This window comes from Vicia villosa, linkage group LG6 (assembly GCF_029867415.1).
Source record: "Vicia villosa cultivar HV-30 ecotype Madison, WI linkage group LG6, Vvil1.0, whole genome shotgun sequence".
Taxonomy (NCBI): Eukaryota; Viridiplantae; Streptophyta; class Magnoliopsida; order Fabales; family Fabaceae; genus Vicia; species Vicia villosa.
The window spans coordinates 157,625,006-157,697,094 of record NC_081185.1 but is presented as its reverse complement, the minus strand read 5'-3'; the positions used below and the strand labels follow the sequence as shown (position 1 = coordinate 157,697,094).

Here is a 72,089-nt window from a genome sequence, read left to right as displayed (position 1 = left end):
GGAGAACAAATGACTAAATAATAACAAAACAAGGATTAAGAGAGATTAAGCAAGCGGGCCCCACGACCAAGAATGCCTATCGTTCCACCTGTTGTTGTTCATTATTTGTTTCCAGATTTTTATCTCAATTCTATTTCCACATATTACATTATCATAGCACAAGAACTGCACAATTAATCAACTATTCCGGAACCTAGTATTTTTAATAAGCATTCTAATGAACAGCAATATTAACTTATGAAAATCAATTGTAACTTCAAACAGCGACCCATAAAACAAATTCAACACAATACAGTGACAATCTATACTCTAACCCACATACAATCCATCATATTCTCATTAAGGTAGTAAGAATCCCCCCTTACCTTGGATTAAGTGCAGCTCTAAGGAGAATCAATGGAGATTTTGGAAAAAATGGCACTTGAGAGCAATACTTTTGGATCTCCTTTTCTCCTCTTCACAAATCCTACTTTTCTCCCCTCTTTTCCTTTCTTTTCTTTTTTTTTCCTGATACCTCTACTCTCCTACTTCTATTTAAAAAAAAAAAAAAGACTATTTTAATCATTTAATAATATAAAAATGGGCCTAACAAAATATATCCCTTAATACTTAGAGATGTCATTATTTAAATCCAATATCTTTTCTACACTTAATGTAAAAATAACACTTCCACTTAAATACCATTAAAATAAAATCCGCTTATTTTAATATACCGATTTATTACTCAATGTCTCATATTTCCGGTCTAATCTTAATTACACGGAAAATTCCCAAAACGCTAAACATTAACTCATTAATATTTTTAATACTAAAAATATCAAAAACGCGAAAATTTTAGTAAACATCACAAATGTCTAAATTAAGCCAATAATTATTTTTCCGGGCGTTATACAACACACTCTATATATCGAGTATAGTATCAAAAGAGCAAGGGCCGCTAAATCGCCACTTGGATGGAGTGAAAAATAAACAAGAATTTAATTTCCACATTTTTGTGAACAGTTGTGGGTAAAGAAGTTGCTTAATGAGAGTATGATTCGTTTTGAACATTGCAAGAGATTTTGAGGGTATGCATTGGAGTATGGACGCGAGGAGGTAAATGTGAAGAGTAAATCCATCTTGAAGATTTTGTTGGTTTCTTATCTTACTATAACTAATACATGCTTTAGGAAAAGAGATTAATATTTTATCACATATAAGAGTAGGGTGACATGTTCTCTAGTACATTTATTTTTAATTAAGAAGTCATATCTGAAGATTTGATTGGGCTTTAAAACTATGCCGAGAGAGCGCTTGAATATCCAACATAGATTATTAATTTTGGATGTAAGAGTCAAAATGAGAGCATAAAGAATAAGTCACATGATAACTCCACGGATTAAGTATTGGCATCTTAAGGGTAAATAATAAGGGAGTTTTCAACACAGTTCAGTCAACCACAAGGAAGTGAAATGATATGCATAACAAGTTGGTCCTAGAAATTAAGAAAATATCTGAAGAGATGTTGGGAGAATCAAGATAATTTGGACCTAAGGGTAAATAATCGTGGTGGTGAAACGAAATTGTTCAGAGTAAAGTTAGAGTAAAGAATCAATATTTTAAAGAACAACCTATGTAAAAATGCTAAAACTTGAAAAAAATATACAAAAAAGACCAAAAAGAAGGAGACTGGAGTAATAACCCAAGATTTTGAAAAATTATACAAATCTTTAGGAACCAATTAGAAAATCTTTGTTCAGGAAGACGTATTTTTAAATTTATTTAAGGGTTAAGTATGTTTTTGGTTCCTATAATTATCTCAAATTTCATTTTTAGTCCCTATTAAAAAAATGACATATTTTAGTCTCTACAAAATTTTTATGCATGTAGTTTTAGTCCCTTCTATTTTTTTAAATTTTGAAAACTGTTTAATTACCATTAAAATTTTAATTTCTTGAATAATTTTTTTTATACGTGTTTAGAATACTATAAAATATTTCTTTACCAAATTATAGAATTGTTTAAAACGAGAAGAATTAAATATGAATTTTTTAAATTTCAAAAGATAATGATAAAAGTAATGCAAATCTCGACTTAGAAATAAAATTTTGAATTCCTTTTTTTTCGAAGAACTTTTTATAACGTTCTAAACATGTCTGTAAAATAATCATTCAAGAATTCACATCAGTTTAACAGTAGGGACTAAAACTACGTGCATAATAATTTTGTAGGGATCAAAACATGTCATTTTTTAATATGGATCAAAAACAAATTTGATAATTTTATAGGGACCAAAAACATATTTAACCCTTTATTTAATGAAGGATATAGTTGGAAGACGGATTTCTAAATTTATTTAATGAAGGATATTATATATTACAAGACTCTAACAGGTTCGACATTAGAGAAGATGCTTGTCAGATTAAAAAACAAGTAAAAAATCTTTAAAAGGATTTGTTAGGTGGTTGAGCCAGACAATATATCTATTGAATTGTGAAAACTTCTTGGAGATATAAATATTTAGTTGCTCACCAAACTCTTTAACGAAATTTTGAGGTCAAAGCAAATTCGGGTGAATGGAGAAATAAACACTTTAGTTTCAATTTAGAAGATCAAAGTGTATATAATTTTTTTTTTGCAAAGTATAGGGTGATTAAACTTAAGATTAGTACCATACAGTTGTGAAAAAAAGTAATTGAATGAGACTAATAAAAGGGATTTAAATTACCGAGAATCAATTAGATTTTATGCTTTGGAGATCAACCATTGAAGCGATTTATCTACTACAATGTGTGATGAAGTAGTATTATATGAACCAACAAAATTTATACTTAATTTTTATTGACTTGAAAAAGATGTATGATAGAATGTCTAGAATTTTTTTGTGAAAACCTAAAAAATAAAGTGGTTAGAATTGTTTATATTCGAACTATCTAAAATATATACGAACGAGTATGAGTATTGACTAGTCTCTAAATACATGTTAAGAGACTATGATTAAAATATGTTTTTAAGAACTAACATAATATATGTCAAAGTGATAAATACTTGAATTTTTTAATTACTTGACTAAGAACTCAACTTTTGATTGGTGTGTGTGAAAATATATAAATTAAATGAGATTAATTTTTTAAATAAACTTTATTTATTTTAAGAGAATAACCTCCAATTATGCGAGGATAATATTTTGAATTTACAAAAAAAAAAAAAAAAAAAAAAGAGGCAAGAGAATCTTTTTTCCAATCATCTATGTGGCTATTTTAAATAGATGTTGTCTTGTTGACCACTTGATTAAGATTGCCTTCCAAATCAAATAAAATAGACCCTTAATGAATCACACACTTTTATTTATTTTTAATTTATTGTTCAACCACAGGAAAATATTAAAAATTGCAACAGGGCACTGGTTAAAAATATTAAATTAATTGTTATTTTTTTCTTATTAATAAAATTATTCTAATAAATAAACCTCATTTTACTATTGAAATTCATTTCATATCATGTAATTGCAAATGAATTTACTTAATTAATTACTTTGTAAATGTTTTGTTAAACAAAATTATTTGATAGTCGTGAAGAACGTTCAAATTCACAATATCTTATTTATTCATCTTTAAAAAATTAAAATTCTAATTATTATGCAATAGATAAAAAAATCTAAATTACATTTAAACAAATTGAGTTCATGGATCATCTAAAAATATAAAATTTAGAGATAGTACATAAATTAACTTTACTAATTATAATTAATATTATTAAAAATAATTTCCTATCATATAATTGCAAATGAGTTTACTTAACTAATTAAAATGTAAATATTTTCTTAAATAAGTAATTATTAGAGACAACTGATTACGAAGTCGTGAGTTCAAACCCACAACATTTTATTTATTCATTTTTAAAAGTAGAAATTTAAATCAATATATATATATATATATATATATATATATATATATATATATATATATATATATATATATATATATATATATGGAGCATATCAAGTGAGAGCATTTTTTAATGAGAGATGAGAGGAATAAATATCAACCATTAGATTCATCAAGAGAGAGAATGTTAATGCATTAATGTGACCATTAACATTCTCTCTCTTGATGAATCTATTCGTTGATATTTGTTCCTCTCATCTCTCATTATAAAATGCTCTCATTTGATATGACGTATTATATGAGAATGATATTTTTATGTGAGAACATCAAATAAATTTAAACCATTAAAATTTTATATATTCAATTCACATGCATTAAAATAATTTGAGTTTGTGGATCATCTAAAAGCTTAAAATGTAAAGATGGTATTCAAATTAACTTTATATCCACCTATGTAAATTGAGTTTATAGATATTGTGCATATCAATTTTTCAAAAATATGTGTGAGCAAATTTCATATATTAGAAGTGGAAAAAAAACAAATCGTGGAAAATTACTCAAATTTACCTGCTTATACAAACAAATAAAAACATTAAAAATATTTTAGTTGCTGGTATTAGTTTCTATAGTTGTTTATAGATAATTACCAGTTAGTTAATTTTTTTATAAATTTATTAAGATATATTAGTTTGTTATGATTAGGAGTTGAAATAGGTTGGACATAGATAGACTTTGTCTCACTTGTTAAAAATTTTAAAGTTTAAAAAAAATTTCAATTTTTTTTTCAAACACACGTTTTATTTTAATGCTTGAGTATGTAAAATATATAAGAATTTCAAATTGCTAAATACAAGTTATTACACTGTCTAATCACTATTATAAACAATTTTTATTTTTTGTATATTTGACTATTAACATATCTAGTTTATAAACTAGATAAATTAATAATTAAATGCACCAAAAGTAAAAATTGCTTATAATAGTGATCGAATCGTGTATTTCATATCATTTCACTTTTCTAATGTATCATAATTACGCAAAGGTTTAAAGGTATTTTGTATATAACCATCATGTCTATAACTTTATATATATATATATATATATATATATATATATATATATATATATATATATATATATATATATATATATATAAAGGCATTTAAAAGAGAATATTTATCTCAATCCATGGAGTTCTCACATACCACGTGCGTTGTCAAATTTGTTCTTCTGCTTTTTGAGGTATATTTCTGAAAACACATTTTTTGATTTTACGTTGATTTGTTCTGTAGATGCATTTACGGAACATTTTCTTTACTGAATTATTTGGGAGTTTTCCCAAATGTTTTCTAATTTAAAATAGAGAAAATGGTTGATGCACTGATAGTGTAAAATATTTTTACATTGTCAACCAATCACCACCCATGTATTCAATTAAACTATTTTTTTATTTTTAAAAAAATTAATGACATGGAACCTTTATGATTTTCTATTGGATGACAGTGTAAAACTATTTTACATTGTCAGTGCACTACCTTTTAACTCTTTAAAATACTTCCATAGATGCATCTCTGAAAAAACTTAAATTTTGCGAAAAAAATGTGCTTCCGAAGGTGTATCTTCGGAAACAATGGACATAAATGTAATTGCGCTGGGTGCCCAAGAGTATTATGAATGAGACATTCTCTTCTTAAAATTATATATTTTCACTTTACTACTAAGACTATGTACTATGGTTCATTGATTCAACACCCTTCTTTTTCACTTTTTACACACCACATCATCTTCTCCCTCTTCCACCTAATAATTCAACATTCATTCAACTTTTAGATTATGTACAATGGTTCATGGATTCAACACCCTTCTTTTTCACTTTTTACACTCCACATTCTCTTATCTCATTTCCACCTAATAATTCAACACTCATTCAACTTTTACTCACTACAATGGTTTTGTTTAATAAAACTCAACACCTCTATCCCACCACTTTTATTTCATATTCTTATTTTCTTTTATATTTTTGTTTTTGTGATTATATATTAATAACAATTATCGATTGAAATTAAATTTAAATAATTCAGAGTTAAATAATTTTTTTCTAATTTAATAAATTATTTGAATTTTATTTTTCTAATTTTATATTTTTAATTAAATTTTTTCCTTGCAAGTAATAAAGACAAAATATAGGGATAGTCATTATTAAAACAAATAAAATTACAAAAAATTTAAAATGCAAAAATTTATTGTTGGGATCCATTTCACTAAAAAGATGTTTAGAACTACAAACAATAATTTATTGGAGGCTAAATAGAAAAACTAGATAGCAAAAAATCGATTTTTTTTGTGTCCAAATCAAATGAACCAAATCTCTATTTATAGACAAAAAAATGATGAATTTTGGTGAAAATAAAAATAATAAAAATTTGATTTATTATAAAATAATTGTCCCAAATAATTATGATGAAATAAAAATCTAAGTCTATGTTTTGCATCAATCATTACTCGATCCTACTAGTATCATGAGCCTTTGCCTATCTAAAAACGAGAAAACTCCAATTTTTTTGCAGACTTCCACATAGCACTACCATAGTAATTATGGAGAGAAGAATCTCATTCTTTTTTGTTCAATTTGTCTATCCAAGCCACAACCACACACACAGATGCAAACCCTGAAATCCTCCAGAAATCTTCAAAGAAAATGTTAATCACAATAACGATCCTCCTCACAGGTCTCGTATCCTAAGAGGAGAATTTAATCCAAATGACAATGGATGATGCAATAGGTTGAGAATGGAATTTGGGAATATATATATATATATATATATATATATATATATATATATATATATATATATATATATATATATATATATATATATATATATATATATATATATATATATATATGAGAGATCAAATTACACCTGAAGTGTTACACCATGAGATTAATCATATAGATCATACCAATAAAATTTGAGATTAATCTATAAAATCATATAACATATCTCAAACTTTATAGGTATGACCTATATGAAAGAATGTTTCAATCCAATGGTTGATTTTAAAAAATATTTATCCGATGTGAAGTTATTGAGCGAGTGTAACTCGTGGTGTAACTCTTCGAGTGTAATTTGACCCCTCCTTATCACATTCTCATATAACTTACTCATTCTCATTTGATATATATATATATATATATATATATATATATATATATATATATATATATATATATATATATATATATATATAAGGAGAGATCAAGTTACACCCAAAGAGTTACACCACAAGTTACACTCGTTCCTAACTTCATTTCGAATCAATAATTTTTAAAATCAACCGTTGGATTGAAACATAATATCATATAGATAATATCTATAAAATTTGAAGTTAATATATAATAATTTACTATATCATCAAAGTATTCGAAGATTAACATTAGAATGAAGTTTCATATAACGTTAATTTTGATTTAAATATTAAATTAGTATGATAGTATACTCCATGAGAATAACAAAGCTATTTCCTTGTCACATTTATCTACCTAGTTTGTAGCTAACTTCATCAATTATATTTATATTGGTTATTAATAAACATGTTTCTTTATTGGTTATGATTATTACATGTCATTTTTATGCGGTATCAATAGTTAATCTCCCTTGGTACTAAACTTCATTGGTCAAAATTGTGTGTTTTATAACTCCACTCTTAATGGGTCCTAATATAAACTAGCCGTGAGTCATTTATCAAAGTTAAACCAATCCATAAATTTCCTAAGAACACTTCAAACATTGCTGGAAATTAAGAAACTTACACTGTTGGTTAGAATGCTCCCTCTGGTATTTAAGAGAAAGTTACCCCAACTCGCATTTCTATTGCTAATGGTAAAAAAAATCAGGTGTGTTCTGTTGAATGCATCTGCTAATAGTTATGTTGGCAACTTTGGGAAGATTGAACTGTTTGGTAATTCAAATTCAGTTCGTTAACATTCCTCTTTCGGTTATTTTTATCTCATTTATCAATATAACTATAACTACTGTTTTTATAAGCAGCAGCTCTTTATTATTTAATATGTACTTTTATTTCAGCTGCTATGCTGCAGCTTCTTTGAAGACTTGGATCAGTTTGGCACTACAGTGATCGTTTCGGTATATTTGTAATTCTTTTGTTGGTTAATTTTTCCAGCTTTCCTGTTTTATTGGAACCAATTAGACTGTCTTCCCTCTATTTATGCCTTGTTGTCTCTATGGATACATTTGTTTTATATTTTTGTGTTGACATTTAATTTTAATGAAAACACATTATTTTATGTAGATAAATGCATCCTTAATAATGAATGCAATTAGAGATCATTTTATTTAGTATTCGTGCATCATCTAAACAAAATCGGAACAAATTTTTTTAGAAAAACATCAATGTTTTTAGGTCGGTTAGAAATGAACCGATTTAACAATCAGGTATTAAGTCAGGTCTAAATACGACTTAACAAGCTATGACTTGTTACATCGCCCGAGTTTAAGTCGGTTACGAAACCGACTTAAAAACTATGTTATAACCGATTTAGCAAGTATTTTTTTTTGTACTAGTGTCAAATGTGGTTCTTGATTCTAAACTTCGACAATCTATCATATAAGAAAATTGAATGTTCTACCAATTACCTTTTTGCCCTTTTTACAAATACTCAACACTAACACTATCCAAGTGGATAGCTTCTTATTTCTTTACTCATACTGATTTTTATCTGCTTTGCTTCCATCCCTTCTAATAACTCTCTTCTCTTTTTTTCACTGTCTCTCTCTTCTCTTTCTTCATCTCTCTTTATACGACAAACCCTAATTTTCATAATCACAAAATTTGACCTTATTTTTCTCTCCTCATCCATCATATCGTTCTGCTTCTTCTTCAAAATGTTTTGGCAATTTATTTTTGATGGTTTCTACTTTCAAATGAAGCGGATTTCGATGGTATTTGTTCTTCGTCGTCAACCTCTATTATTACTCACAAATATTTGATTTTACACGACAAATCTTCTTCTTCTGCATACCCATAAATTGTTATTGCAGTTTATTTTGATGATTTTGATTTGGTGATTTAGATTTTGATTTAGTTTTTGTTGTTTTAGGTTTAATGGTGTTGGCTCAAGCTAAAAGGGGGGAGATTCGCGGCGGTTTCAAATCTGTGCTATTTGAGAAACCCTAATCCCAATATTTTTCTGTTTCAAAGCTGTGATATTTGATTTGTGTGGGTGCGGTTTTTGGTTTCTGTTTGAAAGCTCATAACATATTCACATCGCTACCGAAGCAGAAGAACAACCAGAATTTTCGCTGAATTTGTAAAGGTAGCTTCTCTATTTCCTATGATTCTTTCAAAAATTTTGGGTAAACAAAAATTAGGGTTGTTAGTTTATTATGATTCTGAGTATGATTTTTAAGATTAGGGTAAACAATTTTTTTCGATTTTAGATCTGTGATATTTGATTTGTGTGGGTGCGATTTTTGGATTCAGGTGTGTTTCGACGGTGAAGAAGAAACATATGAGTGGCGAATGCACATTAAGTCTTATGATCATTGGTAAGCTACTATACCTCACTCATTCTCGCCCGGATATTGTTTTCTCTGTTTGTAGGTTAAAACGTGATGCTGAAATGGAATTTGATCTTGGTTTCAACAAGCACTTGCAGGCAAGGGAGGTTGCTGAATTCTTGGTATGCTTTTTTTGCCTCTGGCATGCATTTCTTGATGTATTATATTGAATCTAAAGCTTTTGATATTATGAAAGACTTGCAGCGAACGAATTCTGTGGCAGTTACTGTGAATAATCTCAAACGCGAATAGCGAAATTTAGCGGTTTGTTCAATTCTGCTATAGTTATGTTATAGTTGTTATTTGATAGCACCAGTAGTCTCCGATTGAACATGATTGATTCAAAAACGCATTGTTGATGAATGATTGAATTTAGTACAACTAAGAGGATTATACTAAATAAAATTGCATGTGTTTTTCTCAGGATGAAATGAAGCAGCTTGCGAAGAGTGAGAGAATGCTGGTTCATGTGTCATTGTTTTATGCAGGGTATCATTGTTTTTGCATTAGTAATGGCGACCTTGATTTCGAGTTTTTGTATCAGTAATGGCAACCTTGATTTCATATCCTGTGATGCAGTTATTTCTGTTTTTGAAACTATTTTGTTAATTGATATTCGTTTTTGTGTTCTTCAATTAATTTTCATGTTGTAAGTTGTTGTATGGATTGCAGACCAGTAACGTATCCGTGGTCCATACCATGAAGAACTGGACATGTTTTCTTGTGTTCGTATGAGCGTGGTCATGTTATAACTGTGCAATATGTTTTCTTCAATTCCTCTTGGTTTCTTATCTCGGGTATAATTTATTATATGTTTATAATTGGATTAAAGCTCTTGATTCCAGAATTAATATTTAGAATTGAATTTGTATTAACTTCTGCAAGATTTGGACATGTTATGTTCCTGGAAATTGTTTATGAGCCAACCTTGAAGTGTGATGCAGGGAATGGAGAATTTCCCACCTACTGCAGCAAATATATTGTCTTCCATAGCTAAAATAGATAGTTTTTTACTGCGATAGAGTGCAAGTCAGTTGCATCTGGACTGACCGCAATGGACTTTAGGCGAGGTATAATTATGATTGTTGATGATGTCGTAACTTTGGTTATGTATATTGATTTTTTTTTGTTTCTACCATTGTAGTATGTTGTGGTGGATTACCTATCGTGAAAGTATCGTTTGTGCGGTTTCATTAATTGGAGTATGTCATCATCATCTAATAGATTATGGAAAAACTGAACAAAAAACCTCTCGCAATGCGGCTGAAAGTGTGAAGAGTCCACGCAAGAGTGGTGCGCGGTTCCAGAGACCGTGCTAGTGGCTCCAAGATTAAGGCGGTCCTCTGGAAGCACACGTTAGTGCTAAGCATTTCATTTAAATTTGTTCTTATTTATTTCAAATTCAGTAATATTGCAACAAGAGTTTGATTTTCATGATTTTTTTGGTGATATGAAGTTATTCGGAGCGGTCTGCGGAATTTTTTAGTAGTTGAAGCTGATACGTGGGGCCATTTGTTATCATAGACTGCAGAGGTAAATTCATGATTCAAATAACGATTTAAGTTGCCAATGTGATCAACATTGTTCACTCCATATCTTTGTAAGAACCCTCTCTCCATAATCTGTAATGCGTCAAATAGATAAATGAAAACTAAATCATGTTCTTTTCTGCAAGATTATTAGATTGATCTAATTCAAAACATTTTAATTTGGGATCTTGGTACAGTATCCAAACGTGGCTGTTTTCGGACCAAATGTTACAATTGATTCCAGTAGAAGCTGCAAGTTGGTTTTGAAGGATCGACCTTTAGTTTTTCTACTCTTTGTGATGTGGCTGGGGGTGTTCAACATTTAAAAAAGATCTTGGTGCTGCAATACTCAATGGAAAAGAAATAGACATTTCTTTTGACAACTTCCCATACTATTTAAGGTATATTTTTGTTCTCCTCTATATCCAATATGTTGTCATTATTCATGAACACATTAAACTTTTATTTTTAGTATTTGAGTTGGTCCAATGTGTTTGAATTTGTGCCTAAGTGCTGCTCATATAAGTAGGATTTCCATTCTTAGTGATATGGGATACAAAGCATTGCCAGATGGATCCAGTTCCCCTGTATCACCTTATTCAAGCTGGAATATTGATCTTACTATGAAAAATATACTCCTACAAGTAACTGAACATGATAGTGTGCATCTTTTACATGAAAGTGTTTTGACTTTTCCAGGTACTAGGAAATGCAAAAGGAGTTGTTGCAGTTGTTATCTCCATTTTGATATTTAAAATACTGAGGCTTTTTTAGCACTGCTGAAGGTACTTTAACTTTGTTACAAATGTTAGGAAAAAGCTGTTAGTTATTCTGAAGGTTAGTAGTTATACTTAGGTTGTTAACAGTTAATAATTAGTTATAGAAAGTTATTAAAACTGTTAGTCAGTTATTGTTCTGTTAGGATCAGTTGCAATGCAGTGTGTGTTTGTATGCAAATATATGTGTGTATGCATGGTTGGCTTGGATATGTATAACTGAAATCTGTTTGTGAGGGTTTTAATGTGAATTGGATCAGATTTGAGTCTTGTATGTATGTGATGTGCAGGAAATCTATATGTGAATGAACCGTATGATACTGGCTTGGAAATCGGTTGGAAGCTTAGTTGTGCATCAAGCTTTGGATTGTGTTGTTTGGATGTACACGTTTTAGTAAATATGACTTGATGCATGTATCGGCGCAAGGCTGCGGTTTGAGTTTGGTTTTGCCCGTGGATTGTTTGGATTTTTGCTTGACATGGATTTGAGTTAGATCTTGTGGAAATGATTGTTTAAGATCTATTGGTTTTTTCTGTTCATTATTGGTATGTGAGCTAGGTTTAGAATGAAAATTTGTTATGTGAATGCACTGTAAGTGTATGGATTGTAGGGACTGAATGAGATGTACATGACTTGGTCTGGATTTCTGAGTTGAATTGAGTTTGAATGAACTGTGGAAATAGTCATGAACGGTGTCAGTTTTTTTTTTGAAATCTGTTAGCGCAGGGTAGGATTAAATTATGACAGGTTTCATGTAATTGCAATTTCGACCTTCTTCAAGGATCATATGGGAGTTCCATTACTTATGGAGCCCAACTTTGCTGACTACAACTGTCAGGTAATATCAAGTCATATCTTCGAGAGTCTAAATTTGTACGATGAGATTGCTATGATTTCTATTTTCTTTGACATTTTTAAATTGCAGTTCAAATTTGGAGTGATTGCACTTTCAAGGGTTATTGTCTTTTCCAATCCAGCCAATACTCAAGTAAGATTAACATGATCTTAAGTTACTATTTCAGTTCATGTAAGTGTTGTTAGATAGTGGCTGGGGGTGTTATACCACTATATCACTGATATAGGTTTGTGCAGGTATTAAATACATGACACTACAATATCATCTTTATTTATCCTTCTTCCATATTAGGAAGGGAGATGGAGATTGTTGTCAACCTTGAGCAAATCATGTGTATAATTACTACGGATGAAGTGATTCTCATGAATTCACTGGATAGTATTGTCGGTCGGTACAAGTCACAGTTATGCAATCGGCTCAGGAAAGAAAAGTATGGTAAGGATTCTTCCTTTTTTGCTTACCGTGTTTCTGTTTTTGAATAGATGATCTTTCCTTTGAATTTCGCGCACTGGAGTTGGTCTGTAATTGAAATGAACATAGTTAGATGCACATGTATTAAATAACCACAAACTGTACTATTTTGGGGTAATTGTATGTTTTTATATTTCAGAACTTTGGTTGCATTGCTTCAAGGTATTGAATCTAACTCCATTGCTATTCCACATTCAACAACCAATTATAACAATAGCAGGATGCAAAACAGATCCAAAATGGAAGTTGAAACAGAAGCAAAACAGGTAGCCACATTGTGTATGATTGTATTCACTTATTTGAGAAGCCAAAGTTATTCTTATGCACTTTTTAGTTCAGTAGCAGTCTCATTATTTCACTTAGCCGTATCTCTCCTAAAATTTGTTCTCTCTTATTTTCATGATAAACTTTTTGCTCATGCTTTAGTGGTTAAATGATTCTAGCAGCATTCGTGTTTCGAATGAACTCGGGGTTCGTAATCCACAGGCCGCACGTTTGACAATGTGCATTATTTTGCAAGTACGGTGGCGTATGATAACTATTAATTCGTTACAAATGTTCTCCTTTTAATTTATGATTTTGGCACTGCTAGAGGATGCGATTGGCAGAAAATTTGTGCTTACATCAATATGGGAACATACTATTTATGTCAATCGAAGAGTTTTGGCAGAGGGATGAAATTCTCAGTTTGGATGTAAATATCACAGGCGGCTCATATAAGCACATTAAAGCTTCAAATGGTAGAGTTATTCAGTATTCATAAGGATTCTAAAGTTTTGAACCACAAAAGCTTTTGAGAATATTGGTAAAAGTGTGCCACCTACATTGTTTTTACTAACCTTCCACTGTCCCAAATCAAACTGTATCTTAATTGCATCAGATTTAGAATGTTCATCCGATTCATCATTAGCTCGGCGCGTTAGGTGGATTTTCAGCTTTTGATAGTCCGGAGCGTCGTTTGCATCTGTGATCGGTTGTATTAGGCACTGCAGAAGGTATATTTTCTGAGTCTGCCATTACTGGTTCTGTTGCAGGTTGTTCCTTTTCAAAAATCTTTGGCTGCTGGTTTCTCGCGCGCTATCAATCATTTCGCCTCGAGTGTGCTTCAGCGTCTGCGCTTCTGAAAGTTAGTTATTAAGGAGTGAAAGTTAGTTATTAAGGAGTGCTTGATGGTTGTGGGACGCTGTTGCACCCCAAAATTTGCCCATTTATTTATTCCCCAATTGGTCCTCACCTTACATTCATGTGCATACCTCATATAGGCCATTCATCCATTACATTCATCCATATCATGGTTACTATCCAGAATTGATGAGAAAAGCGCTTTGTTGAAGAAATTTCTTGGTTCATAAGAGAGGATCTGAAGTCTGATTGTATGACATCATCCGCATTGAAGCTCTCCTAAGATTAGGGCTCCATTATCTTCAATCCAAAGCTTTGATTGAAGGATACAAGCTCGCAAATCATATGGTCTCCCAAATCAGGGTTCTAACCAAAGTCAACGCAGTTGACTTTTTGGTCAACATTTAATCAGGATATGATTTTATAGTGTGAGATGGAGTGAGGCTCGTGTGAAGGTGTGTAGTTGAGTTTCTGTGGCTGATTATTGATTTGAATTGGAATCGGAGATCGATTAATCAGAAAATTTATTTGAAGCCGGAAAAGTCAAACAGTTGACTTTTTTGTCAAAATCAACTGTCCGATATTGATTCTTGGTGGAAATTTGGTCAAAGAAAAGTCAACCCAAATAATTAAAACCAAGATTTAAATAACAATTTCCATTTTAGGAAAGTTGGTTAAAAGAAGAAATGCCAAAAAAGGAAAGTTCTACTTGGAGAATTTTTGGAGGAATTTGAGAATGGGTGAATAACTGACTTCAGGATCCAATGACACGTGATTCAGGGTTTTATCTTGGAATGATGTCAAGAGTAACATTGTTCTATTCATGGCATGTTACAAATTTTTAGTTGGAGGTTTCTCCATTTGGATTTTAAATCAAAAGTTACAAGTTGTTGAAGTTCATGAGTCAAGCTGTTATTTTCCAATGAAAGCAATATTTTGGAAGTGTAAGAATGATTATGTGCAAGACTTTCGTGATGATTTTCATAGTGATCCGGTCCTTAAATCAAGATATCTTCAACTATGAAGTTACCCAATTCATAGCAAGCTAAAACTTTGTAGTTGGAAGTCTCTTTAGTAGATGTTTGGATGCAAAGTTATAAAGCCTAAAAGTTGGTGTTTCTAAATATTTGTTGCCTAGCAGCTAGCAGAATATGGAAAAAGTTTCATGAGTAATTGCGATTGAATCTTTGAGGGCAATTTTCGCTCGAGTCCGTGCTCCGGTTCAGAATGTGTTCAACTATAGACTTGTTCTCCTCATTGTCGTTTACGACTTTGTAAAAGGAATTAAGTCCAGATGGGGTTTGGATCAAGAGATACGGAAGAGAGAAGTCGACGTCTCACTTAGCGTGTTAGATTGGATATTTAGAATTCTGCAGAGAATTTTCTAACTAGTCCAAGGGCCTGACTTTGAAAGGAAAATACATGGTATTCCAGCCACATTCCCTAAGGTTACCAACTTCATTTCTCTTCTATCCAACTTATCTCTCATCATGATGCTAAGTTTGAGAAGAATGATGAGAGAATAAGTGAATTATGTGCACACGAAGTCATAGCCACGCAAGGAATCGAACCGGTACGAAAGTTTGCCAAAACAAGCATGCATGCGTAAAGTGAATAACAGGTTTACTTAAAATACCACCTTTGCTCATTAAGTGTTGAGAAGAATCTATCAGCTACACCACCACATAAATATGAAAATCACCAAGCCATGCACGTGCCACATAAAAAGCAGTAGAAAAACTTTCTACAAAGAGCAAACTTGTTCATTAAGTGTTTGAATAATAATCCTCTACACATGAGCTACACTACACACACGCTCCAGAACTTTTTCTTTTTCTCAGTATCAAAACACGCCTCAATTTTCACACTATCCTCTCATCTTTCTCCTCTCTTTTCTCATGGCTCTCACTCTCACTCCAACTTCAACCATCAATAACAGTTTCTCTAACGGTTTTCACCATCATCTTCATTTGGCATCTTTCTCTAACAACCTCCATAACTAACCATAAAAAACTACAACAAACTCCCTGGACCTTCATCTTCACTACAAAACCTGCACCATCACTCTCATGATTTTTCCCTCTCCGCAAACAACAAAAACTTGGCTTTCTCTCTCAACCTTCTCTGTCAATCTCCACCGAATCTCCTCATCAAGATAGCCTCCTCCTTCAACATTCATCAATGCCAACACTATCACTTTCCATGAATAGTCAGCACTGTAATCATCATCTTCTTCCCATGATTGGAATTTTGAGCCAAGAAACATCCTCCTTCAGTGTATACGCCTTCTGAGTCCATCTCTCAGAGGCTCCGGTGATAGATTTCAAGGCTAACGATTTCATCATCAAGAATGTGAGGCTAGTAGAGTTTTCTGAAGTCTGTTATAACTCAAGAACCGTTCATCATTCAGGTACGTCTTCTGATTCTTCTTAGCATTGTAGTGACATGGTTAGGGCATGAATTTGATTCTTGACTTCATCATTCATTTTCTGTAAATTAGTTTTCGCTTGATTGTTGGAATGATGTATACGAATGCTATATGTTGTGAGGATTTCGTTGATGGGTAGATTTAGCGTTTTATTGAAAGTTCATGAGGTTAGGGTTTTGATAATGGCCACGGTTTGGACTTTAGAGAAAGATTTAGAGAGAACTAAGGCCATATTCGGAATCCACACGAAATTCCGAGTGGGAAGGTGATCGCTTTTTGCGTTTCTGGGCAAGTTAGGGTGGAGCTCCGGCGAGGACCGAACGGAGAAGACGACCGGAAATAAGTTCCGGCGTCTGCATGGTCTTTATGGGACCCTTGACGTGGCAGCTTCCTGATGGCTGTAGTTTTTTCCTATTTCCTTTTTGTCTTATTTTAATTCAAAGTTTTTTGGATACAAAATGTAGTGTTGATCATTGATTGGTTAAAATCGGTTTTTGTCCTGTAGTCACTTAAAATTATATTTGACCAATTGATAAAGGTCCCTATTAGTATCATGTCACGTTGCTTTTTTCTTTTTCCTTAATCTGGCCACTTGAATAAATGAACAAACATCATGCTGTTAGAGAATAGTAAAATGTGAATAAAAAATGGGATAATAAAGTGTTAACGGGCCACGTGTGTTGATTGGGCCTTAGCGCTGTTGTTTTCTGCACTCCCTCTTGTATGGCCCAAACGCGCCAATAACTGGAATATGGTTCTTTTTTTTTTACTACTACACCCCATCTTTAGGCAGATTTGTATCTTATCTCAAACTGTTTTCTCTCCAACTTTTGCTTCATAAATCTTTTTCCCATTGAATAAAAAATAAATAAAAATAGGTTTTAAATAGAATAATGTGTGTAGAAATTTGTGATATTTTTGTTAGATTTTTAGCACTTAGTTTGTTGGTTTTAATAAATCATTTTCTTTAGTGTGTTCATTGTGTCTTTAAGTTTGATCGGTTTTGCAAATTAATTTTGTTTAATACCTTAGGAGTAGAATTTGATTGCCATTTTTTGTGTGATATCAGTAGACTCATATACCATATTGTGTGAAAAAAATAAAAGTTTAATTCTATGTTTTGGTTAGGTTTTCATTAGATTTTCTATACCCGATTTATGTACGTTCCTAAACGGATAACCATGTGAATTTGACCTATAATTTGCTTTGCCTTTATGCAATTGACTTAGTTTCTTTTTGTACATATAAGTAGGGATGTTTAGAGGTCCTAAGACCTGGAGTTGAATTTTTCAAGTCATGTTTTCTTATTTTACTTGATTTTTCTTTGTTACTTGTAAATAACTCGCTTTTGATTAACGATTGTATCGTAACTTGTCCAAACGACCTATAATTTTGTATGAGACTTTGTGACTTGTTTTGTGATTGCTTAGACACCTTTTAGAGGTCATTAGCTACTGACTCATAGCATTTGATTACATCTTTCTAACTTCACTCCTAATTTGAATTCTATTAACTAGTTTTGACCTAGTTTTGTATAGTTTCGTTAGAACTTTGTTTGTTTCAAGTTAATTGACTAACATAGATTGGTATAAGGTCTTGGACCTATAAATGAACTAATTGCTACTGACTTTAAGCTTTGTTCATGTTTTCATTTGCTTTTTGTTTCGATTAATGGATGTTTGTTCGCTAATTGTTAAGTGACGATTTATGCGATACTTTGGTAACTCTTTGTGAATATTTTCGTGTAACGCCATATGGCTTTTGTGTTTGATTTAGGACACTTATTTCCTTGATTTGCTACTGCCCTAGGGCTCTCTTCTCATCTTGTTGGAGTTGTAACTCCATTCTTTTGCCATGTTCCCTTAGACTCTTCCTTCTTTGTTAAGAGGAATTGAGATAGGTTAGGATAGTTATCCTTGACCTTAGGGCCATTAGAATTAGATTAGAATAACTTAGATTAGAGAATAGGTTAGTTCCCTTTGTTCATTCTTTTTCTTTTCAACTTTAAAACACTAATGAATAAAGAGGCGAATCACATTAAGAAAGTGATAGAGAAATGAGTGGGATTCATTCCCTAATCTGTTTCTCAATCACTTAGTGGCATAGAAATGAGTGGGATTCATTCCCTAATCTGTTTCTTGGTCACTACTTAATGGGAGAGAAATGAGTGGGATTCATTCCCTAATCTGTTTCTCAAACATTAGTTAATGGGATAGAAATGAGTGGGATTCATTCCCTAATCTGTTTCTTGAACATTATATAATGGGATAGAAGTGAGTGGGATTCATTCCCTAATCTGCTTCTCGATCATTATACATTTCATGTGATTCTAATCGCAAAGTAAATTCCCTTAAAAAATACTCAACCAAAAACATTTAAAACACTTAATAAAGGCTCGAATTAAAACAAAGTGACGAAGTGGTGCGAAACCTTGTATTGGGTTTTGTTCATCATGTAGTTACATAAAAAACACAAACCCAAGTTCATTCTTTTGCCTTGTTAGGCGCTTAAGAACAAGTTAAGTCCTTTCCAAAAGTAGGCGTATAAGTCTCCAAAGGTCGAGCATCGTGGATTGTGACCTTAACCTCTGTTCAAATAAAAAACACAAAACAAATGGAAACTATGGAGCCGAACTACGGTCGTTCTGATTCCTGAAAAGGATACGTAGGCATTGGGTCGCGGGGCCTAAGCGAACACACTTGTAAATAATTCCTTCTTTTCCCCGTATTTCTTTTGCATGCATTCGCATTTAGGTTTAGACATAGATACACCCTTTAGATAGAAACAAACATAGGTGGATACCATCGAGTACGATGGACGTGAGGGGTGCTAGCACCTTCCCCTTGCGTAACCGACTCCCGTGCCCTGTTCTCTGGTCGAAAGACCTTGTTCTTGTTCCGAGTTAGGTTATCTGGTATTCCTTTCCCTTATGGGATAAATATATTAGTGGCGACTCTGATTCCATTTTTCGCGGTAGCGACAGACGCGGTAGTCCCGATAACATGAATTTTGATGCTAAGGGTCGAGAGGTCTTTTAGTTAGATTGAGATTAAATTGTTTATTGTTGTATTCTTATGTCCTGCAGTCTGTGATAATGTTATTTATCTGCCATGTAATTTTCTACTTCGTGTCTTGCTTTTGTTTTAGGGTAGTTTGTCTTTTGGCTCTTGGAGTTATACAGGTGGTTCTGTTGCTTGGCCTTAGTTTGTTTGACTTAGTTTTGAGGTGTATTAATAGTGGATGATGGTGTATGTTTGCACTACTTGTGCGGTTGTTTATTTTAATGGTATTTTTCTTTGTTGTTTCAAAAAAATATATGTTATTGCTTCAAACTGTTTTATGACATTTGATCTCACAGTATGTATGCTGAAAATTATAAATGATTATTGTTACAATACATAACCATTTTACATTTTTCAATAAACTACTTACATGTGAATTACTTTTTTAAATTGAGTAAATGAATTTCTTAAATCATATCATACATACCTAACTTATTTTACTCAATTTCTTAAATCATATCGTACATACCTATAACTTATTCTTTTAAGAAGGAGTGGAATGACACCACTAAATTTTTTTATAAAAATCAAAAGTTTATTGGTTTTGTTAAATAAATAATAAAATAAACAAAATCGTGCGTATCACAAGTATCCGTGCAAACGCACGGGTGACATATCAATATCGTGTGAACGCACGGGTAACACACCAGTACCGTGTGAACGCACGGGTAACACAACAGTATCGTGTGAACGCGCGAGCAATCATATCAATATTCGTGCGTATATCGGTGCGAACGCACGGGTTTTAATATTTTTTGTACAATTAAAAAAAAGTAAAACTTTTGAGTTATACTATTGACTATTGAGTTTTTTAAAATATTTTAAATCATAGTCCAAATTGATGTAGATCAATCTTATTATAATATAGTGAAAATTGATTCACCAATTAGTTTTATGTTCACCAATCAATACTTGGAAGTTGTAGATCAATCTTATATTTTTATGTTCACCAATCAATACTTATATCAAAGAGAAGGAAAAGAAAGTAAAAGAAAAGTAAGATATTGAATATTAGCGGGACTGTCAAATTATTGATCATTTTTTCTGTTCACCAATTTTTATTTTTTTATAACACCAAATTAAAATAATTATAACGGGAACGTGAAGTGATTGTTCAAAATATTGAATATTAACGAGACTGTCAAATTATTGATCAAAATATTGAACATTAATGAGAACATGAAGTTATTGATTAATATATTGAATTTTTTATTTTTTCACGGGAACTAGATATTTTTCTGTACATTCAATTTTTTTTTTACAAGTACCAGACATTTTTCTATACATTTAATTATTATTTTTCACGGGTACCAGACATTTTTCTATACATTTAATTTTTTTTTTCACGAGTACCAGACATTTTTCCATTAAAAAATATGCATATGAAACAAATGTGTATCCCGTGCGAATGTATGAGTTTGTTACTAGTTTGACTAGAAGCACATTACTAGGACTATAATTTGAAGGATTGATTTATACACGTGTAAAAATAGATTAAAAATTTAACCTTAAGATGCTCAATAATGATAAAATCAAAAGAAAATATTAAATAAAAATCATAAAATATAAGTCTTTGTAGACATAGGCAACTTCACACATAACGACCGCATCAAATTCGGTCTTCTTATTTATGGATCAACTCTGATTCCATTACAAACCAACATTCATCAAAGAGAATTCTCTATCAATTATCTAACTGAATCCAATTCCCATATGAAATTGGATTGTAGTTGATGTTCCAAATAAGACAAAATTAAAAAAAAAAATCAACTTTGTCGATGTTATACATATCATTTTAAGCACGGACACTCATGCATATTTGTTTTGTATGTGTTCTCGAGGATCAACACAAAGTGAACTATGTTAAAGAATTGTAAATAAATGAAATGTGTCCAAAATGGATCAGTGACAATATTATTTATAATATTCTCCATTTTTTATCCAATGCGCATATTTTTTTTTATTTTGAATTAAATTCCATAAATGTAGTGACTAGTGTGTGCTTTTTATATTTGTGTAATATATTGAAGAGTAATTCAATATTCAGAAGATGGACTGATCTTCTGATGGTTACTCAGAAGATAGTATTGACCAGAAGATGTTGTCTGGGTCCCATTAGCTTAGCTATTTAGTAGTAAGGGTACTTTAGTATTTAGAGTACTGTTTGTACCTTAGACTTGTTCACTAAGTTTACTGTTTTAGGGCTTATGTGGCAAGATTTTCTTTTCTTATAAATAGCCTTGTAGTAGCTGTCATTTATCAACAACGCAAGTAGAATACAACATTTATTCTCTCATCTCTTTTGCGCCGTTATTCTATTATTCTCTTTGTCACCATCTTTATTCATTGTGCACCAACAATTGGTATCTAGAGCTCCGGTTCCAAACACAGGGAAACACGAGTGAACGTGAGTTTGTGTGACTGTGTGATTGATTTTGTTTCGGGGAAACAAAGTTGTGTTGAATCACATTTTTCTTGATTGTTTGTGGGTTGGGAAACACTGTGTGAGTGTGAGTGAAATCTGTTTTTGTCTGCACAAGTTTAAAGATGAGTGGAAGCAACTTGAATACCAAACTTCCAGTTCTTGATGGTAAAAACTGGAATAGATGGATGATTCAAATGCGTGTATTATTTGGTGCTCAAGATGTTCTAGATCTTGTCACTGGAGGATATATTCCGGTTGCAGCGGATGCAACGGAAGAACAAAGAGAAGCGCAGAGAGAGACGAAGAAGAGAGACCAAAAGGCGTTGTTCTTCATCCATCAGTGTGTGGATGTGAATGTGTTTGAGAAGATTGCTGATTCTATGACGTCAAAGGAGACGTGGGATATACTGGTCAGGTGTTACGGCGGTGACGTATCAGTGAAGAAGGTGAAGCTTCAATCCCTGAGAAAGCAATATGAGAATCTCAACATGAAGAACAATGAGAAAGTCTCTGAGTATATCTCTAGAGTGATTGTGATCACTAATGAGATGAAGGCTTGTGGAGAAACTCTTTCTGAACAAGTAATCATAGAGAAGATATTGAGGTCACTTACTCCTCAATTTGATTATATTGTTGTATCCATTGAACATTCTAAAGATCTGGAAACCATGAGAATAGAAGAGTTGCAAAGCAGTTTAGAAGCACAAGAGTTGCGTCTGACTGAGAGAACTTCTGAGAGAGAAGTTGAGCAAGCTCTGAAGGCTTCTTTTGTCAAGAAGGACCAGAAGCATAGACGTGGTGATAGATTCCAGAAGGAAGCCTCAACTTCTGATGATAAGAGATACCAGAAGGGAAAGGATAAGAAGAAAGTTCAATGTTACTGTTGCAAACAGTTTGGCCATTTTGCTAGAGACTGTTTGGCAAACAAAGGAAGGAGATTAGAAGAAGCAAATATAGCCAGAGGAGGATCAGATGATGAACCTGTGCTATTGATGGCTTCAGAGTCGGACAAAAGATGTTCGTCAGAATGGTGGTATATGGACACTGGGAGTTCAAATCACTTGACTGGAAACAAACAATGGCTGATAGACTTTGACTCTGAAAGGAGGACAAAGATCAGATGTGCTGATGATAAGTACCTATATGCAGAAGGTATGGGAAATGTCAAAGTCAAGGTGAAGAATGGAAAGACTGTTCTGATCAAGGATGTTTGGTATGTTCCTGGAATCAGAAGCAATCTGATGAGTGTGGGTCAGCTCATTGAGAAAGGTTTCTCAGTTGTTATGAAGAATAACCTCTTGAAGTTGTATGATTCCAATCAGAAGTTGATTATGCAATCTGAACAGGGAAGCAACAGAACATTCAAGGTGAATGTAGAAACAGCTGAAATAGAGTGTCTGAGTGCTGAAGGCTCAGAAGGTGATAGTAAGCTGTGGCACAAGAGGTTGGGGCACTTGAACTATAGAAGCCTGGGGCATCTAAGTTCTAAGAAGCTTGTACATGGCATTCCAAAGATTGTGAAGCCTGAGAAGTCATGTGAGGTATGCATGAAAGGAAAACAACCCAGATTGCCATTTGTATCAGAAGTTGCTCCAAGAGCAAAGCATGCTCTGGGAGTAGTGCACTCTGATGTGTGTGGACCATTTCCAGAACCTTCACTTGGAGGAAATAGGTATTTTGTGTCTTTTGTGGATGAGTTCACAAGAATGACGTGGGTAACTCTCATTAAGTTTAAGAATGAGGTGTTTACAGAATTCCAGAAGTTCAAGGTGAAGGCTGAGAAGCAGAGTGGTCAGAAGATAAAGATTCTCAGAACGGATGGTGGAGGCGAGTATAACTCTACAGAATTCCAGAAGTTCTGTGATGATAATGGAATTGAGCATGAAGTTACTGCTCCTTATACTCCTCAACACAATGGTCTTGCTGAACGTAGAAACCGTACTTTGCTTGATATGACGAGAAGTATGCTTAAAGAGAAGAAGCTTCCTCATAATCTATGGGGAGAAGCTGTTGCTACTGCAGCATATGTGCTCAACAGGTGTCCAACGAAGAGGCTGAAGGAAATTGTTCCTTTAGAGAAGTGGACTAAAGAGAAGCAAAGTGTTAGTCATCTGAAGGTTTTTGGTTCTGTGTGTTACAAACACGTTCCAGAAGCTAGAAGGAAGAAGCTGGATGATAGAAGCAAAGTGATGTTATTGGTAGGGTACCACAGTACAGGTGCATACAAGCTCTATTGTCCAGAGACTAACAAAGTTAAAGTCAGCAGAGACGTCATTATGAAGGAATCAGAAGTTTGGGATTGGAAAGAGTCTCAACCAACTTCTGATGTAGAGATAACTTTTGAAGAAAAATTAGAGTCAGAAGATGAATCTTCTGAAGACGAGTCAGAAGATGAAGCATCTTCTGAAGATGAGTCAGAAGGAGAATCTGATTCTGATCCAGATTCTGATGATGATCCAGATTCTGGTGGTAGTCATGATTCTGGAAGGGAAAACTCTGAAGACATAGGGTCTGGAGGACAAGCTTCTGGAGATGATCATGGAGGTGGTGACTCAGGAGTAGCTGACTCTGAAGTAGCTCAGCGACCACAAAGAGTCAGAACTATACCAAGAAGGTTTGCAGATTTTGACATGTTGCACGACACAGAAGTTGACTCAGAAGGAGAGGTCATTCAGTGCGCCATGTTAGTAGATTCTGAACCAGTGAGTATAGAAGAAGCGCTCAAGAAGAAGGTCTGGCTAAATGCCATGAAAGAAGAACTTGAGGCTATAGAAAGAAACAAGACTTGGAAGCTGACAGAACTTCCAAAGAAGAAGAAAGCCATCAGCGTCAGATGGGTTTTCAAGGTAAAGCTGAAGCCAGATGGATCAGTTGGTAAACACAAAGCGAGGCTAGTGGCTAGAGGTTTTCTTCAGAAACCTGGACTAGATTACTTTGAGGTGTTTGCTCCTGTAGCTAGACATGAAACAATCAGGCTGGTGATTGCGTTAGCTGCGAACAGAGGATGGTCCTTGATGCATCTGGATGTAAAGTCTGCATTTCTGAACGGTCCATTACAAGAGGAGGTATATGTGTCACAACCCCCTGGCTTTGTGAAAAAGAATAAGGAAGGGATGGTGTACAAATTACACAAAGCTCTATATGGACTGAAGCAAGCGCCCAGAGCTTGGAATTTGAAGATTGATTCATTTTTCAAGAAGCAAGGGTTTCAGAAGTGTGAGATGGAATATGGAGTTTATGTGCAACATTCTGGAAGCAATATGATTCTGCTGTGTCTGTATGTTGATGACATATTGCTTACAGGGAGTTGTCCAGAAGATCTGATGAAGTTCAAGAAGGTGCTTATGAATGCGTTTGAGATTACAGACCTTGGGAAAATGTCATATTTTCTAGGGATGGAGATTCTGTACTCAGAAGATGGTATCATTCTGCATCAGTTGAAGTATGAGTTAGAACTTCTGAAGAAATTCAAGTTGGAGAATTGCAAAGCTGCTGTTACACCGTCAGAAGTGAATCAGAAGTTGGACTCTGATTCTGAAGGGGAAGATGTTGATGCTACGGTATTCAAACAGCTGGTTGGTTCTCTAAGGTATTTGTGTAATACCAGGCCTGATATATGCTATGCAGTTGGATTGGTTAGTAGGTTCATGAGTAAACCTAAGTGGTCCCATTACCAAGCTGCTGTCAGAGTCTTGAGATATGTCAAGGGAACTCTGAAGTTTGGCATATTGTTTCCTTCTGGGAGAAAGGAAGAATCAGAGTTATTGAGTTATTCTGATTCTGATTGGTGTGGAGACAGAGTTGATAGAAGGAGTACTTCTGGATATTTGTTCATGTTTCTGGGAGGCCCTATCTCTTGGAGTTCCAAGAAGCAACCTGTTGTTGCTCTACCAACCTGTGAAGCTGAGTACATCGCAGGCGCTGTAGCTGCATGTCAAGCTGTGTGGCTTCTGAATCTATTAGAAGATCTGAAGATTAGAGTGAAGAAGCCTTTGAAGCTGATGATTGATAACAAGTCTGCAATCAATCTTGCCAAGAATCCGGTGTTACACGGAAGAAGCAAGCATATTGAGACTAAGTATCATTTCTTGAGAAGCCAAGTCCAGAATGGAACATTAGAAGTTGTGCACTGTAGCACTCAGAAGCAAGTGGCAGATGTTCTGACAAAGGCGATCAAGACGGATCAATTTCTGCTCTTGAGGGATGGAATTGGTGTTGTCAGTTTTGATTGAAGAATATGAATTAAGGGATGGTATTGAAGAGTAATTCAATATTCAGAAGATGGACTGATCTTCTGATGGTTACTCAGAAGATAGTATTGACCAGAAGATGTTGTCTGGGTCCCATTAGCTTAGCTATTTAGTAGTAAGGGTACTTTAGTATTTAGAGTACTGTTTGTACCTTAGACTTGTTCACTAAGTTTACTGTTTTAGGGCTTATGTGGCAAGATTTTCTTTTCTTATAAATAGCCTTGTAGTAGCTGTCATTTATCAACAACGCAAGTAGAATACAACATTTATTCTCTCATCTCTTTTGCGCCGTTATTCTATTATTCTCTTTGTCACCATCTTTATTCATTGTGCACCAACATAATACAGGTCAATTGTCTTTATTTTAAGCTTTCAGCACTTCCGATTAGGGATTGTTTAAAATTAAACTAGTCCAATACAAAACTGTAAAATCGAATTAAACCAAATTAAAATCGCAAAAACTCGTATTTAATTCGGATGTGTTTGAACAATTCTTTAACAAAATCGTTCGGTTTGGTTTGGTTCGGTTTACGGTTTATAATTTACAAACTGAACCAAATCACATTATGTTACAACCAACATTCACTTAAGCCACATTCAACTCAAACTCAAACATATTATGCCTTAACCTTATGATTACGAATTATTTTTCCTTCCTCACACTTAAGGTTATAGTTTAAGTCTTCTTAAATCCCGCCTAGCGGTATCACGCCTTTTTTTCATTTTTTTTCCAAGTACATACCACCTATTCTTCTCTAGTCTCTCATAAATTTAAAAAATGAATTTCTCTTATAATATGGAACAGATATCATTTTATCTCTATAATTTGATTTATCAAATTGAAAAAAACTATAAAAAAAAATTCAAACGTCAAACCAACATTCTTTAATTATAGATTAATAATTTATAATAGCATCTCAATATCATATTTCATACCTCAAACTAAAAAAGAAAAAGAAAGTTAAAAATTAGGTTCAAGATATTTTTACTTTCGAAAATTTTCCGCCCTCCAAATTTTTTATTTATTTTAATAAGTATAAATGTATTTTATATTTTAAAATTTTAAAATAAAAGAAATGTGGAAATAACACATTCTGAGAATTTAAACATATCAAAAATGTAGAAAAAACTTCTTTAAAGTGTACCCTTTCCTATATCGTGGTAAATGTTCCGAAAATTTACTTTATATTATGCATATTTTAAATTAGGAAAGAAAAAATAGCAACTTTTAGAAGAGAAGTGTATTACGAGGGAATTGTGAAAAATGAAAATATATAGAATTTATTGATTTTTTGTGTCTAGTAGATTGCTGGTGATACGCACCTATTTTTTTCCTATGTAATCATAATCAGTTTATAACATCAATAATTAATGTTTATCTCATGACAAAAGAAAATTGTTTCTATTCAGAAAATTATTCTTGTTTTTTCCCCCTCCATTTTCAGGAAACAAATTGTCACAAGAACTGGTGGTGACCACTTTTATTTACTTAAGTCATGGCATACAATGACTCTTCATCTCACTGAAAGGCCACTTTTGTTTACATCACAGACGTATGCAAAATCAAAATTAGTATGCAATATTACTTTTTTGTTTTATAATCACTCTATCCCATATTACTCTCATATCAAGCAAAGCAAGAGAACCAAACACCAATAATTATGAAATGGGTCATGCTAACAACTAATATAAGTTATTGAAGAAGCTAAGCATAAAAAATTTGTATTGAAAAATATAATCTTTTTAGTTTTTGAAAGAGTTGATTACACAACCTTTCAACATAATAATTCTTTATTCGTTTGATGAAGAATATAATATTTTGAGTTTTATTAGATATGTATTCATCATCTAATCATTTAATAATATATCATTTTTTATATTGGTTTACTCAAAAAAAAAATTGTAACAGCACGTATAATATATTTTAGAATTATATTATATATAGTCATGCAATTAACAAGCCAAAGAGCTCAAAGAACTAGAGTACTTCCAACAAGATTTTAAGGCTATGGGGTGACTGGTGATGATAAAGTCACACTATAGAGAATTTGTTCACTTTCCTTTACTCGCAGGCGCTGAACCAATTAACAATAGTGAGACTTTAAAGAATAAACAATGGAAGTCTGTTATAGTCAAAGAGTTACAAGCTATTGAAAGAAACAACACATGGGAGCATGGTTGTTAAAATCTCGATTTAAAACCTAAATTCTATAGATTTCACGTTTCTAGGTCAACATTTCGTGTTAAATCACAGGTAAAAACCTTTTTAGGTAAAATCGTATTTCAGAACGATTTTACGTGATTTAAATCGTTCCGAAATTGGTAAAATCGTGTAAAATCATGTAAAATCGTTGGAATTTACTCCTGAAATCCGGAACGATTTGGTGGATAATTTATGTAGTTTGATACAAGTTTGTGAATATTACACTTTATTATGATTATATAGTATTTTTTGCTTTATAATTAAGTTAAAATTTTGAATAATTAGTGCATTTATAATATTATACAAGTATACATATGTCGTATATATAAATTTAATATAATTTTAATATGAGGTAAACTCTATGATTTTACGTTTCGATTTTACGTTTCGATTTTACCTAGGTAAAACGAGTCAAGGTAAAAACTCGATTCTGACAACCTTGCATGGGAGTTAGTCGAATTGCCAGCATATACATAAAATCTATCAAAGTGAAGTGGGTGTTCAAGTTGAAACACAATGCTGATGGGTCTATACAACGACATAAGACAATATTGGTAGCTTGAGGATTTCTTCAGAGAGAAAGACTCGACTACTCTGAAGTATTTGCACTAGTAGCAAGATTGGAGATTGTTCGACTAGTAGTAGCCTTGGCATGCAAACATGGTTGGTCGACATTTCACTTGTTGTATTTCCTAGGCATGAAATTTCAAATGTCGAAGCAAGGTATGTTGCTACATCAAAAGAAGTATGCCAAAGAGATACTCAAGAGATTTAGGATGGAAGACTCGAATCTTGCATCCTCACCTGTCGAACCAAATTTGAAGTTGGAGAAGCATGGAGAGGAATACAAATTCGATGTTACTTTGTTCAAACAAATTGTTGGATCTCTGAGGTATGTGTGAAATAGTCTACCAGATATAGGTTTCGCAGTTAGATTAGTGAGCAGATACATGAGCGAACCAAGGGTGTCACACATGAAGGCTGCAAGAAGAATTCTGAGATACTTAAAAGGATAGATAAACTATGGAATTATATTTCGAAGATACTCTGAAAGTAAAGAAACTTCGATTACTTGTTATTTAGATGTTGACTGGTGTGGAGATAAAGAAGATCGAAGAAGCACAACTGGTCATTTCTTTCAAGTCTTTGGTGCCATAATCTCATGGTGCTTGAGAAAGTAGCCTATGATGGCATTGTCATCATGTGAGGCTGAGTATATAGTCGGATATTATGGTGCATGTCAAGAAATTTGGATCAGATCTCTGTTGGAAGAGATCGAGGTTGAAGTGAAGAAACCTATGGTGCTATAAATCGACAACAAGTCAGCTATTAATCTTGCAAAGAATCATGTTTTGCATGGAAGGAGTAAACACATAGAAGCTAGATTTCACTTCTTAAGGGATAAAGTAAATCGAGGTGAACTTGAAGTAAGGAATTGCTCAAGTGAAACACAGTTGGCCGACATTTTCACCAAAGGATTGAAGATCGATAGATTCCTAAATTTGAGAAAGAAATTAGGAATAGTTCAGATCGACTATGTTAGCGTATGTTCGACAACTTGAATTATAGGGGGTATGTTGAGATATTAGATATAATCTAGATTGAGTAATCTTATCCAAAGCCCAACTAGGGTTTGTTAGCTTACTTAGGGTACAAGTTAATTGTATATAAATAAACGTAGTTTGTAATTCAGTTTGTATAATTCAATTCAATAATATCAATCCTTATTTTCCTTATTCTCTCTATTATTCTCTCCTCACTAAAAGTGTCTCACACACTAACATGCCTAATAAAAAACTAAGATCTATGTACAATATCTATAATTGCATATAATTCACAGTGGAAGATCATGACAACAAAAGCCTTCAAAACATCATCACACAAGCTCGTCCTTGCCTTTGACCTACAAAGAATCGTCTGAAAAACAAAAATAATAGTAGGGTGAGATAATAATCTTAGTTAGTTCTAATATCATATGGGTCCAATCAGCTCTAAAGGGATCTCTTATCAATTCCTAACTTAAGAAATTTAACTTCGTTCTACTTGTGTACATTCACACAATAGAACAGTGACTTGAGCATCTAAGGGGAATTTACACTTCGTATTGAAACACATAACATAAGTTCACATAAATCAATGAATCACTATTCAGGAATGCAAACTGTAACACCAGGGTGATTAGTGTAAATCGATCACAAGGATCTACCAAATCATTCGTCAGATATGGCCAATGGCAGTACCCATCCTCCACCGTGTAGAATACACTATCTTTCGAATGTGACCACCGGTACTCCTAGCCTCTATTGCACATACATACTATCTATCAGATATGATCAATAGATACTAGACATCCACTGCATCACTCAAACATGAGTACTTCTAAAATGGTGAAGTACCGGTGCCGGTTACGCACCCGTACCGGGTACACATACCGTACTCGTGGTACTTCATTTTATGTTCGTTATTCAATTTTGATTGAAATTTGTGATTTTTTCAAATATCAATATCATATATTTATGTATTTTAATTTCTTTGTTATTGTATAATAACATTATTTTTTATCTTTTAAAACTTTTATTATGATATTTTATTATGAACCTAACAATTTAGTTATCTACTCATACTTTTTATGAAAAAATCTTCTTATTCAATACCCATTGTCCTTCAAATACATTTGTTTGAGGGTTCACCATTCACTTAGTTGTAAAATCCATATTGCCTTTTTTAATGATTTCAAGAGACATTAATTATTTCTCCATGGTAACTTTGGTTACCCTATTTTCCCCTTTATTCAAATTTACCTAATCCATTTTGAGTAAGGTCGAATGCATATGGATTAAATGAGTTGCTTGACCTTGCACCCCAATGTTTGTATATGGATATTGGGACCACCCATAACTTCAGGTAGAAACAAGTTGCTTCACTAGATCTTAATATAGTCGTCCATCTTATGGTTGTTTTACAATTTTAAAATTACTAAGCAATGGGACTACTTTAGTGGAAAACCTATCGAAGAAATATGTTTCATTTTTCTATATGTCTCATTGTATGGATTCAATTAATCTTACTTTAGGATGCCGAACTTGCTTCACCCTTTAATTATTCTTCACAATTGTCTTGAACCCAACGGTCTCTAAGAAATACACCATGTTTGTACTCATGGCTAGGAAATGACCATTATTAACGACGATCTCTGCCATTTGCTTAACGCCTTACTTAAACTCTCCCTCTCTCTCTCTCATTGGTAGACTTGGAAGGTATGATGTGGGATTAACCGATACATGTAGGTAACTTTACCATGGATGATGAATTGCATAATCCAAAATTAGTCTTTTGATTCATGCTACTAGGTTGAAGGCTTATCCTCTAGCGTGGGATATGTTGTTTTCTTGCATATCATTATCATAAGGCGATACTTATGGCATACCAATTTGTCCAACTAGGCCGGGTGGCCTCCATGCCATATGTACTTGTCCAAATTTAAAATTATATTGGTTGTATGTATTATTCCCGATTCGGTTCCTAAGGTTAGTTGTGGAAATGTACTAGGTTGGGAATTACAAAGGGTAAAAGGTACACATTATATAAGAATCAATTGAACTTAGAAATTCTTTATCGTTGCATTGATCAGATGAGTTTGAGTAGAATTTTTTGCCCAACCTTTACTCTCTTGAACTCCTTATGTGATAGAGTTGTCATTTGAGTTGACTTGTTTAATCTCTAACTTCCTATTTTGTTGAAGCTTGTTATGAACTATAAGTTTTACCATGCCAATAAATTATTGAGAGACATGAAACATGACGTCATGTATCCCTATGTCCAAATGATTTTTTAATAAAAATATTGTCATTGCCACTAAATTCTCAGGTGGATCAATTGGTGCACCTCTATAAGTAGTGAAAAGAAGCACAAGTATTGAAACTCCCACTGCATTTGAAGGTCCATTAGGAAGTTGTTGGTATTACCTCTTCGTTGATAATGATGATGATGATAGTTGATCCATACTGCTAAGATTCTTTTCAAAGCGCATGTGCATATGCCAAATGTAGTACTGACCTAGTGGATGAAAATTTTTAATGGTACTTGTTGTAGTGTTCCATTGGATGTGCTAAATTTGTTGTTGAATTGTGTAAGTTAGTCGGGGATCAACTAATAAGTCTGAGTTACGATTCCTTCATCTTTACGTGATTGCGTTGAGAAAGGAACTGTGTTCCTCATTCATGGAGAGTTTTAAGTATAATTAGTGGAGATGTTAAACTACTAAATTAAGTAATAAATAACAAATAAAGTATAGTAACTAGATAAATTAGTAAAATATCTTGATTGATCGATTGCTTTAATCTCTATAATAATTTACAAGTTATGGCTTTTGTAGAAGAAACTATTCTAGTGGTCATAAAATTTTGGTCTGCATAAATGACATCCAAATAAGTTATTTATAGGAGTAATACATAAGTGTTTCCTCTATTTTAGAACACGTGACACCCCATGTTTAACTTGTATCTTCCATTTCTCGACATATTCTCTTGATATTATCCATAATGCACAAATTTATTTAGGTAGTGGCTGTGTAATCTTCACCTTCTTTGGTTAGTGACTCGGGTTGGTGAAACGATGATTAGTATGGCTTTCATAGTAAGGATATTTCGTATGTTCATTATAAAAAGCAATTTAAAAAGAAAAGAGTGTCCATCTATGTAAGAAAGATAGTCATATAGTATACTTTTTTTGGTACAAGTCATAGAGTATAGTTCTTTCTTCTTATCTATAAAATGACCCAAAAATCAAATAATCCACCGTCGATTACCTCTTATATTACCACGTGTCATCACATAGAGACTCCATACAAATCACCCTACATTAGATTTTTTTGTGGACCCATGTTAAGCATGTGGACCACCCAACCATTTGACAAAGACAACATACAAAAAAACAGAAAAGATAACGCACGAAACGACGTCGTACTACCAAACTTCTTCATTCAGCTTTCTGTAGTGACTAATGAATGAATCAAACCGGAAAAAAAAAAACAGTAGTACGATAATAACGAAAACAAAATAAAAAACAAAAAACAAAAAACAAGAAAAACATAAACAAAAGACATGTTATTCTTTCACATGTTTCATCATCACTTTCTTCATTCTCTGAATCTCAATTTCATCCCCTTCTTTTCTATCCATTCAACTTGATCTACTCTTCCTCACTATCCACAATTTTTTCACTTGGTTAGTTTTCGTTCTCTTAATTCTATGTTTATTGTTTATAATTTATGTTGGACTTTCTTTAATTTTATATAGCTTTTTGCTTGATTTTCACGCATGTTATGAATATGCTTGAGTTTTACCATTGTGATCATATAGTTTTGTGAAGTTTGAAACCTCTTGAGTATTTTGATCTGGTGAGTATATGAAGAAAAACTCAAAATCTGATTCTGAAATGGGGTTGATGAAAATTTAGGGTATTATTTTACAGTCTAATTTTGATAAAATTTGTATTGTTATGGCATTTACTTTGACTGTAGAATTCATAAGCTTCAAAATCTGATCCATATGCTTTAAGTTTAAACTGCTGATATTGTTGTTTTGCTCAGAATCTATGAACAACAATAGATAAGTGATGGCGGCTGCAGAAGCGAGGACTCTGTGGCAGAGAACTGCGAATCGGTGCTTTGTGCAAGAAGATGCAAAAAGAGCTCCCAAGTTGGCTTGTCGTCAATCTTCAAGTGCATCGTCGAAACTGGTTGATGCTGGACCTACGAATACAGCAGACGAATTGGATTGCGCTGCGGTTAAATCCGCCCATTTTAGCAGCAAATCATCGTTCTGTAATCCATCACCTGATCCTAGGTGGTGGTTGCATTCACATTCACAATCACAACCTAGTTATGGTTATCAAAAAGGTTTGACAAATGAAAAGTTAAGTGAATTGGAGAAAGAGGTTGAAAATTTGATGGCTAGTGATGAAAGTAAGGCATCTAGTAAAAGTTCTTTAGTGTTTCTTGAATTAAAGGATGTGATGGAAAAGCACGAGAAAATGGAGAACGATTCAATAGCTTGTTCGTTAGGCTCCAAGCAAACGAAGGATTTTTCCTCGGAACCAGACTATTCTTGGATTGAAGGTGATAAAGCCGAGCCGTGGTGGCGGATGGCAGATAGAGATGAGTTAGCTTCCTTTGTTTCGAACAAATCACTTAACCATATTGAGAATTGCGATCTTCCTCCTCCTAAGAAGAAGCATCTTAGTGGATACTCTTGCTCTAGTATTATGAGTACTAATGATGACAAAACAAAGACAGCATCTTATAATTTGGAAGCCAAATCCGGAAGGTTTTCCAATTCGAAGAAGGGTCCTTCTGCCAATGAAGGACTATTGTATTTTGCATCGGCCAAATCTTCAAGGTATTTTCCCGCTAATATTCCTTAGAGGATTGTAGTTTGTGGCGTATATTGTTTAAGGTGTGTCTGGATAAACAACTTAATTATGCACTTATAGTATAAGTACTTATCTTGATAAGCGCTTATGTGTAATTTTTAAGCTATTTCTACCAAAAAAAATAGAGTTAAATTATTTTCAAATAAGTTATAAGTTGATTTCATAAGTTATACCGGAGAACTTATGGAAATAAGCTGAAAAGAACTTATAGACATATTGTAACTTGTTTACATAAGCGAATAGTGATAAGTGTGGTTATGCCAGTTAATGAGCTCAAATAAGTTCATGCAGACGGAGCATGCCTAATGTATTATAACTCATTGATCTTGTGCTTTTGATTTACTTAATATCTGTTTGGGCAACTTCATTGCAGTGATACCCCTACTCACGACGATGACGATGTCAAGCAAAGTATACAAATTTCTGAGGGAGACACTAGCAAAGCACAATTGATGGAGGCATTATGTCACTCTCAAACACGCGCACGGGAAGCAGAGGAAGCAGCGAAACAAGCTTACGCAGAGAAAGAACACATTGTTACACTCATTTTTAAACAAGCTTCACAACTCTTTGCCTATAAGCAATTGATTAAACTGCTGCAGCTGGAAACTCTCTGCAACCAGATCAAGAATAATGATCAGTCAACCTCAACTCTCTTTCCGGTTGCTCTTCCATGGATGTCGGATGAACGCAGGAAATCACGGAAGAGAAAGCAAACATATTCCAACGGCAGACGTGACAGAAAAGGCAAGGCGAATTGTGATATTACAACGTATGCGGTTGCAATTGCTTTAGGGTTAAGTCTTGTTGGAGCAGGCTTGCTATTAGGATGGACTGTTGGTTGGATGTCACCATGTTTATAGTTCTGTAATATATTTGAATCATTGTATTGCTTGTCATAAGTAAGTTATCAGATTTGTCTGTATTTTTGTAGATTAGTTAGTACATAAACTGTACATTTTGCTTTGTAATTTTGGATTGAATTGAGATTATGCATGTAAATCTTTCTGTGATGATGATGAAAAAACACCTAGGATTTGTATTTATGATTGTGAAGAATGTATTTACAAATTACAACATTTTTTTTCAAAACATGAAGAAAATTGTGAAAATAAATTACATGTTAGTATTAAGACATTATTTATATCTATTTATTTAATAAATTGTGTCAAATTTTAGATTTATAATATGAATTATAAACATATATGACATTGCACAGAAAGTTGATATTGACCGATTGCAGTCGCAGACATTGTTAATTCTTCCACTTAGATCAAATTTTTCTTAGACTCAAGTCTAAAATTCATAAATTATATGTAAATTTTTGTGGGGTCCAACTATTTCCACAAGATCAACATACATTTGACAAAATAGATTGTTGCATGTGATGACAAGTAGAAAGATTTATGGTGTACACATGTTATGGTGCATGTCTTACAAAAAAACATTTGTTATGGTGCATGTTTTGCAAAGAACACTTGTTATGGTGCATGTTTTTCTAAGAACACTTGATGTTTTACATGGAAGGTAAAAGACAAGTGTCTTAATGCATGTAAGATACCTTTGGCTTGCTTCTCCTATAAATAGAACCATAAGTAAAGCATTCAAATCACAACACAAAAGATAAGAACAAGAAGCAAGAGAGAAAGAGAACCTTGCTCAAGAGAGAAAATTGTTTTTCATAAAGAGTTTCTTTGTGAGAGTGATTCTTGTAAATTGAGAAGTACATTGTAGTGAGTTCCACCTAAGAGTAAAGTTGTATATTTCCATTATCATAATAGTGGAAGTTTAAGAGATCTAAAGGTCTCGTGATTTTTTCTTTTTTATATTGAGAAGGTTTTCTACGCTAAAATTTTCTTGTGTCTTTAAGTTTATATTTCACGTTTTCGTTAATGCCTATTTTTGAGTTCAAGAAGGAGGGAAATTATGAAGGTTATTTCCCAACTATTTTCAGAATGATTAATGAGTGCATATATTGTAATTTAAATTTGTTATTATATAAGAAGTTAACACACAAATTTATTCAAATAATGGTATTGAAGATAGAGTTAAAAATGAGAATGTAAAGCTAGTTTGATACTTTTTTTTTTTTTTTTACAATAACTACATTATTGGAGATTTTTTTTTTTTATTTTATCAATAATAACTACTCTATGTTGGAAATTTTGACTCACCATCTTCAATAAAATGTCCTGTCTTTTTTTTATCTACAAGATTTCAACCCAAAACTTATTTTATCTTATCGATTAAAATTTCATTTGAGACAATTTAAGAGTTTAACTGACAAATGATACAGTAGTCAATCATTTAAGTAGAATTTTAGTTGGGGTTGAAACTAGATATATTGTTATAGAAAAAATATATTTAACCATGTAAAATGAACGTGTTTTAAAGAGCCAAAACATGTTTTGGTCTAAATGGCTATATAAATGAATAAATCTGTAAACGTGTTTTAGACATTGTGAATAAATACATAATGAAGTCAAAATAGACTTTTGGGTATTTATCTCTTTATCTCACACATGCTTGGGATCATGGTTTAGATATAGAGGTAGTAACGATAAGTCAGACGAGCCTCCTCCAAATCTCTAGAGTGTTTAGGGTTCCTGAGATGCCGCCTTAGGTGTCTCAACATGTATCGGTGGGACTTTCAGGGACATTAGAAGGTGACACTTGTCTCCTACAGGAAGACAAAGGCGGAGATACATTAGCCCAAAAAGTTAACGTCTCTGTAAACTAAATACGACAGGTGCCTGTGATGATCGAGCTCTTTCCCTCCGAACCGATGCATGTTGTGCAACTCTGTCATGCCTCAGTCTATCTTGTTTATTAATCATAATGTCGATAGTTAAACCACACAAGCATTATATAAATGAAACACGATGAAGTGAAGCCAAACAACACAAACATAAAAAAATTTAGAAATGTATCTTCGAATTCTGGAAATCAAAACACTGAGAAGACTAGAGATGCATTTTTCCGGATTGCTTTGCAACTCAAAAGAACGAAAATGGAAGCAATGCAGTCTAATAAAAAATCAAAAAAATTGCATATATCATTTACCAAATATGAATTTGATGTTGAGCTCTTTGATTGATTGGGTGTTGATGGAGGAAACCTTTTTTTTTTGTTAAGTAACTTAGTAGTTGGAGTTCACCTAATTAAAGATGAACAAGTGAGATGTCATTGGTTTGAACTCGCGCTCCTGCACCTGATCTCCTTATACAACTACCAACTAAGTCACCTTAACAAGATGTTGATGGAGGAAACTTAAAAGTGTGAGATGAGAGATTTTGAGAGTTGAGAGGTTTCGAGAGTTTGGATAGTCTGAGATTATTTTGATAAGTAAGGAAGGAGAAGAGCCTCTGACGCATATTTGATCAAAATTGCGTACAAAGATACATACATATCTGTAAATTACACAAAGATGCATTTCCGTAATTTTTTTTTTGACACAGTCTTAAGATTTTGTTTAGAAAAGAATGTGATTGAAGTGCGCGTGCAGATGCATTTTTAGATTTTAACGGATAGTTTTAATTTTTTACTAGGGTGAGGAAGCAATGCTTAACGTGCTATAAGTCATTTTAAAAAAAATGGAATGACCTGTTTTTAGTTGGGTTTATAATTTAGCGGGCTGGATGGGCCCACCTTAACTCTGTCTTGGCCCAAATTTCTTAAGAGAGAAGAAAAATTGACAAAAAATTTCCACCAAGAAAAGAGAAGAGAGTGGAAGATACGAAATTGAAGAGAAGAAGTTGGAAGTTAGAAATCGAAATCGAAAATCAAAATGCCTGTGATGGAGAAGCTCAAGATGTTCATTGTTCAAGAACCAGTTGTCGCTGCTTCATGCGCCATCGCCGGTTTTGGTATCTCTCTAAACCCTAATCGCAACCTTTCTCTTGTCCATAATTTCATATATAATACTCGGTTACCGCTAAAATTAGGGTTAATTGTTGATTTATTTAGCTTCACATCTACACAATTGGGGTTTTCCGATTACTGGAATGAAACGCTGCAATTCGATGTGCCAGAAATGATAGAAATGTATCATTTTGATTTCTAATATTTGAGATCTTGTTTGGCAAATATCATTCTGATTAAACCGACGAAAACACTGTTTTTGTTCCGGCCTAAAGTTTGTGCATCTAACTGCCTGAATAGCCTATGCTTTTATATGTCAAGGTTACATTATTATGAATTTGTAACACCAACGCTTCAGAAAAAAGGTTTGAGTGTCTTTGTTGTGTGTTTGGTATCCGTGCTTCATAGTTATGAATAGGACCAAATTTAAGTTGTTCATTGATTATAGGCGGAGGTCCTCTCAATTTCTCAAAAGTAATGGGGGTGTGAATCCAAACCCTCAATCTTAAGATTAGAAATGACAATATTAGAGAGTGTTGGGGTAACACCTGTAGTAGAAAAGATGGTGAAAAATAGATTTAAGTGGTTTAGGCATGTAGAAGACTTGTAGGTTATGTGGTAACGAGAGTAATTTAGATTGAGAGGAGTCAAACAATTAGAGGCAGAGGAAGACCTAGAAAAACTATAAGAGAAGTTATTAAAAAAATATCGAGATTAACGATTTGGATAGAAGCATAGTTTGAACATTATGACATAAGTTGATCCATATAGTTGACCTCACTTAGTATAGTAGGATAAGGCTTAATTGTTGTTGTTTAGTCTCCCACATATTATTTTTCAATTGCCTAGATTCCATTGGACCCTCCGTTCACTGGAGAGGATCCAATGAAATGGAGAGCTCTGTTTACTATAGTTTTTGTGTGTATAAAGTCACCTAAAAGCTTAATATATGTCTCATAATTTAACAATCTGTGCCTATATTCAAATAAAACTATAGTATTAAAACTCTCCATTTCTTTTGAAAAATGGAGAGGAACCCTACTCATTGATCATCTTGGCTAAAATAGGGCTATAAGTAACAGCATGGAGTGTTCACAATTCGGCTTAAAATTAGATTTATTATAGTTTAAAGATGTTTCTAGTTGGATATAGTTGTTTTCTGTTGACAAATTTTTACTTACTATGAAAAATTTTCTGCAGGCCTTTTTCTTCCTGCTGTTGTGAGGCCTATTCTGGACTCATATCAAACAACCGAGCAACCTCCTCAACCTGCTTTGAGTGATGTGAGTGTTTCTTTTGGTTTTGGCTTTAACTTTGCAGTATTGTTTTGAAACCAGATAATATGTATAAAAAAATTAAAAATTTAATGTCATTATGTGGGTAACATTATTTATACTCCCTTCTCTGTCAAAAAAATTCTGTTTTCTTGTGTAATATCTTAAAATCCAGAGGTCTAGATTGCCATCTTCAAATCCATGAGTTACTTGTAATAGATGCAAACCCACCATTAGTTGCTGGAATAGTTTCTCTTGAATGGGTTTCAGATATGCTCCCTAGTCCTTACTCCCCACCCCCAAAAGAGGCAATCATTTACATTTATGGCTTCCTTTCCTGATATTGGCGTTCTTCCTTATTGCAGGTGGTCAAAGGTATGGCAGGTCAAAAGTAAGCTGATTTACTTGAGATACAAGTGGATAATTGCCAACTTCTCATGCCTGAACTTTTTTTTTCTTTCATTTTGTGAGTAATAAAAGTACCTAGTTACAAAACATTTGATTGAGCATCAGTTTGTTACAATCTATCAGTTCCAGATTCATCCAGAGGCTTCATTTCATATTTAGGTTAAGTGTTTGGTTGAATGTCAAGTTTATTCTGTTGCCTTATTGATTGTCTCTAATTAAATATCAAAAGCACTTTCCGAATTGTTCCTCTAGTGACAATATAAAGGAGTTTTGTTGAGCTGACTTGAATACATGAATGTTGTTTGTAAATCAGGCTTTAGCTTGTCATTACCATGCTTTCACTAGGTTTTTGATCCTCTCCTTTTCCTATCTCATTTTCACCTTCATATTAGGAGAGTGACACAAGTACATTACATTTTTATGAATATCACATACAAAATCAAAATTGAGTAAACAATTGCTGGTGTATCTAGTCAGTACTAAAGCAAAACATCAAAGAGTTTGTTAATTGAGATTAGTTGATATGATGTTATTGTATGGTTGGTGCATCATAATTATTCATAGGGGGTTATTTTAAATGTGATTGAAGTAAAAGTCAAATACTTCAAAAAATTTAACGGTTATTATTAAATGATAGGGTAAAATATCTTTATACTGTTTGTTGGTGTATATCAATTAAGTTCATTATATATTATAAAATACTTAAAATGTTGAAATTATATTTTCAATTATTTATAAGAGTAACTAATCTACAAAACAATCTTATAATAGTATGTTGTCATAATTTATTACCATATTAATCAAGCGTTTATACTAATTTGTTTTTCAAACTTATGTTATAATCATCTCTGCATAAAAAAGTTTATCATAATTTTTTTTTCTTGCAAGTAAATATTGTTAACAAAACCAAAATTAAAGATACCTTATATTTTGAGATAAAACATATTTTACGGTGAATAAAAAAAAGTTCAAGCATCTTGTATGTTGTCAAAATTATTGTATAGAATTTGTTTGGACTTAATTCTTAATTCCTTAGAAAAGGGGGGAAATCAACATTCAACTGAAGTTTAGCCCCCAATTCAATTCAATGGTGTATTACAACTTGGAAATCAATAGATTGGTTAAAATTTTACTTGTTATTTTGCTCTATTATTTTGCTCTAATAAAGACAGGCACTAAAAGCAAAAAGAATGGAAGAGGAGAAGAAAATGAGAAAAGAGACATGATTATAATTTTAAAAATCTTGTACAACTTATCACGATCCCACTAAAAAACAATATGAGCTAACCCCACACACTTTTTTTTACAGTAGTGATGCAACAGAATAAGCTGGTTGTGCTGTGTCTTCTACTGTAATATAGCACTGATGATGTAGTTGATTTTAACCAACCAACAAAATCTCAATGCTTATGGCTACTTCCATAATTCTTCTTCAGCTTTTTGTTCCTCCATTGAAGTGTAACCACCTGCTTCATCCCCTCACGAACGGTTCTCTGCAAATGCATTGTAATGACAATAATATAACAATTACATACACAATTCCATGAAAGTTGAAACATTGAACAAAGAAAGAGTTGAAGCTTTACCCAGACACGAGACTTGTCTTGATGAGAGTGGCTGGAAGAGCTCCCAGAACGTATCATCTTGTTATTGTTGTGAGTGACAGGAGTCTCTGCAATGCCAGCAGAAGACGGAAAAACATGACTACCCCCAGAATCTCTTTTGACATTTTTTCTCCATGAACCAAACCAACTACTCTCTCCTTTGAGAAGAATATTCTTAGCACCAGAAGAGCCATAGCATTTGGTGTTGTCTTCTATTCTAAAAGACGGTGACCGGAACCTGTTGCTGGTTACACAAGGACCCTGCTGCAATAGGTTCGGTGAAGGAACTACTAACAACCTTGGAGGAAGCTCCAAACTCTTGTCAGTTGGATTAATATAGGCGACAAGTGCATTGCTTAGCTTTGGTTTTCCAGGTTCTTGCTCCATCGAAACGGTACTGAACCCGAGGTTTGCAGCGGTGGAGTCACCGTCCCCGATCTCTCCGGAGACGACGACTTCATCTGCTTTGCTGGTGGAGCCGAGAACAAAGGGAGCCTTGGTATGCTGCTGCTCTGTTGATTTCCCTCAGAACCCATCACACACACAATACACACTCAAAGAAACAAAGAGTATGATTGATATAACTGAAATGGATTTGCAAAAGAGGAAAGTGTGAATATATGATTAGGTGAAAATACAAAATACGTATGGTATGTTATATTCTGTTTTGTTTTATAGTAAGGTGCAATATGACACTTACCTGTTCCATTATTTGCATCATGACACCCTTCTTTTATAATAATAATAACTACAAAAGCTAGCATATTTGCCTCGTGCCATAACTTTAGGGACTGATAAAAATTTTCATGATTACAAAAGTAACAAAAAGAAGCCACTCAATTAGACCACTCTCTAGTAGTCCATTTTACAAAAGGACAAAAATTCTGCACTATTTTGTCGGCATACATGGTATTTAATATCAAATATGATTTCAAAGTACCATTTCTCTTTTGCTGCCATTATAGACTTTGCTCTGAGCAAGCTTCAGTGTTTTCCATATCAAAATTTGGCATCCAAAGCTTATGACATGAACTACAATTGCTATGGCCTACTATGATGAGATCATTGAGATGTCAACAAATATTGCAAATCAGCTTTCATCTAATTTACTAAAACTATTCATCACTTGAGAGCTAACACATAATTAACGTTGAATCTATGCTGAGAATATCCTTGTCAATCATTAAAGTTTCTTTTTTCTTTTGCTGGTTAGAAGTTTTCAACACAAGTTATAAATTAAGATAAGCTGAATCGAAGATATCTAAAGTCATTTAGTCACTTAGGCTTCAATAGACACTTCTTTTATTTGAATTAACTTTGTTTGCGAGAGATTACCTACATCTAACTCTGTTTTAGACTTTATATATAATATACCTTAAGAGTGTGTTTGGATGGAGCATTTTAATGAGGGAAAGTAATGTTTTGAGGGAATTTAAAATGATTTGACCAAAATCCATTGTTTGGATACAAAAATGAAGAATTGTTAAAATGATGGAAATTTATGGAGTATTTCATCTAAGTTAAATTTAATCATTTTGAAATGACACCAAAAACCAAAGAATTTGAAATTCCTCTCATGTTCCATAAAATATATTTGTTATTATTATTTCTTCAAATTTTACAAATTGGTCCTCATATTTTCCAAAATTATAAAATTGACCCCAAAATTTTTTTAAAAATTGCAAATTGGTCCTTAATAATTTTTAAAATTTACAATTTGGTCCTTCAAATTTTTAAAAATTGCAATTTGGTCCCTACTTTTCAATTTTTTAATTTGGTCCAAAAAATTTATATTTTATAAAAAATGACCCAAAAAATCTAACAATGAATTACCTTAATACTTCATCCAAACAAAATAATTTAAAATGAATGGATTTCAATTGAATCATTTGAATTGCTTTGAATTTTAAATTCCCTTAAAATGAATGTGATGTACAATGCAAAGTGGAGGGTGTATTTTCAGAGAATGAGTGGAATCAGGTGGATATTTTATGTGAGTTGAAACATCTCATGCCATGTGATTTTGAAGGGGTGATGGCCTATCGGGATTGGACAGCTAAGAGGATTCTGAAGTGGTCTGTTTTGTCTGTCGTGTTAGAAAACAAAGAGGATGATTTGAGTTTAATTGACAATCCTAATTCTCCAATGTCAGCTGAAGAGAAATTAGGAGAGATAAAAGAAATAAAAGAAATAAACAAAACACTTATGAACGAATCACGGCGCAACATATGTAAAAAATGCAAAAAACCAAGGAAATCTTAAACGAATAAGAGAAATATATTTATTTCGTGATTGTAAAAATTAGAAGAAAAAAAAGAGTCAAGAAGTTGATAGAGACAGTGGCACGTAGCGGATATGGTCGTCTGCAGGTGATGATGGTTAATGGGTCGGCAGCAGCGGTTAGGTTGGTTACGGCGGCGATTCAGTTTTGTCGGGTATCAAATTTGATCATGGAGTTTTTGTGTATTAGGATTTATTATTTTGGTTTGTGGATCCGCTCGTTAATGAGTTATGTTTTGGATTTGTTATGCATCAATTAGATTTTTAGCAGTTATAAATATATATCTCTACCATTCTTTTCTTCCTTTTCTTCTCAACCTTCATAACTTAAGAGATAAAGACATAAAAATGAATTTGAAAATCCTAGTGATAATCTTAAAGAGACCAAGGTAAAATTTTAAAAGTATGTTCATGAAATTTTGGAAACCTTCAGAGATATCTATGAGAGATTGAGAAACACTTCTACTCTTTTTGATCTTATTACCCATATCTTTTGAGCACTTTAAGTGTGTCTTTTATATCGTAAGAAATGTTCAAATACTTTTGATGAAGTCCAAACGTCTCTGAGATCAAAAAAAAAAATTCAAAGATGAAATATTGAAGATAGTGGTGAATGCTTAAATGTCTTAAGATGGGAAAGTGAGTGTAGAGAGATGTCTAAATCAAAGAGGTTTGCCTCAGATGAGGATCTTTATAAGAGTGTTGATGCATTAGTGGTGTTGAGTTTGGAGGCTGAAGAGGGTTAGATCATGGACCCATGTTGCTCTTATCACCCGTGTCCAAGAAAAGAATACTTTGAGACATTGAATTTAGAGAAAGGTGGGGCAGTTCACCTTGGTGACAATACAGTTTGTAAGATTCAAGGTATTGGTACGGTAAGACTTAAAATCTTCGATGATCATGAGTTTCTTCTTCACATCGTGATGTATATTTTAAAGCTCAAGCAACATTTGTTATCCATAAGCATGATTGGTGATCTAGGATATTGAACTAGAATTGAACATCGGGTGTTAAACATTTCACATGGTGAAGCGATCATAGTTCAAGGGTCTAAAAGTTGTGGCTTATATATTTTAGAAGGTTCTAATATTGTTGTTCATTCATCATCAACTACAGAAATTAGGTGATCATACCATCTCAAAGGGAAGATTATGCAAAAATTAGGTGTTATGCTTGGCATGTGGCAAAAGGGTTGCAAAAATTATAAACATGCATTCCTACAAAAATCGCTTCTAACGTCGGACGTGAAATGCATTTTACCTCGACAAAAGAATCGAGGTAACGAAGGGCGTCATGGAAAGTAATGACTTATCACCTTGATTTTTAAAACATTGAGGTAAAGGTTTATTATGACATGGGTTCAAAACTCAGTTTTTGCAGTTTTATTATTTACAAAAACTAGCGCATTTCTTATCTCGATTTATCATAAAAACCGAGGGGCATTAGTTTTTTTAATAAATCTCGTTATAGTGTTTACCATAATATTACATTTTTTAAATAAAACTCGTTACAATGTTTACAAAGAATATTACATTAATTGTCCATGTAAATCATATGTTGGATCTTCCATTCCTTGATATTATAGGAAACTCTTTCATGTACGAATTTTGCATGTATTTTTTTCTGGTGAAAAATAAGGGTAAGATAATTAAAACCTATAATAAAAAATATTTTCGTTATAAATAAAAATTTAATAGAACAAACCTTGAACACAAATGATTTTCTACTCTTGCAATCCATCGTAGAGAACTTTTCCAAGTTTTATATGTTTCATTTAGATTTCCAATATTGTAAGAGAACTTATATAATGAACGTCCCTTAGGTTTCATGCGGATCACTAATGGTGGATTCTTGAGCGTTGATAACCTTTAAATGGACGATAAAGATTTGTTTAAGGCCGTTGATTAAATATAGTGAGAAAAAAAACACTTAACTATCATCTTGGTTTTTAAAACAACCAAGAGGCTAGAGTAAAATAGTTTTTTTTTTTACAAAAATGATTACAGTATTTACCCAGAATATTAAAAATACACTGTATGAAACAAATCTTCACAAAATATTAGATTGTTTATCCAAAATATTAAAATTACAGCATGAGCAGGTCCCATACAATATTTATTGCATACAATATTTTTTTAATATTTCGGGTAAACAATGCAACTATTTTTGTAAAAAAAAATATTATTTCTCTCTAACCCCTCAGTTTTAAAACAAAACCGAGGGGTTAAAGTATTTTTTTTTAATGATTACAATGTTTACATAGAATATCAAAAAATATTGTACGCAATAAATCTTCGCAGAATATCAAGATTGTTTATCCAAAATATAAAAAATATAGCATGCCCCTGTCTCATACAAGATGCTAAAGATTTGCACTTGAATGTCAGGCATGCATTCACCAATATTGATTGTTGATGCTATCATTATCACTGCATGCTTTGAATGCATTCAACTTCTAATAAGGTGTTTGTTCAAAAAATGGGAAAAATATTTTTCAGCACTTGCAATCCATCAGTAAAGACTTTTAGGAATAAATTATAGTTATTCAAAATCTTCAACAACAACAACAAAAACACCAACACCATTATTTGAGATGGATTGCAATATCAGAAGAAAAAAAAATTGTTCAAGGTAGAAGAATATTTTTTTCAGTTTTGCGATTCATCCTAAAAAAACGTTGCAATCGACGGTGGGGCGACTACAAATAAGATAACCGTATGGTAAAATATGTTCAACGAGTGTTTTATAGTAAAATCTGATTATTTTATCCCTCGGGTTACCAAAAGAACCGAAGGGTTAAATCATTTATTTTAGAGTTGTTAAATAATAAAAACATGAAGTGCATTAGGTGAGATTCGAAGCATGTCCTGAATGGTATATCACCTAAGTTTTTATAAAACTTCAATTTTTTTCTGGATGACGTGAAAGCTTTGTCATGAAAAGCGTTATTTGTTATAGTGATAGACCTTTAGGGAGGCATTTGACAACAAGTAGAATCATAGATGTTGAATTTGTTGTCAAACTTAAAAGTTAGATCTTGATAAAAATGATTCAATAGATGTTGAATTGGCATAGAGCAACAATATGGTTGATGCATGAGTTTGCATCACCAAGATTTCAATTCAAGGTAGAGATTGTTGAAATATGCCTTAAAATTTTAAGTGATAAAGAGAAAAAAATTATTTCAAGATTGCATAAATAAAAAAGATGAAGAGAAGCAGCTTGGAAGTCTATAGAAAAGAAGGAAAGCGAAAGGTTGGCGACAGAGCTGGTGCGAGGGGTTTTGTTCACTGCTAGCGATGGTGGCCGACGGGTAGGCAGCGAGAACAGTAGGTTCTATTCAGGTGGGCGATTTGGTCCTGTCGGGTATCAGATTCAGTCCATGGATTTTTTGATTATCAGACTTAGTTATTTTGGTTTATGGATCTATTTGTTAATGAGTTATGCTTCGGGGTTATTATGAATCCGTTGGTATATATATCATTCTCGTATTCACAATCTTTAGAACTTTAGAATTAAAGACAGAGAGAAGAGTTTGAGAATCCTAATGGTAATCTTAGAGAGACAAGGGTAAATTTCTAAAAGCGTGTTCTTGGAATTTTGAAAGCACTTGGAGATATCTAAGGGAGATTGAGAAACACTTCTAAACCTTGGACTCGTGTAACTCATATATAGAGAGTTGGTGAGATTGAGAAATACTTGAGTAGAAAATATGGTCTGTTCTTGAGAGCTTAGATGACTATTTTTTTGGAAGTCGTTTGTAATATTTTATAAAAAAAAATTGGGAGTATAATGAATCTAAGATCTATCATCTCTTCTAGAGTAGATCATTTGATCGAACTGGATATATTAGTTATTGCGTTTCTTGTCTTTTATCTTTTTTTTCCAGATTAAATTGTTGTTTTATTACACTTTTTTTTGTTGGTAAGTCCCATTTATTTTTGTTGTTATTGTTGTTTGTCCCCAAGAAAATTTCTACTCTCTCCTATTTATGTTTTGAAGAATCACAAGAATTATATTGATAATAAAGCATTCAAAGTTACAACATTGAATATGGTGCATGCGACTTTCAAATCCAAATCTAATTGGAAGTCTGAAGAGCATATTGAGCCAAGCCATGATTGATCATGTTCAAAGCCCGACCCAGTTGCCTAAAAGTTATGGTCTTAAACCAATACCTATAACTTATAATGTATCATAGAAGACTATCATCGACACAACCAGAAGTTCTTCTCCCTTTGACCATATCATTGAGAATCATACAATCTCTTTCCACTTCAATTGCATACATCATGGATTTTTCCTCAATTTCCAAGGGATCTAGAATCCCAACCTATTTCTAAGTCCATGCTACTAATACCTGATATTCATTTTGAATAAATACGTTAAGACCCCACTAGTCCTCTGTCGATAAATTCACATCACACTTCACTTTAACCATGCATCTACCAAGTTTAATCTATCTATTATTGGTTTAATGCATGTTCTCTTATGGGGGGTTGATTATCAACAAAGTCTTTGAAACTTCCAGATGGTTGGTTCAAGTTTTCAAACTCTGAAAAAAGTTATTAGCTAACTTATTAGATCACAAGAAAGTATGACTTTTTCTTCAAAAACATTCACATTCCTGTTTTACCAAATGAAGTAGATAAGAGAAGCCATATGAACCATTGTTTTAGGATTATTATTTATGTCACATAAACAATCCAATCAAGTATAGAGAGACTTAGATTGTCCTTAAAGTTGATTCATAGATTGGAATAAAACCACACTTCTAATTTGGCTTTGTGAAAATTTTATAAAAGGTGATCAATAGTCCCACTAGTGGAAAAGTAAATAGGGTAAAAGATAGATAGCTTGACATTTCCTTTGTTAAGAAATTCTCTAATACTTATGACTTTATTGATAAATCTCCAAACTTTGCGTCTTGGAGGAATATTAAGCCTTTATAATTTTTTCTACGTAATCTCCGAGTTATTGTTGTTATATTTGTTAAGTTCTTGTATTATTACTTCGACGCTATCGATAAATTTGTCGAGAGGCCATCAATAAATCTCCAAAAGTGAACTTTTTGTCTAGGAGGAATATTAAGCCTCCATAAAATTTTCCATGTAATCTCCATGCGATTGTTTTTATATTTGTTAGGTTCTTTTATTGGTTCTTGTTATGGCATTTCATATGTCACACGAGGAAAGATCCAGAGGCAAAACAAAGGAAGTGAATGCAAGGAACAATTGTTCCCCATTCTTACCCAAAGCAGGAAACACCGCTACCTGGAACATTATCCACTGTCGAGATTAATTAGACGATTGTCTGCGTTGCACGCCACACTCCTTACAATTGGTTCTAACCACTCCCATGATATAAGAGGGAAAAGTGTGCCACTATATATGTTTTGAATCATCATAAGATTATATTGATAATAAAGCATTCAAAGTTTTTGAATCATCATAAGATTATATTGATAATAAAGCATTCAAAGTTACAAGATTTAATATGGGGGCAAGAGTCTCTCTAATCCAAATCTAATTGGAAGTTTAAAGAGCATATTGAGCCAAGCCATGATTGGTCCCGTTCCAAACCCGACCCGCATGCCTAAAAGTTTATGGTCTCAAACCAATACCTATAACTTTTTATGCACTGTAATAGGAAATGGTTTTTCCCAAAGTAATATTCAATGTAATAATGTCCTTTGGTTTGAGGAAATGGAATATTTTTACTAGAGTAAGCTAAGGAATTAATTTCTCTTCGTGATTATCTTGGTTCTAACACAAGTCTAATTTTATTCACTATTCCGCAAAGTCTGAATAAGACTAACATCACTCTCATTCCGAAAGGAGATACCCAAACCACTATGAAGGATTGGCGCCCGATTGCTTTATGCAATGTTCTTTATAAAGTTATAGCGAAAGTTCTTGCTAATCGACTCAAGAAGATCTTAGGGAAATGCATCTCAGATAATCAGTCTGCTTTTGTACCCGAAAGATCTATACTGGATAATGTTATGGCTGCTATTGAAGTGATTCATCATATGAAGACCAAAACTAGAGGCAGAGTTGGAGAGATAGCTCTTAAGCTTGATATCAGTAAAGCCTACGATAGAATCGACTGGGATTATTTAAAAGATATCCTAATCACTATGGGTTTTTGTCAAAAATGGGTTGGGTGGATCATGCTTTGCGTCAGTACGGTGGAATATTCAGTGAATGTGAATGGCAACATGATCGGCCCGATAGTCCCTGGGCGTGGATTGAGGCAAGGAGATCCGTTATCTCCGTATTTATTTATTCTTTGTGCGGAAGGCCTTACCGCTCTTATCAGGAAAGCAGAAAATAGAGGTGATATACATGGTGTTAAAATTTGCAGAAATGCCCCAATTATTTCTCATCTTCTATTCGCCGATGATTGTTTCCTCTTCTTCAGAGCTAATATTGCAGAAACTAATGTCATGAAGGATATTCTTGCTACTTATGAGGAAGCATCAGGTCAAGCTATTAACTTCCAAAAATCTGAATTTTACTGTAGTAGGAATGTAAACTCTGATACTCGGCAAGAGTTGGCTTCGTGTTTAGGGGTTCAACAGGTTCTGGGTACCGGTAATTATCTTGGTATTCCTTCCATGATTGGTAGAAGTAGGAAATCAGCTCTCAGATTCATCAAAGACAGAATTTGGAGGAAAATTAATTCTTGGAGTAGTAGAAGTTTGTCTCAAGCAGGTAGAGAAACCATGATCAAATCGGTTCTTCAATCTATTCCGACTTATATTATGAGCTTGTTCCTTATTCCCTCCTCCTTAATTGATGAGATCGAGAAGATGATGAACTCCTTCTGGTGGGGTCATAAAAGAGATAGAGCCAAAGGAATTCATTGGCTTTCCTGGGACCGATTATCTATGCCAAAAGTTGATGGGGGTATGGGTTTCAAGAATTTGAATGCTTTTAATCTCGCTATGCTAAGTAAGCAAGCTTGGAGACTTACGACCAATACAGATTCTCCGGTTTCCCGTCTCTACAAAGCCAGGTACTTTCCGAATAGTGACTATCTAAGTTCTAACATTGGTCATAATCCAAGTTATGTGTGGCGTAGCATCTGGAGTTCCAAGTTTGTGATTAAAGGAGGTTTAAAATGGAGTATAGGGTCAGGAGAGAATATTTTGGTTTGGGATCATTATTGGTTGGCTGATGGGTCTTCTTTAAGTAATCCTTGGCCGAACAACATGGTGGTAGATAATCTTAAAGTCTCGGATTTGATGACTCACAATGGTAAAGATTGGAACCATGGTTTGATTAATGCGCTTGTTGGAGAAGAGTCAGCTCAAAAGATACAAAACACTCCTCTCTTTACGGCGGTTCACATAGATAAATTGTTTTGGAAGCATGAGTCCAATGGTAAGTTCTCCGTTCGTAGTGCTTATAGGTATTGTATCAATGATGCTATTGATACCTCTCACCTAAGAATTAAGGAGAGTTGGAATTTGTTATGGAACATCAAGGCCCCACCCAGAGTTAAGAATTTCCTGTGGCGTCTGTGTAGAGACTGTGTGCCTACTCGAAGGAGATTGTTGGATAAAGGTGTTAATTGTCCATCAAATTGTGTTGCATGTAGGGATGGCGAAGAGAATAGTTATCACCTATTCATCCAGTGTTCTAAAAGTATAGAGTGTTGGATAAGAGTGGGTTTGTGGCCTTTGTTGCAGCGGATTAGTAGTAACGGAGAGTTATTTGCGTCTGTGATTTTCTCCTTTTTGCAGGTTTCCAATCAAGACCAAAGAGCGATTTTCTCAGTTACCTTATGGAGTGTCTGGAAAGGGAGAAATAATCAGGTTTGGAATCAGGTGGAAGACTCTCCGACGGTCATCTGTCAGCGGGCAGATCAGGTGTTGACAGATTGGAAAGAAGCTCAAAAATATCGACTCAACAATGAGATTATTAATTCACCGCCAGCTATTATCAGATGGGAAAAACCGCAGAGGGGCAGGTTTAAGTGCAATATTGACGCCGCTTTTTCTCATAATAAGGTTGGTTTTGGTGCCTGTATTAGAGATGAATTGGGTAATTTCATTGTAGCTCGGACTGAATGGTTCTCTCCTTGCACCGATGTTGTTACGGGAGAATGTAACCGGTTGATGGCACTCTTCTTTAGGAACTCTCATGTTAAGTTCGTTAGAAGACAAGCTAATGAAGTTGCTCACGCTCTTGCACGGGTGGCTCCATTTATGGCTAGTTTTCATAATTTCTATGATATTCCAACATGTATTCAGAATATTATTATTAATGAAATGAGTTAAATTTCCCCGTCAAAAAAAAAAATATCTTTTGTCATTAAAAAACAAAATTGTTCTTTTATATACTTATCATCAAAATTGAAATTAAATATTATTGTTTTTTAAACTAACTTACTATAACACAAGCGAATTGAATTTTTCAACGATATTAGTCATAGATCTCAACAGTTGTGCTTCAAACTATTACACCAATGAAAAACTTTGTCCATCGACTATGAGTTTTTTAATTCCTACAAAGATGAATTTTTGTGAGCTAATGAACTAAAAACGAAAAAGTAAAAGATAAATAGAAATACAAAGAATAAAAATTGTGAAAATTGACTTGTTTCATTGATTGTATATTTTTGAATATATAGTGAAATACGGTGTTTGTCGACACGTCTATACCTATTGTTCAAAATGTTGTGATTGTGTTTTTACATTTCTTAATTTCTTAATAAACGTGATTTTGTTTTTTTTTCTTGGGACGGAGGGAGTATTCAACAATAAATAATTTAATTAATTGATTTTTATTCGATTCTTTGTTGTTATGAAATAACAACTTAAAATATCTTTACAATACGGTAGTCGGGATCACAAATATTTTTACTATACTTTCTTTCTGTTTTAAAATAATCGTCGTTTTAGTCAATAATTTTTTTTAGATAGAATTAGCCAATAAAATTTATTTAATATGAATGTTGTTCTCACCTTTCAATATAAAATTAATTATAATTTTTTTAATTATATACTTTAATTATTATTCTATACACTATTTTTAACACGTTAATAAAATTAATTTAATAAAAATATAATCTTTTATAATAACATGCCTTCCTTAATTTATATGTCACTCAATATTAATCCAAGGGAACTATCCTTCACAATTCACATCATTGGTTTTTATAGGGCAATTTTTTAATCTTTTGCCAATTACAATGCACTTCCCTAGACACAAACAAGAGTCCCTTTCATTCCCCATTAATCTTATTACCTGAGACATTGAGGAAAATCCCACTCATACACGAATACCTTGTTCTAGATGTTGATTGAATTCAATGTAAAAAAAAATTACTCACCCTAGCTGTCTGTTAATCTCATTTTCTCACACTCTAAAAGGTCCTAACTAATTATTAGACGTATATATCAACCACCTCTCTATTGAGTTAAAAACAAATAAACATTAAAAATTGCAAGTAAAAGGTCAATTTCTTGTCACTTTTTCGTATAAAAAAAGTACAAAGCAAAACATTATCAGATCCCTCTGTAGGTGTTGTTGACATGATTTTCTCTCAAAATGTTTGGTTTTCCCACGTTGTTATGTTTATATGAGATTCATACAAAACAGAAACATAAACAGCCCTGAGGCACATGATATTATTCTAGAATATAGGTTTGGCTTGAATAGTTATTATTTCAATCAAATCAAGAATTTATGAAATTTTTTTTTTTTTGTTACAAAGAGGGCCAGAGGCCCGAAAACGACTAAGCAGAAACACACCTAGAGAATGAAACTCTATGAGAGTCCTCGTCTAACAAACTAATAAGACAATCTGGAGCTGACCTGTAGATTATATGAGTGTGCTATTGTACTTTTTTTAAGGTTTCAAGTTCATAAATGCAAACAATTTCTGCATTGGATCAAATCTATATATAGATTTGTTCTCTCTTTAAATAGCCCCGGCTAGCGGAGTATCATTGGTCCTTTGAATTAATCAATCTCAATGTTGAATGTCAAAATTTTAAATAAATAATTAAATTATTATTTCAAGTTATCAAAAGTAAAATTGATCATCTGTCTCTATCATTTTAATTAGAAGTCTAAAATTCAAACTCAATTTTGTACATGTGCAATATTAATTTCTCTTGAGAGAGAATTTTACCGCTCTTTATAAACATTTCCAACTCAAAGAATTAGTGTTTATATTTTGCACAGAGCTACTCAGATTTCTAAGAAAAACTAAATATTATAACAATAAATCAGATCATATTTAAATTTTAACATATTAAAAATACTCAAAACATTTAGCATAAGATGGAAATATATATAATACTTCTTCTGTCCGAAAATAAATATCATACTTGTAAAAATTATTTGTCCCAAAATAAGAGTTGGGATCCTCTCCATTTCTCAAAAGAAATGGAGAGTTCCATTACCAAATATTGGTGTATAATATATATTAATATTTGAAAAGTGTGACATATATTTTTGTAATTTGATTTTTATACAATGAAAACATTAATAATGGAACTCTCCATTTCTTTTGAGAAATGGAGAGGATCCCAACTCCCAAAATAAGTGTCACTTTTAGTTGAGTAAGGATCCACTCTATTTCTTACACTCCATTTCTTTTTCATTACCATAGTTTTTTGTGTATATTACACGTATTTCTAAGACATGTGACACATATTTATTATTTATTTAACTTTATGCACATAAAACTATAGTAATGAAAAAGAAATGGAGGGTAAGAAATGGAGTGGATCCTTACTCCTTTTAGTTTCCAATATAATTTTATTTTTTATCTTCCAATTGTATCATCTAATTAATACTCTTCATTTACTATTTCTCTCACATTACATTAATGATGGTAAGAATACACCAATAACAAATAAGGATAATTTGGTAAAATTGTCATTCTCTTTCATTTATTATATTTTCTTAATCTGTGTGAAAGTGTCACCTATGACACTTATTTTGAAATGGAGGAAGCAATAAATTAGATCATACTCAAAACTTAACCTATTAAAAATACTAAAAAAACACTTTGCATAAGATGGGAAGATAAGAAAATGATTTTTTTAAAATAGTGTAAATAAATATTCAAAACTCATTCATACAATCCTTCAAATTTAAATTCACATGAAATATTTTTTTTAAGTAATATATATTTATAAAAATATAAGTACTAATGATGATATAAATCCTTCATAACAAGAAATTATTACTTAGTATAGAAAACATACAATGACATGCAAGAGACATACCAACCACACCATACTAAGCAGCATTAGTTATTAAAAGAACACGACATCAACGGTTGCTGCGCCAAAACCTCAACCTCCGGCCACCCTGTCAGGTCACCGGAGCAATTCCACGACGATCCACTCGGAGAATTCCAGCTACACTCACTTTCCATCAGCTCCGGCAACTCAATCTCACCCCAAAAATCATCACCACCGCTATCTCCATCAGACACAATGCAACCCTTCTCATCAACTGAAGATTTCATCATACTCGCCGCCTTGGCCGCCGCAGCTTGAATGTCTCTGGCCGTAGGTGTGGCCGGAAGTGGTAGATTTTCCACCTCGTTGGGAAAATTGAGTTGCGCTTTTCGGCCTTTGAGGCAATATACTGCGACGTCGTACGCTTTTGCGGCCATCTCCGGCACCGGGAATGAGCCTAGCCATATACGAGATTTCTTCTTCGGTTCTCGAATTTCTGATACCCATTTTCCCCATCGCCGTTTCCGGACGCCACGGTAGATTGGGTGGCGCGTACCAACTCTCCGGCTGTCTGCGGTGGTTGCGTCGTCTTCGATGGACGGTGTTGGTTTATTTTCGTCCATTCTCAGTTTCTACACTTGAAGCCGTTTTTGACTCTATCTCAGTGTGTCGCAACATTTATTTATAACAATAATTAAGTTTTTTTTCATAAGACGTTAAATGAACGGCAATATGTTATTACGTAAATGCCCTCCTTATATTTTTAACAAGTCTTTTTGGTGTGGATGATATTCATGAACTTTTTTTTTTATAAATATTATTGATATTAATGTATTTTTTTATTTAACAAACTATTAATTTTGTATTTTTTTTAAAGGTTAGTTTTTCCTTGTCCTTAACTTTTTTTAAATCTTTTTTATCTTCATCCTATTTTAGAATAAGTTTTGTTATGTAACATTTATTAATATTATCATAATGTTCATACATCTATATTTCATTAATATTTTTTTTATTTTAATATGGACCAAGTCTCAACTTCTAAGGATTAAGGTCATTCACGTCCTAGTACATTTACATTAAGTTATTTAAAGATAGGTGTCTAAGAGATAGGCACATTTAGACGAAGTTCAATATGTCAAAATCGGAGTCACTTAAGTTCTAGTATGTTGAGCAGTCCATGATATAAACATATTTTAGAGACACACTGAATCAAGGCTAATCAAGATTTATGTATATCGTCTGATAAAAAGATCTAGTAGATCCTCTAACGCATGTCCTCCGAGATATTGCAAGAAAAATAAAAGGCTTCAGGTCTTTGAAAACCCTAGAACCTCACTATAAAATCCTAATGAAGACCTCAAATAGATGTACAAAATATTATAACTTTAAAACCTCACACTTGCATCTATCATTTATTTAGGCATCAATGTGTTTGCATGTCCCCCTTCGACTTCCTCATATGACGCGAACTGGACCCATATGTGTTTGCATGTCTCCCTTCGACCTCCCTTTAGGTCTACTGTCATAATTGCAAACCAAATTATAATATCACAATATTTGTGCCTTTTTGTTGAAACAACTAATCGTTTTTGTCTTTTGTTCACAATCATAGTAGGTTAAAAAGGCCATGCAAGCACTATAACCCATTCAAGTCAACCTCTAATGAAGAAACATTGTAATCATCCCCTAGAAATTGGACCCATAGTGTCAACAAGGCCATCCAAGAGCAAGGTCTTAGGCCAAAGTTGATGTTAGCTTCAACAAGTTCAATAAATGCTTCGCTCAAAAGTTGAAATCTCATGGAAAATAGAAATTCTAATGTGTGGTATGTTCTACCAAAAAAGTAATTAATAGTTTTGTAAAATTTATTCAAAGTGCATCTAAGAAAGTATCAACCAAGAGGCAGCGACAGCTGAAAACATGTACTACGACCCTGAGTGATCAAAGGTCATGTAAGAAGAGTTTGAAGCCAAGGTCAGATATTGTGTAAAAAGAGTTTGAAGCCAATGTGAATTTAAAAGGAAATTTGATAAGGCTATGTGAAGTCATTAAGAAATATTTAAAAGCACCCTATAGAATCAATCAAACCCCTCATGTATTATCTATTGTGAACCTTTTTGCGTCACAAGCCAAGGTCGGGCGGAATGTCATATGCCTTAAAGATAAGTACAAATTTTCTTTTTTAATTTAATCAACTCAAATTTATAGCAATAGTTTACCATGACTAATATTAATTATTGTTTAAAACTAAATTTCTTCACAAAGTCAATTAGTGACGAAAAAACATTGAACATTCAACCTAATAAAATGCTTCCATTTTTTTTTGTAAATGATTTAGAGAATAAGGTGAATCTTAACAGTGACTAAGTGTATACATCTAAAAGAAAAAGTTTTTGAATCCTTATAAATTTGGATATTATTCCATCAATGGCGTTAGGCCTCACCTGGCCCTTCAATTACTATGATAGGATCACAAACTTTTTGAAGGTGACATTCCCCTTCAACAATGTTAGGCCCCACCTAGTCCTTCAATCAACATGATAGGATTTCCATCCTTTGAAGATGATATTGGATCATCAATGTTGTAAGGATTCATTTGTCCCTTCAATAATGTACAAACTATTGAGAATAAAGTGAGTTGTATGGAGAAACAAGTGTGAGTTCTAAGTTCCACATTGCTTTGAAAAGTGGAGGTTGAACACTTTATAAATGAGATGACTCATACACCTATCACTTTAAGATTTTGGATGATTATGTAGTGTCTCTCTAATTTGTTTGGGTGAGTCTTTGATCTTTAGGTGGGTGTTTGACCCGATGTGAATGCTTCCCCATCAATGATGACCCAATAGTGGTATCCGAGTCTGGTTCGAAAAAGGGACCGACTCCTTGTATCAAAAGTTCTCTGACATGGTGGTCAGTCGGCGTGTCCCGTAGAAGTGCTCATGACGAGATAAGAGTGTCTCTCAACGGCGGTACAAGCATATGGATGAAAGAGCTTCCGCTTGAGGGGGAGTATAGTGGATGAACTCACACTTGAGGGGGGGATTGTTGAGAATAAAGTGAGTTGTGTGGAGAAACGAGTGTGATTTCTAAGTCCCACATTGTTTAGAAAAGTGGAGGTTGAGAACTCTATAAATGAGAGGACCCATAAACCTATCACCTTAAGGTTTTGGGTGATTATGTGGTGTCTCTCTCATTTATTTGGGTGAGTCTTTGATCTTTAGGTGAGTGTTTGACCCGATGTGAATGCTTCCCCCTCAATAATGACCCAACATAAACACATATCGTCCTTCATTTCCGCAAGGTCATGCCTCGTGCGTCAATAGTGTATTGAATTTGTTCCTTAGGGGATAAATGTTGGACCATATGTTTGGGACAACTTGTCTAACTCATATATGATAGTTTATCTTATACTAGATGATGAAGCAAAAAAACAATAAAGAACACAAGAAATTGGTAACCTATTTCGGTGAAACCACACCTACATCTGGGGGCAATCTACCCAAGAAAGGAAATTTACTCTTCTATAGAATTAGTACAGAGTGTCTTAGATGAACTAGCTAATTGTTCAATGTCCCTCTTTTTAATCTACCCTAGTGTATTTCTATTTAAGACTCCCCCTAAATATGAGAAGCCCATTCTCACTTTCTCTCAATCCCTAATTCCAAGTGATCAACATTAATAAACACAATGATGAATGTTAAATTACAACTCTACTAAACAAACTAACTACTATGCCTTAAGAATGAAGCAATAACGTGGTGTACAATTAACCCAAACAAAAACCCAGCCTAAAACTCAAATAAACATCAAAGCTCGTGTTTTTTGATGATATTCATATCATCAATCCAAACATTTAAAATCATTTGAAGTGGTCATATATTCATTGTAAATTGTAATGGTCTTCTTCATTTTATAAGAATATTACGATCAATATTCTCCTTCTTTTTGGTTTAATGTTGTGCTCTATCATACTACTTTAAATATAAACTCTTACCCTATAATTATGATTTGAACACTTTATAACTAGCAGCTTGCAAGCTGCATTGACAATGAAATATAAAATGGAAATTAAGGTTGTGAAACGTACAACATGAACAGGAGCGTATTATGCGCTTGTGTTGTAACATACACACGTTGATGTTGGGACTGGATGGACCAATAAGTGTCTTTCCCTTGCATGGGATCAATGTGACTGTTTCACCTTTTTGAGCTCCAGACCTTTTTGGTTGGTGGGAGATAGAAATATGGGTTTAATTCATAATGATATCAACAATTCAATAGGACCATGTGTCACTGTTCTTGACAAATGTCATCTAATTGTCCAATTAGCGTTTGAAAATGACTACTACATCCATTGAACATCTATCGTCCTATCACTTTTTAATTTACTCTTTCATTAATTTCATTCACCTGTGTGATTTTGAAACTCATAAGTATTCAATCCACAATATAGTTTGATTTGGAAAATCATAAGTATTCAATCCATAACATAGTTTGCAGCAAATAGCGTTACATCTTTTTTAGAATGAGTACTTTTTATTAATGATGTTGATAAGACCTACTGGTATTGACTAGGGTTGAAACTGATCAGCATTATTCACCAGAAATAGATCATATTCATGAAAGAAAAAAAAACTCAAATAATTTTGCAATTAGTGAAATATATGGTATGGATGTTAATTTTAATAGTGTTGGTTGGTTTCGTGATTTTAGATTTTGACTTTAGTAGTTTTTTTTTTCTTTTTGATTCAGACTTTAGTAGTTTTACTAGAAAGGATATTGTCCTATAATATGTTTTGGTGAGGATCATTTTTAGTAAAATTATTCAGAACATGAGTGTAAAGTTTGATATGGCTGCAAAAATAGCTTTTTGTTGTTTACAATTCTCGCATGCTTGAGATTTTTTTCTTGCTATTTCTAGTTTAGGCCAACATATGTCTCCGATAGAATATCGTACCATCCTTAAATACCGGCTTGTGATTCCTTTATTTCATGTTGATGAGATTTTCCCTGTTTGCCACAAGACGTGCTTGGATATATTTAAGAAGCAGACTATTCATTGCAATGAGCTTCCAGGATTCAAATACCAACATGACTTTGTTAGAAATATCTTATTTGCATGATATATTTAGGCGCGCACGAGTATCTGTGAAGAAGGAGGCGCCCGATAAATTCTTGATTGATTCACAGGAGGGAAGATCGACTCTAATTAGGTCAGCAGATGTTCTGATGTATGGGTGGATGGAAAGCATGCATGTGTAGACTTGACTAGGATTTTTCCACCAGTGGCACTAAGGACTGAAGGTTTTATTGTGGAACAAGAAACTCTCAAAGTCGCTTCAAACAAAGTGGTCAAGTATGATAAAACGTATTTCAAAAAATAAATATACTTTCATACCGTTTGCGTTTAACACTTTTAATTTTTTAACACCAAATGTATGTAATTTTTAAAATGATTGATTTTGTCATCCAAAAAAGAACAGTGACACATATTGTTGTCTGTTTGCCTGCAATATCGATATGATTTTGCTTAAATTTAAAAAGAAAAAGAATAAAAATTACAATAGAAAAAAAAAATTAAGGTTTCACTTTATTCTCTCATTTATAAACATTACCTTTTAATTTAAAAAAAAAAGTTATATTTTTCAATTTTTGTCATTTCTATTAATTTTTAACTTTGAATATATTAAATTAAATGAGATAATATTGGTTAGTGTTTATCATATATTTTATTAGTTTTTTCAATAGTAATCATTATATAATTTTAAAAAAATTCACAGATCTTGATGATATATTGATAATATTATTTTCACTTTACTTTTGGAATACTACACTTTACTTTCAATATTAATCATTTTATATATCTTTATTTTCTCCCCCTTCTTCTAGATCATCTTCATCACAGTTTTCATTCATCTTCAGCAAAATTTTAAAAAATTTCCAACAAAATAAAAAAATTATTTTTCAATTATTTAACTTCCATTCTTCTTTTAATTTTAGTTTAATTTTAAGTGCATTTTTACACTATTTTGTGGCTGAAAATTATTCCACACATTATTGTATGTTTCTAGTAAATGTAAGAAGCCACCAAAAATTATGCATAGCGAAAAGAAATGAAGAATGTTTGAAAGTAAAGTGTAGTATTCCAAAAGTAAAAAATTTGGTGAAATTGAAAATTGTTAGCACAATAATCGAAAGGATGAGCATTCTTATTTGTGAGATTTTTTTTTAAGTAATTCACCTTTGTGGGGAGACACACTACTTGTCCATATAAAATTTTAAAGTGATATATGAGTGACTTCTCTCACTTATAAATATTCAAGTCACCAAATTCCTATTAAATGTGAGACTATTTCCTCCCACACTACTCACACTTGCTATATTATAGATTATTTATTTTTAAAAAATCACGTTACAAGAGTATGCTATCAACTAACAATACCTTTTACAGGAGAGAGCTTCAATACTCATTTTAGATAAAAATATGCTAACAATATCACAATTACTTTATATAAAAATATTCTAACAATATCACAAGATAATAATCAATTTCTTTTATATCACATACTCGTATTTTTAAATAGTTTATCTCAAAATTCATCTCTACTTCTCTCAAGATTTAGATACTCATGGTTCTTTTTTGAAGGGGTATGAGTTCGAACCATGACCATGGTGAAAATATATTTATTTAAAAATTATTTTCTATATCACTATTTATTTATTATGCAATGATTTTTTAATTATAAAAATGACATAAAACAAATTTCAATATGTGTGTTCAATATATAGTGTCTCTAAAATACACTTTTTAAGTTGACCAGCTTTACTTATATTTTAGGAAATAGTAAGCTTTAAACAAGAAGACAGTAGAGTAAAAGATCATAGATGACCGATTAAGTTGCTATGAATCACATTACAAGAGCAATTAGTATGCTATCAACTATCAGTACTGAATACAGTTTGATCCAAAAAAGGGACAACATAACAGAAACACCAGCAAAACACCGATTAACCCACCAAAACACAACCCTGACAGCATAAACATGCTACTATACAACCAAGCAGAGCACCAGCAAATACCGCCAAAGAGGTTTTCGATAAAAGATGTCAAAGAGGAATAATACAGACCTTGAATATGATTCTGGATTTAATACAAAAGACTAAGCACTAAGCCAGGACAGAGTACAAGTTACAACTTACTTAATGTTACAATTCAAAATTAAAGGACATACTTCCTACTGACAAAAATTCCACAACTCAGCATACAAATGAGCACAACAGGTTCAAAATCAATAAAATTGATAAATCACTTGGTGCTAGATGCATGTGTGGAGTCAAGTGCTACAACTTTGCTGTTTAAAGTTTTGTTCATTACAAACTCTCACTCTTATCATTTACACTCAAGGTCTCACCCCACAAGCCTCACTAGGATCCACTTCCGCTCACCACCAAATCAACCAGTCTTTGATACCACTTGTTGGGAAAGTCCGGTGAGCGAGATCTCAAAGTGTGAATGAGCCAAACGTTCACTCTTATCATTTGGCTTTGGACCTAGTCAATGTGACACTAACACTTTTACACATGAAACCCAACAAGTTGTTGCATTTTTCGGCTCCCTGAAACGTGAGGAAACTTGTTCAATTCTCCTCAAACTTATAATCCTATGTGAGTGAGTCTACAATGCAAGTCTGCCTGAGTTTATACATTATTTTGAACACCGACACCGCAGCACATATGATAGTATTTGACTAAGTTATGGAAGATTGGAAAAATTGTTGAGTGTGGCAGAGTGTTCACATAAGAAAGGTCCCAATCAAAAGGTTTCCAGTACACTGACCGCATGACTGCACCATTTCCTGACCAAGAGAATCCAACTCCTTTATACTATAACACACTTTTCATTTTATCACCTTTACTTTATGAATTAAGCTTTTAAACAACGAGAGATTATAATATAAGATCACGAAAATCTATCTTTTCAGTGCAAGACAATAGAGGAAAAAAAATCTTCATTTACACCATACTCATGTTGTGAAGTATATGGATCACATTACAAGAGCAATTAGTATGCTATCATTATTCATTACAGTTTGATACAAAAAGAGCAACATTACAGTATTCAATACATTTTGATCAACAATAAGGCAAACTTGAAAGCATAAACCAAGTAGAGCACCAACAAACACTTGAGATGGGGTGTGACTAACAAACAAGTTCCTTTAGCTTCCTTGAAACATGTCAGCCACAATCCTATTAAGCACCTGTGTCCAGCCATTCACACAATTTTCTTGTCAAAAAAATTTCTTCATAAACATAAGGTAAACATAGTTAGTGTTAGAAATCTTAGCAATAAAAAACACAGGAATCTTTGATGTATTTCGCAAACCTTGGCAAGAGATGCTTACAACTCTAAAGATTCCACTAAACATATACATGCTTGATATAATTTCTGGTTCTTTCTAATTGTTAATCTTGTTTTTTTTGGGTTAAATTTATTAATAATTAATAAATTTAAGTGATGATTAGAAATTTAGAATAAAAGTTTAACTTTTAAGGACTAGAATAATTTATTTATCAATACTTTTTAATTTTTAAATTAATTAAGTCTTTTAATTAATGATGATTGGGATTTAATATTTATTAATTAATAATTTAAAAAAAAAATGAATTAATACAAGTCTACAAGTAGACACTAGTTATAGTTTGAATAAGATATATGCTGTAGGGAAGTTTATAACCAATGATTCTTATGCAACACATGTTTACTTTTTACCATTCAGTGTCATATGTCATCCAAAGTTTAAATTCCTAATCATCACAATCCTTATGGCAGTGAGAATTCTACACAAACAATTGTTACTTAGTTCATGAATTTATTCATTGGATCATCATCATGTACTTTCTTCATCCTGTATGCCTCTATGTCCTCTTGAGTAACCTCATCATTCCATTTTACATTATATTTACGCTTCCTCTCATCTTTCTCTTCTCTCTTTCTTTGATCCTCCTTTTTCAGTGCATCAGCAAGCAATTTTTCATCCAGAACTACGTCCTCTGGGACATCACTTCCCCATGTAGCAGGCCTTTTCTCTTCTGCTGGTGTAGCATCCTCTGTAAGGAATTTATGAATATAGTTAATAACAACTAGAAGAGAAGAAGAAGATAGAGGCAATATGGTGTCAGTATAAAAACCTGCTGCAGCTTCTTTACGAGCAATATTGGCTCTCATAAGGTCATTTGCAGCTTCAGCAGCCTCAATACCAGCAGTGCCAGTACAATAACTGTTACGTATTGTCTGCTTGCAGCACTTAAAACCCCAATGGTGATCCTTCCACCATGAACCCCAAACAGTTGTGTGGTTGTTAATGTAAACATCTTCTTCATACTTGCTTCTGGGGATTGCAACTTCCTATTAGAAGCAACAGATAAATAACAGTTATTATCATCCTAACGAACGACTAACATAAAGGCAAAGAAACACTCTATGTAAGATTGATATGTAACTTAAAATTAGAAGAGAATAAAGATCATGTCTTACCTGTCCCTTAATAATTCTACCAGCACGATCATATTCAACTTGCCTCTCACTCTGACCAAGCAGAAGTTCTCTTGGAAGCTTGTCCTCGTCAGCTGCATTGCCATACTTCTCAATAATAGTTTCCTTTGTTTGAGATTCCAATTTCTCCTTCATGACCTTGAAATTCTTATAGAGTAATTCGGCTTGGGAAGGAGCTGCTTGCATGTGAACATCTTGTCCCTTGTCAAATGCTTCCCAAGCATGGATGTTTAACTCTCTGAATTCCAAAGCTTGACCACTATTTCTATTTTGGTTATCACCCTACAGAACATAAACAAATTTTAACCTAGAAAAGCAATAAAAAATGAAATCAAAACATCAAGTTTCCTGAAAAAATTAATCTTCGAGACAAATTACCAGGTAAAACTTTTCATTTGGATCTGCCTCAGGAAGAGGATCTTCACGCATGGACCTGGTCTTGGGATCATAATGAGCCGAAGTTACATCAAGATTGAGAAGATATTTTGCTGTATCCTCGCGAATTCGTAGATTCCTGAAGGTTAAGAAATTTTAGTTACAATCCATGTAAGAAAATAATAAAAGTGTTAATTGTAAACATGGGAACAATCAACTTGGCCTTGCAATTTTAGAATGATGGCAACATAACAGTTACCTTACAGTTCCTGTACTCCCGCCGCCTGTTGTTCGCACACGTTTCTCAACCTTTGCAAAGTCCATTTGTTTGCTTTCGTCAACCTTTGCCTCATCTACCTTCAAATCATCTTCGTCTTCAGCCTCATCAATAGCAGCACCATCATCATTTTGGTCGCCCTTCTCCAATTTCTTCAGCTGTTGTTCCTTCAAGTACTTCTTTCGAGCATCATCTCTAGCTTCATATCTCTCAATTACTCGGGCGTATGTTGACGCATCATACCCATTCCATCTATCTCGTTTGCCATCATAGTCAAGCTCAAAAGTTTCTACCTTTTCATCAGCAGCAATGTGCTTGTTTGTATGTTTAGCTCCTACTTTTCGTGGTCTTTCCATGCATGCCTTGGAATCATGTGTCATAGCTCCACAACTATAAAAAAAAGATGAATATTAAAGTAATAACATAAACTTGTTAGAGGAAGGAAATCTAAATATATGCGTAGACAAACAGGGCTATCAAATTTTAAAATAAAACCTAATATGCAGTGCAAAGTGGATGCAGTTAACCTCAAAGATCTAACAAAATCAGCCAAAAGGTGATTTTGACAAAGCTCATGTATTAATCCAAGCTTGTAAAGAAACAAGAAAGTTTTAGTTAAAAGATTTTGTGTGTGTTAATTTGTATTAGTAGTGTTAACAAACAAGGTAACACACTTTTCATACTTATGTCAGAAGTACTTGAAGGCACAAATGCAGTCCAAGATAATGTGGCCAAATAGCAAATCTTATTATCTTATTATTATTATTATGTTTATAGACAACATCTCAATAAGCATCCATCACATCACATTAGAAGCACAACACAACATACAAGCCTGTTGAAATTGTGAAAGATCACTTACTTCTCACAAGCACCTTTCCTATACTTGCTGGCCTGAAAAATTTTAGCACCTCTATCGTACCAAGATTTGGTGTAATTGGGATCAGATTTCCATTTCCTTTGATGTTTCAAACTCTACATGCGAAGAAAAAACAAAACAAAAGAATATGTCAATTTTTAAATGTGAAATACTAGTTTGGAGAAAAAAAAGGCTATTGCTCAGCAACTACCAATTCAATTTCATACTCAGACTTGCATTATCCCTATATGATTAATTGAAAGATACAAAAGACATGCACTTCACTGAGATTTATACCAATTTCTAAGTAATTAATTTGGAATTTGTTGCTGTTACATATAAATAAAAAATAAGATAAAAACTTACAGGTCTCTCAGGATTAAGATACCAAGGTGCGGATGACACATACTGAGGAATATGGGGATTGATTGTCTTCCCATCTTCATCAGTCTCAGCAGGTGCAAGCCCGGCTTTACGGGCTTCCTCAAGCTCAATATTTTTTCTATGTTCTTCCCTTGACTTGAATGGCACTGCAATCCATCCCATACAAAATTTAATAAACATGTGAACCATCTAACTAAGGCACATATGCAAATTACAAAGTACATGAACAGGTTAAAATTAAAATCTATGAAAGACAGACTCCGGCATAGACACCGCGACACAACACGGACACTTCGGCACGGCACAAATAATATTAAAAACATAGGATACTGACACTGTTACATATACGATGGTATTTAATCTTCATTTATCTATCCATTAATAGAGTTAAAAAATATTCTAATGAAAATTGATGTCTCTAATTTTTCATTAACAATATTGTTTCAATATATGTCCAAATGATGCGTGAGATAGTTTGAAAACCTTTTTTTTTTTGGGAAAATTTGTCTGGATTGTGTCACATGAGTGTCATGTCATACGAGTGTCCGAAACCGATTTAAAGAGTGTTGAAACAATGAAAAAATTTATTCTTTCGGGAGACACTTCTTTGACTTTTCTAACACTAGTTTGACTTTCTTTTCCAACATGTGTCATATGGATGTCGGACATCGACCTGCATCACGCACCACGACACACATACTCTTAAAGGTTTTTTAAATCAACAAACCCTAACCTAATTTGTACAAAAAAAATCATCACGAAATTACCATGTTTGTATCATTACATTAGTAATGCTAGAGTAATAATTTTTAAAACTTTATCTGGATATATAATTAACTAAAATAATAGAAACTTATTAAGGCGGAAAGGCTCAATCGATATAATAGAAACTTTACGTTGAGCATGATCATAAAGCGAAGTTGATAGAGAGTTTAAGGAAGAAGATGATATGATTTACCTGAAGCTGTTGCCATGATGTGAATAAACGAAGAACAAAGGGATTGATAGAGAGTTTAAGGAAGAAGATGAACGAGAATGAAATAGATTCACTGGGTATAAATTGTAATGGGCTTTTTCATGAGGTTATATAAATTAGATTGAAATTTTCTTCATAATTTTAAAATCTCAACTGTTTTGATCGGTCTAGATTGTGCTATTAGATCGGTTATATAATTAAATGGGTGTCTTTGTTTGAGAGAACAGAATAAGAAAGTAAAATATTACAATGTTTGTTTGATAAGTAGAAATAAAAGTAATATATTTAGAATAAATAATGGGAAAAAAATATAGTCAATCAATGTGTGTTTGATAAGTGGAAATAAAAATAATATTTAGGAATAAATAGTGGAAACAAAAGATATATTTAGAAATATGGTCCAATGTTTGTTTGATAATGATTTAAAAACCGAATTGAAGAATAAATTGATAATATATGCGCTTAAGGTTTAATCGATTAAACTATAATTGAATCATATATTTATATTTATATTTAAAAATTAAATAAAATATTATTAATTAGGGGTAAAATGGGTCGTGGTCCGCTAGATTGACCGGTGCATCCCAAAAAATTGGCGAGTCGTGGTCCGCCTCCCACCAAAACTCGCCCCACCAAAGCCAGATATCCGTCAAAACCGCCTCGCCTATTCATTCAGCTTGTCTCGCCTTAACTCCACCATTTTTAATTAATTTTAGTAATTTCAATTTTGATGGTTTTAATTCATACATTTATTTGTAAATATTTATATTATTTTTAATTAAAATTTGTTAAAAAATGCCTTTATAAAAAAAACTTTTAAAAAAATAAGTGCAAAATTTAATTTAAAAGTAAATAAAGTCTATTAATCTATTTAAAAAATAAAAAATATATATAAATAAAAAATAGGCATACAAGCCCGCCGTCCGCCAACCCGTCATCTTGGCAGAGCGGGCATGATTTTTATGCGCATTTCATTTGTCGGACTTGACCGTCCCGCTCGTTTTTTAGCGGGCTTAAGACGGGATGGGGCTGGCGGCCCATTTTGTCACTCCTATTATTAACTATCTTTATAAAATTAATTTATATCATAATTTAAAAAATAAAATTCTCAAAAAAAAAATATAATACTAATATACAACCTTACAAAATGAAGAAGAAGGTAATGTAAGGCCCAATAATAAATTAGAAAATTAATTAAGGTTCACTGTTTATATATTTTTCCTAACTTAAGATTTTTCATCAGCATAATTTTTCTGATCTCTTCCAAGATCAACATCAATTACCACATATCCATGAACTTTACTTTTTTTTTTCTTTCCATGTGCATTTACATTATCTTACGTCTTTTAATTTTATTCTTTATCTTTCATATATACAATTTTAAATGTTTGTAATAATTAATTTTTTAAATCTAAATAAAAAAAGGAAAATGCTAACCAGTGCCCTTGGGGCACTCAAGGGCATTCTTTAAGTGATTAAAGTGGTAAGTTTTAAAAAAAATAGATTTTTACAAGTGCTGGATTTGAAATGACGAGAGGTTCAGCAGCGAAGAAACGGGGGCGACCACCGAAACAGGTCACTCCGTTAACAGCGAATGATCCGATTGTCAAGCAAACGGCGACTACTCCGGAGATTATATCGGAAGGGGGAGATGTGAGGAAGGAAGACAAGAGGGAAGAGGAGAAGCGGGATGAGGAAGTTCCTACGCTGAAAATTGGGGTTAATCTAAACCCTAAGATTCAGGAATGTGAAGGTGAGAAGGAAAATTGCAATCAGAAAGATGGTGCTAAGCTGTGGGTTGATGTAATTAGGGGTAACCGGCGAACAGCAAATGGAAAAGCTCTGAAGTTTGTGGCGCCAACGATTGTCAATGGAAAACCAGTTGTGGAGATCAAAGAAGAGGATGTTGAAAATGAAATTCGGTTCTGGGATACCTCAATGATCATGTACGTGATAGGAGGGGACCTGAGCATGAATGCAGTGAAGAATTTCATGGCTAAAGAATGGAATTTTGTGCAGTTACCGGAAATGTTTTACAATGATGAAGGTTACTTTATCCTGAAGTTCAAGACTATGGATGATAGAGAAGAAGTCATGATGAAAGGCTCATACTCAATCCGAAATATGCCAATGGTGTTATTGGAATGGCGTCCTGATTTCTCTATGGAAAGAGACATCCTGCGATCAGTTTCGATATGGCTGAAATTTCCCAAACTTCCGATCCAGATGGTATCTGGTAGTCATTTGAGGTGAGAATTATGGTAATATTGGTCAAGGTGAAGGTGTGGGCAGCAATGTAGTAATTGAGGTTTGTTGTTTGTCATGAGTTGGAGGAGAAGGAGATATAGGTGTGGAGGAAAAGGCGGTGGGGAGAGTTGGTTGGGAGAGGACGTAGATGAATGTGGGTTTGAGGTTGATGTTTGTGAATTGCTAAATTGAAGGTCATTGGCGTTGGAGTATTTTGTGTACCGGTGTCATAGGAATAAGAAGGAAGGAAGGAAAAGGGTGGAGTCATTATCTGGAAAAAAAATATAGTCAACTGTGTCAGGAGCATTTAAGGTAGAAAAGCAAAAGCGAAACGTATTTACTTCAAATATGACATGCCTAGAAATAAAGATCTTACTACTGACAGCACATAACACTTATATTCTCTATGATATGGCGGATAGCCTAATAAAACACATGATGTTGATCAAGGTTATAATATATTTCTAGAGACTGAGGGAATTAGAAGATAGCATAAACACCTAAAGACTTGAAGATGTGAATATGAAGGATATTTTTGGTAAAGTATCTTAGTGGATGAATGGAAGCAAGCTTTTTGGTTGAGGGGATGTTATGTAAGTATGTTTCCATTTGTTACGTGTCACACTCTAAATTTTGTCCACCATTTCATTTGTTCTTATCTAGATCAGTAACTTGAGATTTCCTATGAATCATTAGTCTATAAGTCATTTGTTCATGACTAAAACATATTACTTTGTCTGAGTCTTTAGGTCTTTGCGTAAGGCATAAAGGTTTCATCTAAGAAATATAATTTTCTCTGAGGCATAGTTATTTGTCGGAGTAAGGCATCTTCACATGATCAGTATGTTTGGGTCACTGTATTCATCTGAGTCTTTGGTTTAAGTCGAAAAGTAGACCCAATTCACCAAAAGTCAAAGGGGACTTTTTTACTTTGGCCCCTCATTTCCATTTTTAAATTTTTGTTGTTTCTATTATTATTATTATTGTCATTTGCATTTTATTAGTTATTTATTATTATTATTATTATCTAATCTTTACGAGCAGAACAGGTGGCCAGCAACGATGAAGCTTGAATTCCGGAATGGTTGAGAGAAAAAAGATGGTTGTACCTGCAAGGCACTCCGATGCCAAAGTAAGTGTTTGGACAACAAGGTACAACAGAAAAAGTGAGAGATTTTGGGTAAAAAAGTGATTACCTTGCCCTATAGGGTTAGAGAGCTATTTATAGGGCAGCTCTATGAAATGGACTCCACCTTTTGAGGGCCTACGCGTGGTTTTCGACCAGGAAACGCGGATAACTTGTCGTTGCCGAGCACGGGGCTTCAGCGTGCTCGGTTACGTCTTGTGTTTGCCCATAGCAGGCCGGGGAAGGATGTCGCGTGTATGGATCGGAGTGCATTGGACCAAAGGGTGGATTGGGCCAATTGGACTAATTGGGCCGGTCCAGAACATTATCATTATTATCATCATTAGTTACTTAGGTCTGTTTGGTAAAAATAGTGGGTGGTTGATAAGTTAGCTGATAGTTTATAACTTATGATTGATGGCTGGCGGCTGATAGTTTATAACTTATAGCTAATGATTGAGACTGGTAGTTGATAAGCTAATTGAATTGTTTGGTAAAATTAGCGGTACGACTAACTTATAACTATAAAATGAAATAAAAATATTTAATACATAATTATTTTATTTTAAATTAAAGTAAATTATAAAGGATAAAATAGAAATTTTGTTAAAATAATAAGGATAAAAAGGAAGTAAAAATGAAAAACT

The 72,089-nt window shown here is 33.2% G+C and overlaps 6 protein-coding genes and 2 long non-coding RNA genes across 8 annotated transcripts; 5 read left to right on the top strand and 3 right to left on the bottom strand.

Annotated features, from left to right (window-relative positions):
• The first annotated feature begins 7,747 nt into the window (after positions 1–7,747).
• On the top strand, positions 7,748–10,208 carry LOC131615115 (uncharacterized). The gene is made up of 6 exons (XM_058886616.1): positions 7,748–7,829; positions 8,989–9,044; positions 9,139–9,204; positions 9,372–9,436; positions 9,538–9,570; positions 9,873–10,208. Exons 1-6 carry the CDS (start codon positions 7,748–7,750, stop codon positions 9,880–9,882), a joined length of 312 nt encoding a protein of 103 aa, XP_058742599.1. The 3' UTR covers positions 9,883–10,208.
• Positions 10,209–10,270: 62 nt separating this feature from the next.
• Positions 10,271–11,285, top strand: LOC131612940 (uncharacterized). Its single transcript, XR_009287508.1, has 3 exons — positions 10,271–10,518; positions 10,593–10,981; positions 11,175–11,285. It is a non-coding gene; the product is annotated as an uncharacterized LOC131612940 (long non-coding RNA).
• A 4-nt stretch (positions 11,286–11,289) lies between these two features.
• LOC131612939 (uncharacterized) lies at positions 11,290–13,992 on the top strand. The gene is made up of 3 exons (XR_009287507.1): positions 11,290–11,378; positions 12,902–13,045; positions 13,221–13,992. It is a non-coding gene; the product is annotated as an uncharacterized LOC131612939 (long non-coding RNA).
• A 19,586-nt stretch (positions 13,993–33,578) lies between these two features.
• Positions 33,579–36,049, top strand: LOC131610756 (uncharacterized). The gene is made up of 3 exons (XM_058882794.1): positions 33,579–33,796; positions 34,162–34,969; positions 35,377–36,049. The coding sequence occupies exons 2-3, from the start codon at positions 34,188–34,190 to the stop codon at positions 35,864–35,866; spliced, it is 1,272 nt and encodes a 423-aa protein (XP_058738777.1). The 5' UTR covers positions 33,579–33,796; positions 34,162–34,187; the 3' UTR covers positions 35,867–36,049.
• A 2,660-nt stretch (positions 36,050–38,709) lies between these two features.
• LOC131612938 (uncharacterized) lies at positions 38,710–40,821 on the top strand. The gene is made up of 3 exons (XM_058884679.1): positions 38,710–38,869; positions 40,065–40,147; positions 40,504–40,821. The coding sequence occupies exons 1-3, from the start codon at positions 38,791–38,793 to the stop codon at positions 40,531–40,533; spliced, it is 192 nt and encodes a 63-aa protein (XP_058740662.1). The 5' UTR covers positions 38,710–38,790; the 3' UTR covers positions 40,534–40,821.
• A 934-nt stretch (positions 40,822–41,755) lies between these two features.
• LOC131612937 (uncharacterized) lies at positions 41,756–42,821 on the bottom strand. The gene is made up of 2 exons (XM_058884678.1): positions 42,133–42,821; positions 41,756–42,039 (listed from the first exon to the last, which is right to left on the bottom strand). Exons 1-2 carry the CDS (start codon positions 42,535–42,537, stop codon positions 41,947–41,949), a joined length of 498 nt encoding a protein of 165 aa, XP_058740661.1. The 5' UTR covers positions 42,538–42,821; the 3' UTR covers positions 41,756–41,946.
• A 12,804-nt stretch (positions 42,822–55,625) lies between these two features.
• Positions 55,626–56,300, bottom strand: LOC131612936 (ethylene-responsive transcription factor ERF023-like). Its single transcript, XM_058884677.1, has one exon. It carries the CDS (start codon positions 56,260–56,262, stop codon positions 55,705–55,707), a length of 558 nt encoding a protein of 185 aa, XP_058740660.1. The 5' UTR covers positions 56,263–56,300; the 3' UTR covers positions 55,626–55,704.
• An 8,057-nt stretch (positions 56,301–64,357) lies between these two features.
• On the bottom strand, positions 64,358–68,256 carry LOC131610755 (pre-mRNA-splicing factor SLU7-like). The gene is made up of 8 exons (XM_058882793.1): positions 68,052–68,256; positions 67,076–67,239; positions 66,713–66,825; positions 65,833–66,240; positions 65,577–65,712; positions 65,181–65,480; positions 64,835–65,051; positions 64,358–64,753 (listed from the first exon to the last, which is right to left on the bottom strand). Exons 1-8 carry the CDS (start codon positions 68,065–68,067, stop codon positions 64,503–64,505), a joined length of 1,605 nt encoding a protein of 534 aa, XP_058738776.1. The 5' UTR covers positions 68,068–68,256; the 3' UTR covers positions 64,358–64,502.
• Positions 68,257–72,089: the final 3,833 nt, after the last annotated feature.

What these genes read in the sequence shown, in the direction of transcription:
- LOC131612938 (XM_058884679.1), top strand. Translation starts at nt 38,791, where the DNA reads ATGCCTGTGATGGAGAAGCTCAAGATGTTCATTGTTCAAGAACCAGTT. An exon ending in ATGCGCCATCGCCGGTTTTG is followed by an intron (nt 38,870 to 40,064) that starts GTATCTCTCTAA and finishes AATTTTCTGCAG; the next exon opens with GCCTTTTTCTTCCTGCTGTT. An exon ending in CTCAACCTGCTTTGAGTGAT is followed by an intron (nt 40,148 to 40,503) that starts GTGAGTGTTTCT and finishes TCCTTATTGCAG; the next exon opens with GTGGTCAAAGGTATGGCAGG.
- LOC131612937 (XM_058884678.1), bottom strand. Translation starts at nt 42,537, where the DNA reads ATGGAGCAAGAACCTGGAAAACCAAAGCTAAGCAATGCACTTGTCGCC. An exon ending in AAGACAAGTCTCGTGTCTGG is followed by an intron (nt 42,040 to 42,132) that starts GTAAAGCTTCAA and finishes ATGCATTTGCAG; the next exon opens with AGAACCGTTCGTGAGGGGAT.
- LOC131610756 (XM_058882794.1), top strand. Translation starts at nt 34,188, where the DNA reads ATGGCGGCTGCAGAAGCGAGGACTCTGTGGCAGAGAACTGCGAATCGG. An exon ending in GCATCGGCCAAATCTTCAAG is followed by an intron (nt 34,970 to 35,376) that starts GTATTTTCCCGC and finishes ACTTCATTGCAG; the next exon opens with TGATACCCCTACTCACGACG.
- LOC131612936 (XM_058884677.1), bottom strand. Translation starts at nt 56,262, where the DNA reads ATGGACGAAAATAAACCAACACCGTCCATCGAAGACGACGCAACCACC.
- LOC131610755 (XM_058882793.1), bottom strand. An exon ending in AGGAAAGGTGCTTGTGAGAA is followed by an intron (nt 66,241 to 66,712) that starts GTAAGTGATCTT and finishes TTTTTTTTATAG; the next exon opens with TTGTGGAGCTATGACACATG. An exon ending in TCGTAAAGAAGCTGCAGCAG is followed by an intron (nt 64,754 to 64,834) that starts GTTTTTATACTG and finishes AATTCCTTACAG; the next exon opens with AGGATGCTACACCAGCAGAA.
- LOC131615115 (XM_058886616.1), top strand. Translation starts at nt 7,748, where the DNA reads ATGGTAAAAAAAATCAGGTGTGTTCTGTTGAATGCATCTGCTAATAGT. An exon ending in TGGGAAGATTGAACTGTTTG is followed by an intron (nt 7,830 to 8,988) that starts GTAATTCAAATT and finishes TTGTTGTTTTAG; the next exon opens with GTTTAATGGTGTTGGCTCAA. An exon ending in ATTAAGTCTTATGATCATTG is followed by an intron (nt 9,437 to 9,537) that starts GTAAGCTACTAT and finishes GGTTTCAACAAG; the next exon opens with CACTTGCAGGCAAGGGAGGT.